The sequence below is a fragment of the Ornithodoros turicata genome, chromosome 3 (assembly GCF_037126465.1).
Source record: "Ornithodoros turicata isolate Travis chromosome 3, ASM3712646v1, whole genome shotgun sequence".
In the NCBI taxonomy this organism is placed as follows: Eukaryota; Metazoa; Arthropoda; class Arachnida; order Ixodida; family Argasidae; genus Ornithodoros; species Ornithodoros turicata.
Genome location: NC_088203.1, coordinates 26,160,028 through 26,232,116, shown reverse-complemented (window position 1 = coordinate 26,232,116; position 72,089 = coordinate 26,160,028). Strand labels below are relative to the sequence as shown.

General features: G+C 45.0%; 3 protein-coding genes across 4 annotated transcripts in view; 1 reads left to right on the top strand and 2 right to left on the bottom strand.

The window, feature by feature from the left end:
- LOC135390091 (juvenile hormone acid O-methyltransferase-like) overlaps positions 1 to 15,883 on the top strand; it is a 20,199-nt gene extending 4,316 nt beyond the window's left edge. Inside the window, exons 2-5 of one of the 2 annotated variants that reach the window (XR_010421702.1) lie at positions 4,037 to 4,603; positions 5,136 to 5,283; positions 8,039 to 8,357; positions 15,811 to 15,883. Coding sequence is in view for 1 of the 2 variants with exons in the window: in XM_064620099.1 (XP_064476169.1) it covers positions 4,037 to 4,603; positions 5,136 to 5,283; positions 8,039 to 8,208 (885 nt within the window). In the remaining variant the exon portion in view is untranslated. Of the gene's footprint in view, positions 1 to 4,036; positions 4,604 to 5,135; positions 5,284 to 8,038; positions 8,596 to 15,810 lie in introns of those variants that run through there. The other variant, XM_064620099.1, reaches the window with a different exon arrangement.
- On the bottom strand, positions 9,299 to 29,730 carry LOC135390092 (juvenile hormone acid O-methyltransferase-like). The gene is made up of 4 exons (XM_064620101.1): positions 29,644 to 29,730; positions 19,405 to 19,971; positions 18,812 to 18,959; positions 9,299 to 9,494 (listed from the first exon to the last, which is right to left on the bottom strand). Exons 2-4 carry the CDS (start codon positions 19,897 to 19,899, stop codon positions 9,325 to 9,327), a joined length of 813 nt encoding a protein of 270 aa, XP_064476171.1. The 5' UTR covers positions 19,900 to 19,971; positions 29,644 to 29,730; the 3' UTR covers positions 9,299 to 9,324.
- A 2,668-nt stretch (positions 29,731 to 32,398) lies between these two features.
- On the bottom strand, positions 32,399 to 49,941 carry LOC135390090 (juvenile hormone acid O-methyltransferase-like). Its single transcript, XM_064620098.1, has 4 exons — positions 49,618 to 49,941; positions 42,425 to 42,991; positions 39,778 to 39,925; positions 32,399 to 33,238 (listed from the first exon to the last, which is right to left on the bottom strand). Exons 1-4 carry the CDS (start codon positions 49,696 to 49,698, stop codon positions 33,063 to 33,065), a joined length of 972 nt encoding a protein of 323 aa, XP_064476168.1. The 5' UTR covers positions 49,699 to 49,941; the 3' UTR covers positions 32,399 to 33,062.
- Between the last annotated feature and the right edge of the window lie 22,148 nt (positions 49,942 to 72,089).

Here is a 72,089-nt window from a genome sequence, read left to right as displayed (position 1 = left end):
CCACCGCTGGTGATTGCACATTCGCTACTACATCGGCTGGTAGCGATTCTGGCGACGTGTCCATAAGCAGAGAACCGTGCTAATTGAAGACCAAATGGAAACGTACGGTATATCTACACTTACTGTAGGTCTACCCACACTTACTGCAGGTCTACAGTGTTGTCAAAATGTAAGTATGAGATAAATTGTGTGCTATATACTGAGCGCGTTCTTCATTTATACCATCGACATAGGTTTGCATCATGACCAACAAGAAAGTGGAAGTCGGAAGTAAAAACACACGAACGGATGATTTACCGACAACACCTTTCAGCCTGTCTCCAGTGATAATGTAACACCTATGGTCCACACACCCTCATGCTCTCAAGTCGAACAAGCGCTTGTTTCCTTTAAATTTTGAAGATCCGCATTCCTCGCAGGTGCATGATATGACGATGTCTTCACCAGTGGTGGAACCAGCAGGTGAGTCATTCCGGGCATCCGAAGACGACAGTTTTGAATGGTGCATAGCCCGCTGATACAAGTTCGCAAATACTAAATACTCTTCAAGCGTGTAGTGCTGTGCCCTCCGCTTCACCAGACCAAAGGAAGCATCGTATTCAAAGCTCCCCTATTGGAGAAATGCAGGACCTGCGGTCCATCGTGCGAAAGTGGACACAGATGTTCAATGCAAACTCCTCACCCTGAAAGCTCAGTGCCCAAGTGAACACACTTTGTCTTGGAAAAGCCAGTCAGAGGTGAACAAGATGGCTGCAGGGAACGTCTTGCTTACATATTGGCTGCAGGCAGAGGCAGACCCAGAATTTTTCTGAGAGGGGGGTCAAGCCTTGACCAGCATAGTAGATGCACGATCTAGGTCAATTAAACACTATGTGTAGACAGAAATTGAGGTGGGGGTCAGCACATCCTGACCCTCTCTTTAGATACTTCCCTGGCTGCAAGGAACATCTTGCTGTCTGGCGCAATCCTTTTCAATGGGGCCAGTGTAGCCAATTAATTAAGGTGTGTATTCATAGCCTGTTATGTTCGCACAGATTCAAATGGCACGTTGTATTTGCTGTTGAAGAAGGTCCTCCAGTTACTCGAGTCAATTAATGTTCAAGTGATCTTGAAGGTAGCATACGACGCCTCCAGAGAGGTTGCAGACTCCCTGTCGTAACAGAGGTTGGACTTTCAGAACGGCCGAGTTGCAGAACATAGAGTGGTATGGGAAACCACACAAGCTTTGCGTAGTTCAATTACAATAATTCAATATGCAACAGTGACAACAGGGTAGCACACACAGTGGTTTATTCCATGACATTTTATTGTTATGGCTTTTTTTATACGTTATGGCAGGTGTCGACTATAGAAGCAGAACGCCTGCTGTCCTCACTTCAAGACAGGAGCGTGGACATCTTGGGGGATGGCAGGTGCGACTCCCCCGGGCACTCTGCTAGGTACTTCACAAACCATACATCTGAATGGATGCAGCATCAAAACAAATAATCAACTCTGTGCAAATTCAGGTCGGGGACGTGAGTGCTCTCGGCACGGCGTTAAATGTTACTTTATTGCAATATTCCTGAAGATATCTCATCTGCACCAGTCATAAGATATTAGATCAAGTAGCCACATGAAAAAGGCTAGGTTCATAAAGCGCCCGGCACGAAGTGAAGTACAAGGCATGTCGTAAACGGTAACAAGAACCAGCTTGTAGTTACTTCTAATAACCAACTGCAATATGCAATTGCCATGCTTTCGCATGCTTTCTCTGATCGTCATCATCTATTGTCGTTGTTGTGGCAATGCTTTGAAATGCTTATGGCCGTGTAGCCCACGACAGGATCTTTGTAATAGAGTTTTGTAATTTGTTGAAGAGCAGCCTCTGTTGAAGATATTTGCATGTCCCCGCCTGTGACTCTTCTTATACTGATGAAGAAGTCATGGACTCATGTGACGCCTGATAGGCAAGATGATAGCCTATGCTCGCTTAGACCTCATGGACTGGAACGTGTTTGTAGCAAACATCTGTGCACTGAAAAAAGAAAAAAAAAGAAAAAAGCATGCAGACATCTCGTTATTGAGTGGTGGGAGGTGAAGCACACTCTTAGAAATGAACTTCACCGCATAGCACGCTCCTAGCCAACCATACTCTCGAATGATATCGTTATCTGCCCCGATTTGCTGAAAACGGGAGGCGTACGCCTTTTTTGTGACAATTATAAGCAGCATAAGTGTCACAAAAAAGGCGTACGCCTCCCGTTCTCAACAAATCAGGGCAGATAACGATATCATTCGAGATGATGGTTGGCTAGGAGCGTGCTAGGTGGTCAAGTTCATTTTTAAGAGTGCACTTGCAAATTGATATGTACACACTTATGGAGATGTTCTCCTTCTTGTTTGTTTACTCCTATCGTTCATATGTTCTTTCATAAATGTAGTCAGTGATCAATAAAGCAATATTTACAAGCTTTGATATCTGTAGAGTGTATTTTACTGTGTAGTAGCTGTCGGGTTACTCCAGAAGGGTATCTTGTAGACCCGTATTGCGCATCAAAGGGGCATTGTTGTGTCCTTGCAGTGTTCACGACCAAACCATCCAGTGTACCTCTATGAAGATGGCAGGCATTCAATGTTGCCTATAGGCACCTCAAAGAAAAGTGAAGGCTTCACCTCAGCGAAAGGGAAGAAACATAAATATTGTCACGCAGCACCTACTGCATCACATACCAGGAAGACGAAAGCATATGTATGCTTCAGAAGGAAAGGTTTCCCTTATGGCAGGTACAGCAGATGCTGGGTGGACTTTTCTGTAGTGCTTTCCTAATAATCTCTAGAGCCACCTGGTAAAGTGTTTGCAGGTGACGTACCGAAACCTCCTGCACGTACCATGGGCTGAGTATAAATTACTATGATACGTAACTTTCCTCATAGCAGAAACCAAAGGTGCACGTGAATGAACTCACTTGTTCACTTCGCTGTTCCTCATGGGAACCTAGCCGTCGCTTGCTCTGACGCAGCAGTAGGGCACCTGGAGTACCTCGGTGTCCAGGCACAGTATCTGAAAGTACTGATTTCTTGTTATGCAGCCGCTGCGCTGCTTCTGTGCCTAGTTCACTTCGCGGCAACAAAGGGATTCCGCTGCCGCCGGCATCGGCACACATTAGTTGCAAGTATGCACCTGAACGTTAAGCAGCAATACAACGTTTCCGCTGTAAGGCTCTCAAATGTTTCATTACACATGTCACTAACCAAAGACGGTTTCCCACGCGGCCAGGTGGCGGCGATGACGACAATTCGTCCTCCATCGGCGATTCTGCGGATGACATCGTGTCGTGCTGCCTCTCCGGCGTGCCCTCGTAAGAACAAAAGGTTTTCCGGCGTGACTGCTCGACTATCCGAACCTCGAGGGCATTCAGGTTTTGTAAATTCGACATCGCGCAGCGCGTACCCCAAAAGTTTTCGATTTCACCGCAGTCCGGGACGGGGATGAGGAAGGCGAGACTGGCAATAGTCTCGCCGACACGGGCCGACCCAGTGTTTTTGGTTATCGTGTACTCAGACTTGCGTTCGAATGCAATCTTTGAAATTCAATTACTAAAAAAAAAAAAAGGCATTTCAAAAGAAATGTTTCGGAACTGAGATGTACTGTTCCTAAGCTTTCAAAGGATAATAAGGTTACACTGGGTTGCAATTTACTTTACAGTTCATTTAAGTATATGCTTGAGCGGTAGAGGAATCGTGCTCCTGGCTTCAGCCATCTTGGTGATCGATGCATATGTTGCATATCACTATATTAAATATGATGTACAGGTTTCAATTTCCTTTAGCGTATGCAACGTTTCTGGAACATAATATTTTTACATGATTTCGAGCACTCCGTACATGGTGGAGTAGCCCTTCCGACATCCGCCGTACCAGGCATCTTTTTCTTTTTCGCGGAGCGGAAGAGATGTTGTTTGCCTTGGGAAAACCCTGTAGATATAAGCACTGTCGCCTAGGACGATGAATGACAGTTCCGTCAGTCCGCGTAATAGTATTTTTCCCCAACCAGGTACCGCAGAGGGCTGCCGTTCCTCTCAAGAGAAAGATATCTACATCGCCTATGTCGTCCCAGCAACTCTATCTAAATCCTGAAGTGTACAATAGACGGCATCGCTTTCAAGCACATCACAGCATGCTAAGCCTCGAGTTATTCAACGCAGCCTTCAAGGGGGACGACGGAAATCAGCAATACCTGGACATTGGCTGCGGAGACGGTGACTTCACGCGTAATGCCTTGCTTGACCAGTGCCAACCGTGCGGCCGGTTGATCGGCACCGACGTCTCTGAAGATATGATAAGGTACGCAAGAGAACACTTTCAGCATCCGCAGATTCTACACGAAGTGCTGGACATTGGCGGGGAAGTGTCCTGGTTCATTCGAAAGTACGGCACATTTAGGCGTGTTTATTCGTTTTATGCGCTTCATTGGTTGCAAGATCAGTTGACGTGCTTCAAGAACATTGCCGATCTCCTGACCCCAGATGGGGAGTGTCTCTTGTTCTTCTGCGGCCAGTCCAACGTTTTCGATGCCTGGATTGAGCTTGCAAAAATGGAGCGCTGGAAGCCGTACTCAGAGGTGAGCTGAAGATTTCTGAACGAATCGCCCCCAGGTGCAAAATTGAATCTTATCGCTTTCGTACAAAACTTATTTCTTTGTCCAATCAATAACGTAATGGAATCACATTCCTCGATACTTTGTCCTCTTTTCTTCCTGTGTTATCTTTTCAAACAAGTTATGTACATTTCTTTGTGAGTGACTGATTTATCTTTCCCCCCTCTCTGTACCCCTCCGATAGACTGTCGATAACCACGTACTCTCCCTCTCTCCTACAAACTGCAACATAAGTGGAATAGTGGGGTTTCCTGAATAAATAAATAAATAACAACATATATGTATCTGCAACAATTAGGAGCACCCAGCTCCAGCATGCAAGCACACATATGACAAAACGTGGTGATAGCAATTCACCATCAACAGCAGCAGCAACATCGTGAAAGCTCTGGATTATATGTTCCACGTTTCTGTTGATATGTACAGGTTCTTCCGAAGATACCAGGTACTCATTGTTTCTAGTGTGAGTGAAAACAGTTTGGCGTTGAAAACGCAGGTTCTTCTGAAAAGAGTACCACACAGTCATTACGCAGAAGACCAGCGTGCCTACATCGAACCACTTCTTCGAGCAGCAGGTCTTAATGCGCACACTTGTGAGGTCATTGGAAAGAAGTGGCCTGTCCATTCGGAACAAGCACTTAGGGGTACGTATATGCTCAGACCATAGCCTCCTATATACTTCAATGCCTGCCCAGTCGAAGTGAAACCCATGCGAACCGGCCGTCCACTTTAGTGGCGCCACATACACGGGGTATGATTATCATATCGCTCCGTTTTCTGGCGCGTGATGTTTCCGTTTCGCGTGCAGCGTCGTCTGCCTGCGTGCTTGTTCTGTTTGTCTGGTGTCAACCTGTACCTCATCTGCTTGCAGGCCTGTCACTATATATATTAATTGGGAAATTTGTATGCTCTTCGTTTATTTTGAGGTATCAAGTGCATTTCTGTGGGCGACAAATAATAGGTTTTCGTAATGTTTGCATATGCATCACGCGCCAGCAAGCGCAGCGATATGATCATCACAACCCCGGTATGCGGGTATGTGGCGCCGCCGACGCAGAGTGCACTGCGTTCCGCCTCAACTGGGCAGGCATTGAAGTATATAGGAGGCTATACTCAGACTATAAGTATCCACGTGCTCTAGACAGTATCAGCTGCGGACAAAAGTCTACGGAACACGGTACTGGCGTACTTCTTCATCCGAGAGGCACCCCGCGAGATATTAGGAAGATGTCGAATAAGAAACGGGTGACGGGGGGGGGGGGGGGGTATATTTATTAGAGCAAAGGAAAAGAAAACGGGGTAAAAGTCAGCCAAACAAGACATCGGCTTGCTGTTCCGCAAAAAATAAATAAATAAATGAAACAATAAAAAATAAATTAAAATAAAATAAAATAAAGGATAAACTAACAAACGGTGAAGGAAGGATGAGATAAATTAAAGACAAAAGACGACGAAAAAAAAAACAGATGACTAACAAACGGTCAAAGAATGATGAGATGGATTAAGATGACTTTAAAAGAAAAGGATGAGGTTAATGCGTTGAGGGTGAGAGTGGGGCACTCAAGAATGAGATTGCGCGACTGGAGTTCACAGGCTGTTCATAAGACCTGAATCGCTCAAGAAAGTCAAAACTGCTTTGGTCACACACCGCTGCGTGTGATGTGTCGTACTGGGAGCAGTGCGGCCAGAGAAAAGTCTCTGCACCGCAGCTCGAATAGGCGTTGTCTTTGCGTGGCTCGAGGGGTGTGGAATCAGTGACAGTCGAGGAGAAGATGTTGAATATCAGCTTCAACAGCGCAAGTGGGGCATTTGGGCGAGTGGAGAAGACCCATTTTACAGAGAAGCAGATGTGTCCTAGCGGCATTAAGTCGTAGTCGATGTATAATGGACGCTTCTTGACGCAAGCAGTGGTGTGTGGCAACGAAATCCATCGACGGATCGACAGACCGGAGTGATCGTTCAGGCTATCCTATTCAACTCCCAGTATATGTGTACACCCCCGTTTGCTGCTAGGGTGTCGCGCCAATAGAGAAATGCGACACCCCCTGTTCCGTAAACTTTTGTCCCAAGCTGTACGTGGTGCATTTACATAAGAAAATACATAAATATAAGCACTAAACAGAGAATTTTGGAATAGCGAATCCAAGCGGAATCGCACAAAGGACGCACAAAGGAATCGCACCGTCGCCAGTGTGCATGTTCAGAACGCAAACTTCTAAGTTTGAGTGCGCACGCTATTTCTCGAAAATAGCGTGGGCACCTCACCTTGGCTTGCGTCGCTCTCGCGTCCGTCGACAATCCGCGTGACCATTTCGCATGCAAACGGCCGATAGCAATTGACAACAGCAAGAAAAAGGTTTCGTTCCACGATACCATTTCGGCATGCTACCAACAGCGCATATTTCGAAAACGCGGTTACCAAGCTGTATTTTTTTTATTTCTTGTACCTTTGTAAGTCTACGCTCTGAGCCACAGCGGTTCGTGCCATGAAAACCCTGTCCAATAAGCCGTGCACGGTGAGAGGCCCTTGCGCGCCTTAGTATACCTTTGCGTTCAGGTGCCTTTTTAGGCAGTTGTAGCAAACAGTTGGTAAGGTTATCGTGCCTATCGGAAGCAATTGTAGTCGTGCGTGACTCAGAATGTTATCCGCCGATTGGTTCCGGTTGATGCGGTTCGACGCAAACCACGCTATCAACAGTTTGCTAAAACTCTTTTGTTAGCGCAGAGGCTATACTAATCCTCTCTAATGCTCCCATGGAGGTAAGAAACTAAGGAGAGGGCTATAAACACGGAGGGCCGTGGTACTCCTCTAGCGGTAGCTCCTGGCAATGCCACGTGCATCTAGTTTCCCGGTCACGTGATCCCCGCTTCTTTCGGTTGTGCCGATCTGCGCGGAGGCTCCGAAGTTTAGCAGACCTTATCTTCAGCAAACCTGTGACCGTCAAGGAGCCCATTTGCACAGCTCTTTGAAGGGTATCGGGTATTTCAACATTTGCCGCGTAAGAACTCACAGCGACACTTCAGTAGAACAGAAGAGAAGCGAGGCAACGTCACGATGTACGTCTTGTAGCAATCTAGTGATTCATTGCTGCCACACGGAGATGATCTATTTCGTGTTTCAACGAGTATGATAACTTCTATCTCCAAAGAGATTATGAAAGCGGAATCAATTTATTCGGTCGCTGCTCGTCGGTAAGATATGAAACGGGCATGCAGGACGCCATGTTTGATTACGTGTGGCCGTGACGTGTACGGGTAAGGTGTGTGGGCAACTAACTACAATGCCATGCGCCAGTCAGCACGCCCGCTTGCTTTCGGAGAGGCGCTTAGGACATATCCCTAGTTTCTTTCCTCCGAGAATGCTCCATCGGTTAACAACAGGCCACTTATTGTTTACAGATACGCTTACGCCGCTTCTACCGGTCACGAACTTCGTCAGACCTGAAGATGAACGCCATATCTTGGAAGATTATCTTCGCATAGCCCTGGCAGGTTGCAGGACATCAATGTCAGATGCCCTCACGAAATTCACATCTTATTTCTTGGTGCGCGCGTCTAAGGCTAAATAACGAAGACGGCGCATTTGTCACGGGAAAAAGACTGTAGAAACATACGCCAGGTTTCTGTAGGGCTTTCTACCGGTTCCAGTAGGCGGTGACACTAGAGGCAATCGTTTTCGAACGACACATGAAACCCATTTCTCTTGCGGTGGTGTCAGGTAACCACAACTTTCATTTTGTGATGAGAACCTTTTGCGCTGTATTGTCCCTTTAACGTTCACGGAAATCATGTCGAGTGCAAGTTGGGCGGGGACTGGCACTCTATTGAGAAAAGAAAGAGAAGATAACAAATAGTTTTGCGCTCTTGTACGAGTTACGCGAGACGAGAATGACATAACTTAAATGTCTATTTCAACAAAACTTTGAAAAGCTTGCAATAAAAATCAGTACCCTTTACGTGGTTAACGTTTCTATTTGCCCCATTTGATGATCTAATGTACCAGTACATCGACACTGAGCGCCATGTTATAAACGGCGTTACCGCCCACTTCCGTTAAAAGGGCTGCACCTTTTTAAAAACTGGAGCTATTCATCTCCACTGCTAATGATGATGATGAGCTAGAGCAGCATATGGAGGCGGGAACAGGTACTTCCTATTGGAAGAGACCTGCAGAGATAGATATGAGAACAGAAGCACATATTTTCTGGCATACACTGTTAAAACAGAACTTCACCACATAGCACGCTCTTAGCCAACCATCATTCCGAATGATATCATTCTGTATATTGATTTGTTGAAAATGGGAGGAGGCGCCTATCTGGGACAGATTATCTTGTCCCAGATAGGCACCTCCCCCGTGTTTTGAACAAATCAGGACACAGAATGATATTATTCGGAATGATGGTTGGCTAGGAGCGTGCTATGTGGTGAAGATCTGTTTTAACAGTGTAGATGGGTAGAAATCCAGCGAACCGGTAGAGATGTAGGAAGGGAGTTGCCTCAGGACAGAAGCCGCCGATATTTCGAACAGAGACTGAACCCAGAAGAAGAACAGTCTCTGTTCGAAATATCGGCGGCTTCTGTCCTGAGGCAACTCCCTTCCTATATTTTCTGGCAACCATTCAAGAAGCACTGTCCCAGCTGAAGTGAGTAAGTATATACTGCGATGCAACCGCCTAATATATTTACAAAAGTTTTGAAGCGTGAACTACAAACAGTTTAACAGGGAGTATAACGCCGCCGGTGATCTCAACCTTGCAGTGTTTTAACATTCTTGCCGTGAAATCCCTGAGAAGTTCGTGTTTATCGCCAGGTGGAGTGTTGTCGGGAAACGGGAGTAGGGGCTCGAACATGTCTGCAAGAAAGACAAGAAAACGAATTATTGATGGTACGGAAGTGCCTCTCTGTAGCTACAGTGACCCCTAATACATGTTCTTTTTTTAATCCGCAACATATTGTTTTGAAACGCTATGATAACAAACATGGATACCGTTTTTACAGTTGAGTCATGTGGCAAGGCGTACATGCTCTCGAAGAGTGGTGCGTGCTGTTTACCTTGCGTTAATTAAATAAATGAAGACAACAACAACAACAATAAATGAAGAAGTGATGATGACAGAATAAATGAAGAGAAATACGAATTACTGATAGAAAACTGAAGAAAACATTACTCAGTTGATATTACTAGTACATTCCTACGAAAATTTCTGATCAAACCCGACATTTGTGTTGTAAAGCCGATTTGTAATATATGTGCCTTCAATGACATCGGAAACGGGCTGGTTCAGTCGCAAGCTTGGTGATGTCCCGAGTGAATTCGAGCAAATAGTTTTCGAGTGCAGGGGACTTCAAACGGAACCTTTTGGCTCGCTGTTTTTCACAGTTGTTAAGAACGTTCCTGATCGACTAATAAATGGAACTGTCTCATCTGCAATGCGACGCACCGATAAGCACAAGTTCGACAAACTTGGTGCGACTTCGTTTTATTCTTACGATCTAAAAACAGAACTTCACCGCACAGCACGCTGAAAGCCAACCATTGCACAATATGATACCTTTGCCACTTTTGATTCGTAGAAAGCGCGGGGCGTACGCCTTTCCGGACACCAGCGTATCTGTATAAGTGTCCTGAAAAGGCATACCCCTCCCATTTTCGCCAACTCAACAGTGATTAAAGTCTCATTTTGCACAATGGCTCTTTGGAAAAAGGTGTACGTACTTTAACTCCTTTCCTTGCAACATATATCACTCCTTTTTTGAGAGTACAGTTACTCTCAAAAAGTAGTCTCCTCACTTCCTTCAGACCCTTTATCTCTCTACTGGAGAGTAATATTACTGTGCAGTAGGGAGTACGTCTTTCGGGACACTAACGTATCTGCATAAGGAGTTTAGAAAAGGCGTACGACTCCTGTTTTCGCCAACTCAACAGTGATTAAAGGCTCATTTTGCACAATGGCTCTTTAAAAAAGGGTGTACTTTAATTCCTTTCGTTGTCACATATATCACTCCTTTTTGGAGAGTACAGTTACTCTCAAAAAGTAGTCTCCTCACTTCCTTCAGACCCTTTATCTCCCTACTGGAGAGTAATATTACTGTGCAGTAGGGAGTACGTCTTTCGGGACACTAACGTATCTGCATAAGGACTTTAGAAAAGGCGTACGACTCCTGTTTTCGCCAACTCAACAATGATAAGGGTCTCATTTTGCACAATGGCATACAACACATATTACACTTTCAGAAATACACAACATACAGTCCCCACTAACTTCTGAAAGTCTTCTGCTCACGACGATGTACTAGTGTGCGCAAAAGCAGACGATTTCTGTATCACAGACTTTCCCGCAGGGACACGTGGCCTTTCTTATTGTTGCCAACACAGATCGTGGCATGCTCTGCAATCTTTATCTATTCAATTCGATTATTTAATAACTGTGACGTGTTTTGGCGGGTAAATTCGCAGTATTCCATTTTCGACAAAGGGCAATGAAATGATACACTTTATGAGAAGGGAAGGAGGTACGAGACCGTCCCTTTAACTGCCAAATTAAATTCTGCGTCGATTTCGTGTATTACCGTTTATATATTACCGCTAACTTTAACTGCGTGTGAGAGCTAGATTATCGTACAATTTTGGACGTAAAATTTGTTTTGTAGTATGAAAACACGTAATTTCTTAGAGCCAGAACTCATAATATGTGTTACACCTGCTGTCTGGCACCTACACTTGTGCAAAGACCCTGGAAACAAATTGATGACGCATCAGCACACGCGCAGACGCAGCTGCCACTCCTGCAACTGTACGTGTGCCCCTTACAGTTTTGACTTGGAGGCCTATCTATTCGTCGCCCGTTCGCTTCCCGTGCCCATGCGTTCCAATCTTCATCCTCCTCTAACCTCCATCCGTCCGTCCTTTCTTTTTGTTTTGGTTTGTGTTCTTTTTTTTTTTTGGCTATTGTCGTGACGACGCCCACTTCTGTGTGGCCAACAAAGGCGAGCCTATCCTGCCATTGCCCCCCACCCCCCAACCGTTCCGATCTGAGGCTGCCTCATACAACAATCATATGCAGACGATCGACCACTCGGGTGCCTTCTTCATTGCGTGTCGGTGCGGACGCCGCGCAGAATCCCTTCTGCACCTCCTCCGTCTCAACGTTGCCCGCACTCCGTTCCTGGTATTCAAAATGGGTCAATCCAGCTCCCCCGCGTCGGTCTCCGCGGGCGCCTCAACTTTAGCCGTTGTTGTGCCTTTTGAAAATTACGAACTAGCGCTCAAGGTTCCTCACGAGACATCCTCCACCGAAGCAGAGCTCGCCGCCATCAATGAAGCCCTGAAACTTATATCAACGAGGCCCCCAAACAACTGGACTGTGCAAGCAAGGCGGCGCTGCAAATATTATCTTCTCCTTGCTCCAAGATGGTCACAGACATCTGCTCCCTAGCCCTCACGACATACAGCCGTCTCACCGCCTCCGGCCACAGCGTGTGGCTTCAATGTGTCCCCAGCCACATCGGCCTGCCGGGAAATACCCGCGCTGACGCTGCGGCGAGAGGCGCGCACGGGGCAGCTGCCACCACTATGACCACCACCATCCCTCTCACTCCATCGACCTGCCTGATACAGATCCGCCGCCACACGTCTCGCAGCACCCTCGCGTTTAGCTCAAACGCTGTAGCGGCAAACACGTTCCTCCACGCCATCGACCCGAGGATGGAACTCACCCTCTCCCAGCGGCTGTCTCGACAGGAGGAGTCGATCCTCCATCGCCTACGCCTCGATGTTGCCCTGACCCCGCTGCTCCTATCTAAGATGGATAGACGGACGTCCGCGATGTGTCCCTGCAGTGCTGCAGTCGCCGACATACGCCATCTTTTGTTGCACTGCAAGCGGTACGCCGGCCCCCGAGCCGTTCTCGCCTCAAGTCTCACTTCCCTAGGTCACAGGAAACCTTCCCTGGCGACGCTGCTGGGACCTGTCCGGCACTCCAGACAGTGGGCAGTCACCCGAGCCCTCCTGCGCTACCTGAAGGACACTGGGCTGCTCAGCAGCCTTTGAGCCACCCCATCGTCCCCCGCCACTTTTTCTTTTCCTTTTTTGCTTCTTTTTTCTCTTTTGGGGATAGCAAGTCGGCCTTGGCCTGTCTGACCTCTTCCCCTTTCCTTTTTTTCTTCTTCTTTAATAAACATATCCCCCCCCCCAGCTCCCCCTTATGTTCTAGCTGTGGCGAGGTGGCCGATATTCCATATTATCTTCTGCACTGTCCACAACATCTTCCACAACGGCAGGCCTTCCGTGGTCGCTTAATGCTGCTTGGGTGCAGCACGATGCCCATGGCTACCCTCCTTGGTCCCGTCCATCGGCCTACCCAGTGGGCCGTCACCACAGCCCTGCTCCGCTTCCTGCAAGATTCGGGCTTTGCGCCGGCCCTCTGACCGGGCTTTCTCACGCGATGTTGTGCCTGTGCTGCACTAACTGTTTTTCTTTTTTTAATGCTTATTTTGAGTTTCTTTTCCTTTTCTTTTGTTTGTGGAATAGAAAGCCGACACGAGCCTGGCTGACATTTCCTCTTTTCTTTCTATTAAACAAATACCCCCCCTCACGTTGTAATGTCCATTGAGTCTCCGAAGACACAGAGCAGCTGCGCCTATGAACAGCGTTCAGATGTTGTCAGATGCAGAGAGGACAGCAGTCATGAAGGAGTGGGGGACGGGGGGGGGGGGTTGTATGCGTCATAGGCCGACTGGAAAAGAATGGCACATTAATTGTGCTACACGCAACACGTTCCCCGTAAGCAGGCAGTCGCTTGTTGTATCCCATTCAACTAGTTCCTGTTATCTTGCATGTATGTACGTCTGCATCAACGTTTCTGCGACGGAAAGAAAACGAAAACTGCAAGAGCAGTGATGCCAGCGATTTGGTTCCTTTCAATAAATATATATCCCCCCCCCCCCGATTTGGCTTGGATCAAACGATACGATGCGGAAAGAAGACCGGCCGCTCCACACGCAACCGCTTTGTATGCTTTGTGAGCTGCACATTGCAAGTTAACACACACGCTTCAATATACAGGGTGTCCCAGAAAAGGTGTCATTGAATTATAATAAAAAAACTAGACCACGTAGAGTCATGCGGTCAATGGCATTTGTTCTTACTGGGTTTTTGCCACCTCCTCATGTGAATGTCGTGTAACGTAAGTTTAATTATGCAAATATTTGCGAGCTTAAGTCGAAAATTTGCCTAGTAAAGGTCACTTTTTTACCCCACCAATGTGAAGAGCATGTCTAATTTAGTCAAATTAATGATAATTGACAGGGATATTCAGGAGCTATCCCATCGGAAAAAATAGCCGAACATCATGCTCTACGGAGGTCTCACAGAATTGCGCACGATGAATTTTTCAGCGCAATCTTTGCCAGTCCGACGAAAGGAGGTTGGAAACCCAGCCCTCCTCGACATCGCAGAAAGAGATAAAACAAGCACGGCTTATCACGTCCGACTTTCGCTGGGATAATGCTTTCCCTCTCCCAATTTTAGGAACTGTTACTTTTTCTACTATCACTCTGTGGGCTGGCTTCGGAACCTCCTTTCGTCGCACTGCGAGCGATTGCGCTCAAAAAGTCATCGCGCGCTATGGTCCGGTGCTCCGGAAAGCATGATATTCGGCTATTTTTTTCGATGGGATAGCTCGCAAATATCACTGTGAATTATCGTGAATTATCGTGAATTCGGGACGCTCTTCGTATCGGTGGGGTAAAAAAGTGACCTTTACTTGGCAAATTTCCGAGTTCAGTTCGCAAATATTTACATAATTAAACTTGGAGTACATGACATTCACATCAGGTGGTGGCAAAAATATAATAAGAACAAATGCCGTTGACCGCATGATTCAAGGTGGCGTAGTTTTTTTATTATAATTCAATGACACATTTTCTGGGACACCCTGTATACCCGGTGTGTGCCCCATATGATCGAGCGTTCTTCACCGTGCAAATGCAAACTTGCAAACTGACACCTTTGGAAGCGTTTGAGTCTGAAGTCGTTTTGGAAGACGCGAGAAGACATTGCACCCCCGACTGTATGTCCAACCACCTGAAATTCCCGTTCCTTTACATACAATTCTTATGGTGATAAAAAGGTGACCTTAACTGAGCAAATTTCGGAACTGCATTCGTAAAAACAATGACCATAAAGCTGAAACGGAAAAGAAACGGAACACATGTCATAAAAGAATCCGCACATAATGTGTGGGGCGAAAACTGCCGCATCCCATGGCGCTTCCCTAACTCCAGCCGCCAGCGCTATCCACAGCGGCGCAATCCAGAAAAGCGACTATTCACCCACCCATGGACAGCGCACGCGCAGACGTGCGCATTGTTTCCTCTACGCAGACACAGTCGTAATGTCTCAGGTGAACTCGACAGCTATCGCCGTTGGTGATATACAGGGTGTGTGCAGAAAAACGTGACCCGCATTTTTACATGTAACTCGTTGTCTACTTCGCCGAGGAACTACCGGTGGCGCACGACGGCGTATTTATGCGTGCGAAAGCTACAAAAGATCCTGGAAGCCATACTCAGTGTAAAAAAATAAACAGAGCGCAAAAACATGGGCTTCCATGCATTAGAATAGGGCGGTCATGACAGTGCATGGTAGTGCATTTCAGTCAGGAGAGTTATGTTGCAGGCACCGCTAGGGGTACTGCCGATGAGCATTCATGTGGGACATCGTTTCGATTTATGCACCGATAGCATAGCTCCCCTAGCGGTACTTGAACACAACTCTCCATGTCCACCATGTTGCCCTTTCATATACACCCAGTTGTCCACCATGTTGCCCTATTCTGATGCGCGGAAACCGACGTTTTCGTTCTTTCGTTTATTTTTTAAGCTGAGTATGGCTTCCACAATTTTTCTGCAGATTTCGCACGCATAAATGCGCCATCGTGCGCCACCGGAAGTTCGTTAGTTAGGTAGGCAACAAGCTATGTGCCTAAATGCGGGTCACGTTTTTCTGCACACACCCTGTATGTCGTGATCAGAAAAATATAAAAAGCTATCGCGAAGGATTCGCATTAATTCTGCCATATTTTACTTGTTACATTTACATCTAAGTTCGACGATCCGTGGGGGAGGAGAGATGTCATTATTGCTGCAACATCTCACTCTCCATGCAGATTCACGTAGATGGAAGGAGCACAGAAGGAGAGGGCAAGAAGTGCCCGCATCATCTATAAAATGGCGTCGACGTCCGACGCCGCCGGTCACAATGGTGATGACTTCTTCGATATTCACACGGAATCTGCAGGAACCGAACAGTTTGACAGGTGGAAGGAACGGAGCCGGCAGTACCCTAACTGCCCTCAGTATTTTTGCAATTATTAGGAAAATATTTCGTATATTTATTCCTCCTGGGACCCGGAATCACCTTGTCACGTGAGATGTTTTGTTTTTGTTTTTTCAGAATTACTTGTTACTTGTTACTAATGTTTACTTGTTACTAATTGTATCACAACTTACTTGTTATTAATTACTTGTTACTTAAATCAAGTGTTATCGAAGCATTATTTGTTAGTTTAGCACAGTGCAATGTCGAATGTACTGGTCATTGGGTGTATACGTATGTCTGTTTTTGAATGTGCTGCATTGCAATTCTATGGGATAAGCTGTAGGAAAGCTTGGAAAAATTAATAAGACAGGTAATTCATCAGGATGCTCAAAAGCACTTACTTTTGACGCGGTCGCCATGAGACGCGACGCTACACAACGCCGACATTTTAAATCCACTTCAACGGAAAGCGGGTCTCTACAAACAAACAGCATTTCTAGTGGACTACATGTTCAGACAAAGCTGTCCAATATATTGGTCAAACTCCCTAGCTGGGTTCCAGGAAGATAACACTTGTATTCCCTCTAGTGCACCAGTTGAGCGGCTGTTTAGCGTGGGCAAACATGTTTTCGCACGAGGCGAACTCAGTGATGTAAACTTTTGAAGACCAGTTACTGCTCAAGTGTAATATGTATAAATAGCACATTGTACATGACTTCCATGTTTGCAATAAAGCCTGTAGATCCCTTGCTTTTGTTTGGAAAATCCGCAAAGCTACTGCAACTAGTAACTTAACTACTTACTTTTTCGTGGAATAACTGTAACTTAGTTACGTTTTTGCCCAAATAACTGCAACTGCTGCACTTTTCAAAGTACCTTTTCCCAAGACTAAATCCGGTGCTGTTGCCACCAGAGCTAGTGAGACGCCATATTTGGGATTTTATTGTAAAGCATGAAAATCTGGCAGGATGGTGATGGACCCAGAGACAGTAAAACTAGTATTAATTTTAATTTCCTATTATGAACGCCTTGATATTTTGAGGCTATAGAATAGACCTTTACAAAGGAAACGTCACCGTGACGGAACCATGACGTTGATAGACATAGCGAAATCGAAAAGCGCGAACGGAGAACACAGCCGTTTTACAAAACTGTATTCCTTCACGAAGGCCAAGGGCCGCTCCTTTGTATTAGTGTTACACACAAATGAGGTCATGTTTTTAGTGGCTTTGGGGTGTTTGTTTGCGTTCCCGGTCCACAACGGAAAGAAAAGAAGGCCCCACCTAAGGGTTGGCTGCATCGTCTGGAAAGTCAACATATATTGATCCTGTGCGGAATGTGGTCTTTTATTACGACCTAGTTCGCGCTTGCTTTGTGAGGAGACACCACCTGCACTCCGAGAGGAAATCGTGTCCCTTCATTTTCCTGAAGATGGAAAAGCCGGTAGCCAGCTTTAGAAAGGGCTACACAAGAAATAGGCTTACTGGTAGAATGGAGCAGAACAAGGCCATACAGCGAATACCAGTAAAACCTCAACAGTTGAATCCCCGCTAATTCGGAAATTCGGATAAGTCGGACTGCTCGCGCGGTCCCGGCAGATGCCTATATAAGTCTATAGCAAGAAACACTCTCTAATTCGGCGGTAGTCGCGCGCCCACAATATCATTTTGACGGCACGACAGACGACGTCGCGGCGGAAAGCCGCAAACAGCGTGCGCCCAAACACCGAACGAACATATGGATAATGAAGACAAAGTGCGGCGCGACTATAGAGCTAAGAAGGAGAGGCGCGCTCGCATCGCTATGGTTGTCAGCGCTGTGACGTCGTCTGTTCGAAATATCGGCGGCTCTCGTCCTGAGGCAATTCGCTTCATAAGTACTTTCTTACCGGATTCACTGGATTTCTAGTCGTCTACATTTAGATATAGTTTTTCATACTGTAAGGTTTTTATGCAATTCCTTGCATATTCCCACACTTGTACCACCAGCGTTGAAGCAGAAATCGTCCAAAACCACAAGTGCTTCTGCCGCGGTGGTGGCTCCTCACATTCGTCGTCCGGGGATATTCTTCTCAGCAGTTGCAAGGACATCGCACACAATTTCATCTTTGGTCAAACTGCCAGCAACAGCAGCACCATAGTCAATTGTGACGTAGTCCGCAAGTTGCGCCGAAAAAGGCAGGAGACCATGGGAGTGGCTGTCGTCCTCTGTGGCGGTCATGTACCATAATGCAGACAGTGTTTTTCTATCGGGAAAAAAACCGCAAAGGCGAAAGCAGTTCGCGGTTTCTTCGCAGTCGATTACGAAGTCGCCATGGCAGCTTGGCGTGCAGCGCAGAAACACGAGTGTAAGACCCGTTTGCTCGACGATGGTTGCATGAAGGAAGAGAGAGACAGTTCTTTTTCTAGGCCCAGAAGTAGTACAGTCGCTGTTCTAAATAGTAGCGACTCTCGTCGTCAGGCAATTTCCTTCATATATTTAAACGTGCCTTTCTTGTGACTTATTGGTATTTTGCTATAGTAGTTCCAGTCTACCAAGTTGGCGGCGCTGTTGTACCATCTGACGTCATTTGTTTGTAAACAGAGAGAGGTCTTTTTGCAATTTTGCATTATGCCGACGAAGGCAATCTCGCTGTGATAGGTAGATGCACATATAGGGCAGGCTCTACCAGACTGTCTGTTTAACAAGCTAACATTCTGCTACATTTTTTTAATGCAATATGCTTTTCACACTGGAGACGAAAAACACAATTCCGTTAGAAGCACGTGTAACCCACGCTGTGAAAGCCCAGGGTCAGAAGTGACTGCTGTGCTCACCATGCAGCACTTAAAAGTATCTATAGGTCTCACCTGTCAGAGCTTTTTCGGATGCCATTTTCCACGTTATCCGCATCACTTCGCAAGTATGCGCTTTGAGGCCTGCGCTTTCCAATTGTGTCTCCATATAGCAACGTTGGTTAGCTACAGAGTGGCTTAGTGGTACAGAACCTCGAAAGCACTGGAACAAAGTATGTAATGTTCATGGGGTGACTTGGCAAAGCGCAGCATGCAAAGCACTAGGTCATAATTTGAGTTACACATATGATTACTCCAGTAAGAAAACCAGTTTCATACTCGTTTGATATTTAATTGAATTGAAGTAGACGGATCTCTTCATAAGCGCAACATTTTCAATTTTATTTTTTCCTACACCACACTAAACCAACCAGTTTCATAATAGCGAGTTTTAGCGGATTGTACGCTGCGTGCATTAGGGGTAGAGTGGCGTTTCTATGCACTGCGCGAAGCTCCCTTTATGTTGTGTGCGTGCACAGGACCACCAACGGTATTCCTTACATATGCAAAGGTGATATAGTGTACGATGCACTCAAGCTCACTAATAAGTAACTTAGTTTCGAGTGACAACGGCTCTTATAAGTAGATCTGATCCACGGCATACTCACATTTGCGTAAGCACGCCATCGTTGCACCATGCCCATTTCTTTCAAAACGTCGAAACCTGGTTGGCTTCCCACGTAAGCTAGCAAGCACTCCCCATCCGGTGTCATTAGATCCGCAATGTTCTTGAATCCCTTGTCCTGATCCTCCAGCCGGTGCATCGCAAAGAAGGAATAAACCCTCCTAAATTGTCCATACTGATTTTTGAACATCGACATATCGTCGCATATGTCCAGGACATCGTACACCAATTTGGGATGAGCATGGTGTTCCCGTGCATACTCGACCATATCGCTGGATATGTCGGTTCCCACAAGACGTCTGCAAGGCATGCTGTTTTCCAGGATGACGTTACGGGTGGCAGCTCCGTCACCGCAACCAACGTCTAGGTACTGCTGGTTGCCCCCGTCTTCTTGAAAGGCCGGGTTAAGCCATTCTATGATCTGGCGTCCCGCAGCAATTTGAAATGAGTTATTAGCGCTGTATAATGCGGGGTTCATGTTGCCTCCCTTCAGCAAAGGAAGCTCGGCGTCCAGCTCGACTTCTTGGTGCGTGGTTCCCTTGGACGATATCTGCGGATTTTTAAAGGATGTTATGGATTTTTTGTGAAACGGTTAGACAGCCACTAGATGCAGGAGTATGTAACATGTCCATTTCGATATTTGGGTTTTGGATTGGGTTGTCAGTGAAGCATGTACAGGGTGTTTCACCTAAAATGATAAAAAAATCTAGCTGGCGACGTACTTGCCAGAGGACTGTGGGAGTTTCAGCAGTTAACTTATGGAATCTTGCGACCATGTAGGAAGGCTTTGGACAATGTTTAGTTGAGAAAAATTTATTTTGTTCAATTGAACTTTGAAGATTGCCAAGTGAACCCTACTTTTTTTACAGAGTAATGAAGTCCTCCACGGATAGCCACAGTCCCAACAAAAACAGTGCACAGTATCACAACAGAAATAGTAGAAAAAATTAGTAAAAATTCCGGTTTAGCCTCACTGCTTGATTGTCGCAAAGAAGACTGCAAGGAAGGTGCGGGGAGAGGAGGAAGAGTTCCCGTCTCTTGTTTTACCTTTCTTTCCCCCACTTCGACCCTGATGCTGGTGAGAACTGTCTTATCACAAAGAAGGCAAAACAAATGAAGGAGAGGACACTTTCACTTTCAGACGCACATTTCCCGTGTGCTTCTTTGCGTCAATCGAACAAGCGGGGAATAAAGCGGAATTTTAACTAATTTTTCCCACTCTATCTATAGCGATACTGTGCATAGTGTTTATTGGGTCGGCGGTTATCCGTGGAGGACATTACATTTCTGTCAAAAAGAAGTCAGGTTCACTTTGCAATTTTCAAAGTTCAAGTGAAGAAAAAATTAGTTTCCCGCAATTAAAAATTAGCCAAAGCCTTCCTTAATGGCGGCAAAAGATTCCAGAAGGTAATTAGCGAAGTTATCACAATCCTCCGGCGAGTACGTTCCCAGTTAGAATTTTTTATCACCTTAGGTGAAGCACCCTGTAGAATAGTTCATGATTGCTGCGACTTTTTCGAACATGTTGCCACAGCTATATGTGTGTATTGAAATTCTTACACATTGTTGAATTAGCATAACAAAAAAATCGAATGTAGAACAGCGTATGTCAGTTCTGAGCTGGGCGTATGCTATTCCACCTTTAATAAAAAATGCATTCGTCCTGTGGGAAAAACGCCTCGCGGTGATTGTCGCTGCGCGCAAGGGCAGCGGGTGGCAAGCTGGCGGGGGGGGGGGATCATCTATATCGCGGTGAACACCTGTTATAACCACTGATCTCTATGTATAAAGGCTGGATCGCGCATGGGAGAGGGGCTCGTGGGGGAGAGGCGTGCCTTCGGGCCGCCATGTTGGTGGGCCCTAAAGTGCTGTGTGTGCCCATAGACAACAATGGGAGGCAACAGAGATTGTGAGTATTTATTGCGCTCCTAGCATTGATCGTTGTTTGTCATCACACAATTTTGTAAGGTACCAGTATACTGATGTATCCTAACAGTGTTTCACAGGTGTCCTGCCGTTCGATTCTTAATTACACTATGTTTTGCATTCCGAAACTAGACCGTCACTGCAGTGCAGCGCTGGGGATTGTACTACAGCACGTTTCCCAGCCAATATTTCAATAAGAAACGACTTGAGGTTAACAACAACCATGTATATAATATCCCGTACTGCGTTCTGAACAAAAATTGTTCCATAAAGAACGGTCCGGGAAAAGATATACTCGCAGTATATAGGAGGCTATGGCATGGCAGAAAGAGATCGTTCTGTAGAATCACAGCCGTTGTTTTAGCCGTGTATGCGTTTAGTATGATTTATATCAAGCATCGCCTTAGAAAGAGTCTTTTAGTAAACGACAAGCGGTGCTTTGCCTCGCAAATATGGACACACCGAAGCAGCGCAAATAATTACTTCACGCAATTAGATCACACTCGTTAGGACAGTTAATCAGGTAGTGATGTAAGCTTAATCAATTAAGTTACTTAGAAAGTGGTAACGCCTCCTTGAGACACAGGACTTATCTCTTTTTGAAGTACAGCCTTTCTATGTTTGTTTGCTTCTTCCTTTATTTGCTCTGATTATTTGCAGGCGCGGTTGTGCCAAACTGAATGTCCTTCTCCAGGACTCACATGCTTTTGTTGAATACAACTGCAGCGTGAGAAAAGATGCTTGGGGACGGGGTCCTGCTATCCAGTGCTGACTGTGTCATGCTTGTTATGTGGAGCATGTTCCAAAAAATGCAGCTCCACGTATGGTCTTCAAATTGCAACAGGGCTATTTGGAGCTTGAAACAGTTGTGATTTGGCATTTTGGCCCTCGTGTACCCAGTCTGTGAAACGCAAACAAAAAAAAGTCTAACACGATTTGCTTTTGTAATGAAGATCACTGATGATGAGTAAAGAGAATATACGAGTTCAAGTTTCTTCAATATTTTATATCATTCATTATATTATTCAACATTTTATGTCAAGTTTATACAACATCAAGTTTATTCAAGTTCAAGATTTATTTCTTGCACTTATGCGTTTCAGGATACAATGAACGTGCAGGGAGGTCGCAAAAGACTACATTTATTGTTTTGTGACCTTGCTACAATGGCAATTTATTTTAGGAATGATAATGGTCAGGTACGCTCTCTAAATTTGTAGCACTCAATTTTAGGTTGGAATGAGCAATGAATAGCAATTTCCCTCCTGATATTTTCTCATATATGCTAAATTTTAAATTTAATGTGATCGAATATGTGATAATATAATAATAATATATAAGAATGTCATATGTGATAAATGAATGTGATCAACAGTAGATGTAAACAACATGAGTAGCCGGAGAAGTGCATTCTCAATAAATAATTTTCTTCTTATAACGTATATGTGCATGCCTATTAATTGAAACAATTATCACAGTTCCCTGACAAGTTTTAATTTCTGAGAGTGTACTGTAGAGGCTGCTTAGATCTACAACAGTTCATACAAGGTATTATATACTTTGAATGCCTTTAAAAATCCCATGTGACACATATGCCTTTACTTTCTGGAGGTGCTGTGGTAGTCAAAGTTTGTGGGCATTACGCAGGTTGTGCACCCATTTCTTGAGTATGTCGAGGCAGCTGTGAAGTAACCTGCATTGATGATGATTATTCCAATTTTTATGGTGCATCGACAACAAAGGAAATAATACATCAGAACATTGGTTTGAGTGCAACCAGTTAAAAATGAATGTTGTTTAATAAATGCATTGGACAAATGTTAAAACATCAGTTTAAAACACGGTTACAATCCCTGTATCTTCTAAAAATTAAAAATATTAAAAACTATTCTGAAAAGCATATGGGGAACTCTTCTAAAAAGAATTATAATCTCTAATTATTATATTGCTGGGTGAAGGAGCCTAAAGTGTAAGGTGTGTTTCTGATGTGAACATGTAAGAAAATATGCAAAACTGAGAGAGGCTAACCACAGTGCGTGCACTGAGGTTGTTCCTTCCTGTAAAGTAGAAACCAGTGGATGAGGAACGTGATACTTACCTGTACACCCAGCCGTATCACACTGCACAGATTATTCACTGGGTAGCCCTCATGACGAAACCTGTATTGAGAGACCACTTTTGCCTTAAAAACTGCTAGAAATAGCACGACACGCTACAAATTATTACTATCGTAACAAGCTGACGATACAGCTCAGACACAAAGGCGTTATTCAAGTCGCGCCACACCACCGTTACGCAGGATTCTTTGTCACAAATCAAACCAAGGCACAAAACAATATCAATACATGAAAAAAGGTGACAATCGTGGTCTCATTATGACGTAATACCGAACTTGTGCGTGAAGGTAATTCAAAGAAATGAATGTGGCACTTGCTTCCACAGAGAACACCGTGTACCACGCTAGCAATGCATGCAAAAAAGCGCTCGAGTGCTCGCACATATATTGATGACAACACTACCTGTGTAGTGTAACGTGTTCTTTCAAGCATATTATGCACTCAAACTGTATTTGCCGCCGGATAAAATGCAAGTGTGCTCGATTGAACGTCGGAAGAGCGATCAAGCAACCTGCATCCAGTGCTCGTTTTGGACAAAAAAACACTTCATAATGGTCAACTACATATACAGAATGGACGCCTATTTATTCCTCGATAAAGAGTGACTCACCTGTATAAATTTAGGCCCTATAACCTTGCCAGTACGGTTGGTACGACCGTAATTGCAAGGAGTTGCCATGATCGCTGCGGCGACTGTTGTGGGTACAGTAAGATGGCGGCCGGTTTCTTCACGCTCGCGCTCCCTATCCGCGATCCAGCCTTTTACAATCGAGATCAGTGGTTATAACTCTCACTCGCCCTGCGTTTATTTAGGCCGTACCCAATACTACTTAGCTGCCCTGGGGCGATTCGCAATCATCATTAAATCTTCACAATACACGCAAACAATGTACTCATTTTCGGCTGGCAGTCCGCACAACACTCGATTTTCCCAGTGATGGGCAGTACTTGAAGTACCAAGTACTCAACTACTTCGTTAGGTACATTTCTGAGTACGTAAATACTTCACTTAAAGTCCATTTCCAATTGTGTCCTTTGTACTACGCTTTAAGTACTTTTGTGTAGTACTTTCACATCAAGAGCTACCAGCTCCCTTGGCATAGTGGTTAAGATGATCGCTTTCCACGCCGAGACTGGGAGGTGACACGGGTTCGAATCCTGTCACCGGCTGTGCTGTCTGAGGTTTTCCCAGGGTTTTCCGAAGACTTTCCAGACGAATGTTGGCACAGTTCCCCCTGAAGTCGGCCCAGGACCAAACTAACCCCCCTGTCCCCCACTCCTTCCTGCTGTTCTCTCTCCATCTGTCCACGTCTGTACGCCGCTCATAGCCACAGTTGCTTCGCGGCGCTAACACGAAATAAAAAAAAAACATCAAGAGCTCAAGTACCCGACTGGAATGCGAATACCAAAATGAAAAATATGAAGTAAGTTTTCTGTCTAGAAGCAGTATTTTTGAACATGAAAGGGATGTCCTTCTTTTTCATAGTATTCTAAGAGATGCGTGGTTGTATAAATCAGGAAATAAAAATATTTTCCACTTGCACATCTGGAACAGCTGTAAACTGAAATTGTGAAATTATGTGATATGTTATAGTTCATATTCACGGGTTCTTACGGTGTTACGGGGGTTCTTTTGTGAATAACGCGTCCTGGAATAGCCAGTCTTGAGTGGCTCGCGACTAACATCTTTTTTTTTTCGTTGCAAATCAATCAGTCATATTCACGGGTAGGCACTAACTAGCTGGGTTTCAGAACTAGCATTTTCAAAAAATGCCTAGATTGACATTTATCCAATCAAAACATGAGCAGTTCATCAAATTTTGTCGCCGCCAAACGGTGACACATGGCGCTATGCAAACTAACTTTGCAATGTAGAAAAAAAAACGAAAAGAAAACGTAAAAATGAAAGCAAAAAGAGCCAGTCTAAAGCTACCATACACACAACACACATAAATGGAATTATGATGTGGTGGGTCATTCTCCGCCGTTATGGCGGTACACTGCCCCATTGCGCTCGTGGAAGGGATGAGAAACTGATGATGATGGAAACCTGTCCTATTTGAGTTCGTTCATTAGTACAGTGCTGGAGAGGAGCTCAGCATGAACTCGTAGGCCTTGCATCAGGTGTCAGCGGTCAGAGCATGGCCCGAGAATTTTGGCTAAGTCGAACTGGCGTTGATCGACGCGCTGCAGAGCAGTTCCCATGAGCTGTAATGAGCAGTACTTGAAGTACCAAGTACTCAAGTAGTACTTTAAGTACATTTCTGTGTACTTGTACTTTACTTTAAGTACATTTTACATCGTGTACTTTGTACCGTACTTCAAGTACTTTTTTTCAAAGTACTTTCCCTTCAAGTACTCAAAATACCCAAACTTGCACTCCAAGACAAAAAATCACAAAAGAGTATCAAGAATGCTCCCTACTAAAAGCACTAAAATGACAACAAGAAGACGAAAACACACAGATAGGGCTATCTCTGAGTTTTCTTCTTCTTGCCGTCATTTTAGAGCTTTTATGGGGATGCAGCACCAAGAGTCCCAGTCTGACATTTTACCAAAAACGATTTTTGCGCTTTTAAGGAGCATATTTGTTGAAGCAAATCTATTGTTGTGAGGCTTGAGAGGCTTGAAATGCTGAAACAGTATCAACGCTTCTATGATTGTGTAAAACGAATGGAATGCAAAGACACGCACACATTATGACACTGCAACCGGCAGCACAATGACATGGTCCATTGTCATTTCAGTTCTCCCAATGCAGAGTTCTATGCTTTTTTTATATTGTTTCCTTCATTGGCAATTAATAATCATTTTATATCACATACGTGTGATTGCATTACATGATGAACACTCCGAAAGACACACATGCTTTCATTTTTACATTTTGCGTTTTTTTAATTGGTCACATGGATTACATTGCCGCAGATCACAGTCGTATAAAAATGAAGGCTTACATTGTGCTTCGTCCTTTTTACTTTCTTCATATCATTTTTTAAACATGTTGTACTTCAAAAAGCAGCAAGAAATGCCCAGAAATACGTGGTGTCCACCGTAACTATAGAAGTAATGTTTAAAGATAGAAAAATCACTTTTTCCTAGTTTTGTACTTTTGATGTTTTTGTACGTTTGATGTACTCTACGCTTAAAGGGCACAGGCAAGCCTCTGTGTCGATGCATTAAGTAACTTCCACTAAGCAACTTTAATTATCAACAATAGAAGATTGACCCAATGAGAACATCGAATCCCTTGGAGTCACTGGTAACATTGCTGTTTTCAGAACAAAAATCGACACAGTCATAGCGCGAGGAAAGGGCCTGCAAATAAGGCGATCTGGTGGTCGTTTTTCGACGCTGAAGTAGAAGCGCTCCTGGTTTTTCTTTGCTCTGTATGCAGGGGAGGGAAAACACTGTCCCAGTGGAGACAGATTGCATGGGGACAGATTGGTGCAACAGCTTTTTCCCACACCAGCATACACAGGAAAATGAAAACGAGAGCGCTTCTACTTGAGCGTCGAAAAATGAGAAACAGAACATAATTTCCAGGCCCTTTACTCGCGCTATAACTGCCTCAATTGCTGTTCTGAAAATGGTAACGATACCAGTGACCCCAAGGGATCCGATGTTCTCATTGGGTCAATCTTCTATCATTGATAATTAATAAGCTAGTTAACGAAAGTTATTTAATGCATCGTCACAGAAGCTTGCCTGAGCCATCTTAAGGTGGGCCTTCTGGCGTACATAACCATTACATAGTACATAACCATTGGTTAAAACTCGGAAATAGTGATTTTTCTATTTTTAAAAATTTCCTCTATAGTTACAGTAGACACCCTGTATATAATGTCTGTTGGCTTGTACTTTTTGTCCATTGAAATTTCCTAGCCTGTTAGAGCAGAAGCTTACTACCCGAACTCCACCCTAGGCGGGTGATGTTGTGTCACTCAGGGTATAATACTATTCTGCATAATCACAGCACAGCTGACCGATTACCTCTCTACATGTAACTGCAAATTATCACATCTGATTAAGTTCATAATCATGGGTTAGCACTTAGCCTAGGACTTTGTGGCTTCGGAGCATTTGTGAAGAATACTTGCTAAAGTTTTGCCAAAAAAGCAAGACACAGATACTAAACAGGGAAATGAAGTGTTATAAAAATTAATTGGCAATGTACCTGATGAGTACTTGAAGTACCTTGCCTAGTACTTTGTACTTTACTTGAAGTACATTTGTAATTGGGTACTTTGTACTGTACTTGAAGTACCAATGACGCCAGGTACTTGGTACTTTACTTTAAGTATCATTTTGAGGTACTTAGCCCATCACTGCCCATGAGGGCGCTCCCGCGATCGTACTGTGCGCAGACCAGGAGGACGTCATGGAGGTCACCGCGCATACCACACGTGGAATAGAGGCTAGACGCGCCGGCACCGAGGAAGTGTTTTTAAAGACGGTGTAAGAGCCACATTAAGCCTCATGCGGTGGAAGACTGTGGTAAAGGAACGTGGCATGCGGCGGGGGAGAGTAAGAGACAATGTTGGGTCAACGGAGTAAAGCAGAGAGTGGGTGGTGATGTCACGTTGCCATTGAGAGTGCATCTTGGGGCCAGTGAGGCTTGGGACGAGGTAACGGCGATCCCCCCGAGACAAGATGATGGGGACACACCGGGTGTACTGATGGGCGCCTGCAGCTGTTCGATCTGCGTCCTCGTTTCCGCTGATGCCCACATGGCCCGGAATCCACTGGAAGACGATGGAGTGGCCCTGTGCACTTGCTTTCTTATATACTTGCAGAATTTCTATGACACCGGGACTGAGGAAGCCGCGAAGTCGTCCAGTAGTTACCACACACTGCAGCGCAGATCTGGAATCCGTAAAAACGACCCAGGAGCGAACTGGGCTGATAGCAAGGCGAAAAGAATAGCATAAAGCTCAGCCCATGTTGACGATGTTTTATGTGAGAGATGATAGCCATCTGAAATTGACTCCCAGGAAATGACAAAAGCAGACGACGAGCTTCCCCTCGTGGTTGAGCTCGCCGTGAATACTGCGGTGGAAGTCTCATGACACGAGCCCATCATATCGAGAGTGAGCTGCTTCGTCACGGATGCAGCAACGTTGCCTTTCTTCCCTGTTAGCCCAGGCACCGACAGGGAGATGCCGGGTGTCGGAAAAGTCCAAGGAGGAGTGCTGGGAGCTGTGAGTGTGACCACAAAGTCAGTTATACTAGTCTTCAGTTGAGAGACACATGGGTGTACGCAGCAGTGCTTGCGTCTTCGGAGCTTCATAATTAGCGCGTGCCACCGATGGTGAGCTACCGCACAAACTTAATCCCAGTTTTTGCGCTTGCACATACTCGTACATTGCAAGCTTTTCCTCTCCAAGATGTACAAACTTCCCTGATTACTGCCCTAACTCAATTGCAGTGTAGGTATACTTGACGGGTGCTTTAAAAAGGTTGCGACAGGTCATCCAGTTATTTATAGAAGTTCTTCATCCTTAAGTTCTTTATCTAGTTCCAAGAGACAGTTCTTTATACCAATGTGAACTTACACTAGAAGTTTTACAGCGAGGAGAGTAATAGGAGCGATGAAAATTGGCACCGCGAATATTGAGACTCATGCGGCTCTGACATCACAGCCCTCGCCGCCGCCAGTGAGGCAGCGCACGAGAAGTCACGTACTTACGGCTGCCAATGGGAATGGGCGCAACTCTGAGTTCTGTGATGCCTGCGCTTAGCTCGGTAGTGCGTTGGGAGCTGTATCTCGCTAAGTACGACATGCAGAAGAATAATTCTTTTCCTGAGTATTCTGGCATACAGTACAATGCGTCTATAAAGCACATCTATGAGAGTGTCCAAATCCGTTTAAAGTACAATTCTCAGTACTTTGTACTGTACTTTGAGTACATTTAAAATAGTACTTTGTGCCGTACTTCAAGTACGATTGCCACCAGGTACTTTGTACTTTACTTTAAGTACGATTTCGAATACTTTGCCCATCACTGGCATGCATCCGGTGGTGAAAGCGATAACACTAAACCGCGAGAATACCGTAGATGATAAATAAACAAAGGAGTGGGAAATAGCCTCAGCGTTACACAAGGTGGGTTCACACAATTTTTCATGGAGATTAACTAAACGAAGGAAAATGAAATACAAACATTCCATGGGAAGTATACCTGGCGTCGTAGAGGCAACCAGGGAACGGCCGAACTGCGAAGTCTGCAAACTAGTGCACGGTATATAGCGGGGTCGTTGACAGCCGACTCTGCCAAGTGTTACGTCGCGACATGCAAATATCTATTGCGAAGATACGTTGAAAGACAACGTGAGAGAGCTGCTCGAGGTAACAAAACGATTAACAGGAGTACCCTTTCGCGTGACTTCTGCAAACGATGGACTCCTCTCGCTATCTAGTATTGGTTTCACTCTGAACCTGGTTCGACGCTCAGCAGAAATAGTAGCGAGTTTTAGTACATCAGGAAGGTGTTGACGGTAACAGTTCCGAAAACATGATACGCCAATCACCCTCTTTCTTTGGAGGGAGTGAGATATCCTATTGTTAGGCTCGGATTTGATAACTTCCTGTATGGTATCGTTTTTGTACAATTCCGATGTACTACAACTGCCACATCTGTAGTCTGCAAATGATCGGGCAGTCTACAACGTGCGGTTCCAGGAAGATCTCGCGCGACTGTAAGGGTAATGGTAGTGTGCATTACACGTAAGATTTGTCTGCCTGTATGTGTGGCGACAGCACAACTGCATGAATTCTTTAGGTAACCTGACTTTGATAACAGCAGTAGAATTCCACACTGAGGGTTCAGGTGGCTTGCACGTGCTGGGCTCTATTGCAGTGTACAGGTCAGAATGTATTTATCAGGTCTCAGATACCGGATATTATCGCTCAACTCCACAGCGTCTGCGGGGAACAGCTGATGCAAAAGCCCCAATTGTGCATTTCCGGAATGAATGAATGACGACCAGAAGTGCTCGAATTTTATTGTCCCTCTCCTCTCTCTGGGAAACAGTGCCGAGTGGCAAATATGACGGCACTAACGAGCCCCTGGTATGACAGAACTATTTATTTATTTAATCGTGCCCACCAACAGCCACTGCCTAGACGGTGGTGCACTCACTTCATTAATCATACAATGAGTAGCAACGCACAAAAAGAGAAACGAACAGACCCCGAGACTTCGTTTTGGTAGGTTTGCGTGTTACGACGCGTTTGTTTTCTTTCTTTGTCCTCTTTTTAATTTTCCATTTTTTTTGTCTTGAAGAATTGGTCGTGTGGCGAATTTAATTTCTCCGTAGGTTTTAAAATTTACGTAAGTAGTAGGAGGGGTGGGTGAAACTCGAACATTGTCGCTAGGTGGTGACACCGTCGCGCCTCGGCCGACTTCAGTCACAAATTTTACTCGATTTTGATGAAACTGGCCTTGGAAGGTACCGTTCGATGAGTTCTGGTGCCTATAATGAGGCTAGATTTTCCATTTTGACGTGAAAAATACTAATGACAGAAGAAATGCATTTTTCTTTCCTCCAAAACTGTTCATCATTTTAAAAGTAAGCCAGACCTTAATGAAAACTTCTAATGTCATTAAGCCCCAGCAAAAAAAGTTTCAATACGTGCTAGACTTTATCTACGTTGAAGCGTTGAACTTTCAAGTGATTTCTTTTTCTTTTTGTTTTGTGAGGCATGGTTAGCTCCCTAAAATTCGGGCTTGAAGACGTGCACGCGGTGGCGCCACCCCTTCGCGGGTAAAAAACACTTACCATCAAAAATAAAAAGCAATTAGAAATCGCTCTGCAGATTGTCATTGAAATGCTATAGCATTTATGAGCTCATCGCTGGCATTCTCCGACGATGGACAGCAGAGGCCTGTCGAAAACCATAGAAACTGACGTACTTGGCAATCAGTATTTTTTCTATGCCCCTGACCAGACACAATTTGTAACACTTCCCGTACAGGTTATGGACATTGTGTTGCACTAGATGCAAATCGAAGACTGTGCAGAACTGAAGACTGAACAAAAGCTGTCGCCTGCAACAATACATATTTTTTGCCTGAAGTTTAAAAAAAAAATTAAAGGATTGTTACGATTGTGCAACGCGTATTTCAGCGGTAGCTGCTGTGTGTGGATGTTGACACATCTATTTCTGATATATGCAAAACTACTTTAGAATGACAAGTACTGCCTTGTGATCTGTGAAGTGTGTATGATGATGTGTAGAGTAGGGATTAGCGGGACAAAAATATTACTAAAATCGGGACAACGTACCCATCTCGGAGTATGTCAAAGCTGCTTTTATTAGCTTTAGATTTTAACTTATTTTGCGTCACCGAAACCGAAGGTGTTTGTGATACAGCCACAGCGATTTACTGAGACTTTCCCGTTAACTGCTCCCGCTAAAATAACGTCCCTCAAATAAAGTTAATGATAAAAGAGCTAAAAAGAAAGCGAGCTAGTGGCATATATGCACGGCTGGGACTTGTGCACGAGCGCGTCCATTTCTGTTTCCTAGTCCTTGCCTTACATGTAGTACATGCCTTACAAGAACTGCGATTTAATTACGTGAAACCATTTTTCAGACATCTGCATTGTAGTTGACAAAAACAGAAAAAGTATGCGAACTGCCTCGTTTGGAGCTGCGAGATGAGACTGCCTCCGTCGTACTGGTGCAGCGAGGTAGCGGTCGTGCTTTTTCACTACGAACTTTTTGGTAAAGTCAGTGAGAAGGAACTGCTTCCTTCTCAAACAGTCCGAGCTCTCGCGCTGTCGGAAACATCTGAGCTCTTACAGAAATCCAAGGAAGTCGTGTCTGGCGCATGTTGTGCAGGGATTGCATGACACTCCATTGAAAAAGAGAATGAGAAAGAACAAAAAAAGGATGTTACGTGTTCGATGTACGAATTATGCAAGACAAAATGACAAGTCAGTTTTGGTTTATTCCAATCAAACATTGAAAATCCTACAGCTAAAATCAACACAACTTGATCAACGTTTCCATTTTTCTTATTCTTCTGATCTATAATGTTCCCCTTTATACCTATCTGCACTACATCCACATTGAGTGCCATGTTCTATGCTGCGTTACAAACCACTTCCGTTAGAAAGGTTGCACGTTTTTTTTTTTAAACTGGTGCGAATCTGGTTCACTGCTAATACTGACGAGCTAGAGCAGAAGGACAGAAGTTACTTCTGGTTTATTGCAATAAAAACAATAAAAAGCCTACAACAAAACATATATGTTACCTGCTTAACGTTTCTATTTATCGGATACAATGTAGCCTCTTTATACCTGCCTGCGCAATATCGACATTCAGAGTCATGCTATACATTGTGTCACCGCCCACTTCCGCTAGAAAAGCTCCACTTCTTTAACTAATGCTAATCTTGTCTACCGCTAGTACTGAGGTAGAGCAGCAGATAGAGCTAGAAAGAGGTACTTGCTATTCGAAGGGACGTGCAGGGATACATGAGGACAGAAGCACATATTTTCTGACACCCATACAAGAAGCAGTATACCAGCTGTAAGCGATGTGATGCGACGTATCCGCATTGCCTGTCACTGCACCATGAAGTAACCGCCTTATGTTTTCGAAACCTTTGAAGCGTGAACTACAAAGAGTTTAAAACGGAGGGCCACATCACCGGTGGTTTCATCCCTGGAGTGTTTTAGCAGTCTTGGCATGAAATCTCTGATAAGTTCTTCCCTATCCTCAGCTGGAGCGTTGTCGGTGAGCGGGAGTAGCGGCTCGAACATGTCTGCAAGAAAGATATGGATACGAATTACTGACACTGTGCAACTTCCTCCCCATAAATGCAGATATTCCTAGAGGCTGGTCTGCACTGCTGCGTTTACGGCTGCGCTTGAGTCACGACAAATGGTCGCCATGGCAACAGAGCCCCGTGGTGTTGGTGAAAGGGCTTGCCGTTGTCGCCCTCACAGAGGTGGGTCTACGTCAGTGCCGATCAAAATCGGTGTGTGTGCGACCCGCCCACTGGCACGAGCGTGATAGAATGAAGAACGAGAAAGCGCACCGCTTCTGTCCGCACAGATGAAAAGTGAAATGCAGAGCAATACATCCTTGAAGGACTTAAGGTCAAACCATACATTGTCAAATATATTTGGGCTGCGCGAACATTAGAATATTTCGGATCTCGAGATGCATAGCTGTGTTCCGAATCGAATACGGAATTATGTTCAATTTTGAATCGAATCAATATTTCTTCCACACTGAAGACACAGAAACAGCATGACTCGAGGCCTGATAACATGGCATCACAAAACACCCGCGCTACTGGGTAATGGTAAAAAGGAAACTGAAAACTGTTGTAACGATTCACGGAAATTGCCGGCAGTGCAGTCCACCGTCAAGTTATGCAAACGCAAGAAGAAAAAAAAAATGAGAAAGACGAAAAGACGAAGCACCCGGTGACACGACTTTTTTCGAAACCTCCTCACTGTTGCGTCAGATAGCTGCCTCGTTTCAACCTTGCTGCCGCTATCAGCAGAAGCATGGAAGAGGGAACTGAAGATCGTTTCTTTCCACAGTACTCCACATTACGTGACGGAGTAATTAACGCGGTCGAGATTTTTAGCAAAGAATATTTTTCCCAGCTATTTTTATTGTAGGGGGATAATGTGTTTTGTGCTGAAATTGGTTGAGAAAACGAAATGCCCTTTCTGTTTCGGACAAGAAAAGCACAAAGAAAGACAATAACAAACAAACGACATTTTAATATTTCTCGCGACTGAAAATCGATCAAGTGCGCGCAAGTCACACCAAAAGTTTGTCGATTACAAGCGCCAGTGACACCACGAAGTAGGATTTTAAGCTTTTCTGTTTTGTGACACGTTCTGTTCTGTTCACAAATTCTGTTTCGTGACACGTTACATGACACACCCGCTGTATCGGCGTGCGTGCTGTACGTTTATTCGAGATCAGTGAACATAACAACGCTCCGGTTAAGAACTATTTGTTTCGTATTTCCGTTTTCTGTGTATCCGCTCGCTTCTTTTTCAAAATGACCCTGTGTAAATTTCAGCACACGTAAACAGACTAGCGCCCGCATTGCGACGACTCAACCACATGGTAAAAGGGTCGGAAAAGTCGCATGTCCGAAAAACACTTGGGCCCGTGCACTTGCAAGCGCTCATTTCGAGGTGCTGCTCCGCTGCATAGAAGAGCACCGACGCTCTCCAACGCCCTGCACATGCAGTGTGCATGTCTCTGTTGTGTGCATTTTATATTTAGGATGCATGTCTCAATCAGAAGGGAAGCTGTTGCCCTCGTCTCAATGGAAAACCTAATATTTGTACAGCAAGGAAACCACGTGAAAACAAGAGGACATCACTAGACCTGCAGCCTTGGGAGGTACAGTGTCATACGTGGCGAACACAACAATCTTGTGCGCAATGACATCATTATCTGTGACGAGAAGCGCATCTTGCGTCAATCCTACAATCTCAGAACAGAACTTCACCTCATAGCACGTTGTCCGCAGACCATTGACACGAGTGATAGGATTACCCCTCCTGATTCGAAGAGCGAGTGGGCGTATAGCAATTTGGATATATGATAATTGCTATAAAAATGTCCCCCTCTCTTCAAACCGGAAGCGATAAGCACATCATTCATGGCTGTAGTTGGCGCACAACATGCTATGCGGTGAGGTTCCGTTCTAAGAGTGTAGGTTCTGCGCAGATGGTCACACAGCGAAGGAACAGCGGCCTTCGAGAGTCGGTGACACTGGCAAAAATCCTCGTTTGGCATTTCAAACGATACTGATGGAGTCAGAGGCGCAGTAGCAAAGGCAAGGCAATAAAAGCGGCCGCAATCTTTCTAACAAACTTCAAAGTTCGCCACTATCGCTCCTTGAACTTTTCTCGGTGGGAAAAAAAAGTTGCGCAACGTCATTTTGACGTCACGGAACTTCTTCCAAAAGCTGCACTTTCTCTTTCCTTGTACTTTGGTTTGATTGACAACACAGGTCGTCACGTGGGCTAGGGAAACTGTCCAACAGCTGTCTTTCCTCATATTTGCCGAATTGTTTACATTGGTGAAATCTGCAAAGATACCATCCCGCCGGGCAACCAAAACGTCATTTTGACGTCATCAAAAAAATTTCAAAGTGCGCGCGTGTCGGTAACCTTCACATGAGGCTTGATTGACAGTCAGGAGCGCTCACGTGGGCCACGGAAAGCATCCAATGGCTGCCCTCCCTCCCATTTCTTGAACTTTCTTCGTGTTTCAAGATATGACGAGTCTAGCACCCCTGGGCCGACTTCAAAGAGAACTGTGCCGGCATATGCCTCAAAACGTCTGAGGAAAAACCCGGGAAAACCCCCAGACAGCACAACTGGCGTCGAGATTCGAACCCGGGTACTTCCCAGTCTCGACGTGACATGACCACGGCGCTAAGCACTGAGACTGAGCCGCATGAGCTGGTGCAACAGAGGACAGAGCCCCGCTCAAACCTTCTCGCCGCAAGCACCGCAAACCAAGTGCCCAATAGGAGGCGAGGATACAGCGCATGCGTACAGAATGCGCGGGGAACCCATTGACCTGTTTCACCGGGCCATGCGGCGCGAGTGAGAAGCAACGTCAGCGCCCCAAAATAGGCAACGCGCGGCAGTTTAGCACACACACACAAATAGAGATACGATGATGAGATGGGGCTGATGCAGCAGGCTGGGCGCTGCCCCAGTGCCACTTGTACGTGATGAGAGATGATGATGGATATGATAAGGGGTCCGGTAATCAAAGCAGGGTGGAGAGGCCTGTTGATGACAGGAAGTCTCAAAGGTGACGCAGTGAGGCAGTTTAGCAGACGACGCCGGTACCTTCGAATACATAGACTCGATTTGTTCGGATTTGGCATGATGAACCGCTTTTTCTGTGGATTTCCTACGCGTTTTAAAGCTTTCCTTGGCGCCGTACAGCTTGAAACAGCATGCAGAACACGGTGATGAAGCTATCCCTACTGTTGGTTCCGTGGCCGCTTGTGTCCGAGATGGCTTTGTGCAAACTTTGCTGCAACAGCACTATGGGAGCGCGGATGCCACACGGTGGCTGGGGAGTTTCCGTTTCGTTCCTGTGGGGTGCGCTGTGAATAGCACTCGTTTACTGGAGGGATGTACCGCTACAACGCAATGATGTAAACGGAGATTACGAGAGCGTCAACATGAACCCTCTCCGCGATAAAAAGCACACGAACGCAAGCTTTAGACGCATGCGTAAAACGCAGCAGTGTGAACGAGCCCAGTGATACAGGGTGAGTTTTTAAAAAAGTTCGCGATGGGTCTTAAAGAAAAAAAAGAAAAAAAACTACCAGTGCAGCATGGATGCTAGTGTTGCAGTTGACATATACGGCCACGTGGACGACATCCTCTGGAAGAGAGTATGCTAACCACTAGATTATTAATTACCTAAAATTCATCTCTTCAATTCGAGACTTTCGGGAAAGAGTGAGATAACAGAATGGAAGACGATCCTCGTTGAACGCAAGTCTATTTTATTTTTGTTTTCTTTTATAACATACTGAAATGAGCGCGTATGTTGAATTTTGTTAGGCAAGTGAGCAGACACCGAAACCGCGTGGATCAGGAGCGAAGGCAGGACAGCGCTCATTTCACGTTAGAGGGACACGTGCTTTGGAAGGATCGAGACGATAGGAGTAGGTACTGATGGGCCCTTGGACCACCTTGCCTGCGATGACCAAGGGCGTGCGCTCCTGAGGCACGTGATTTGGGTTCCGGCTCATTTTCAGAGGAAAATTCGGGGACAGATATTTCAACTCACGTGCGTTTCAGGATCCTTATCAAAGAGATTGGCTTTCAGAGGGGATTGTCTCCCACAACGCTATCTCACTTTTGCACGAAATCCCCAATTAGTTACTGTAGAAGTGGGTTTTTTCGCGCGGAATTATTTTTCGCGTACACCTCCAAAGTCGCGAATTTAAGTTCCCGCGAATAACTCTGGTCATATGAGGGCGAAAAGCGTTCGGCGTTCGACGCTATACCGTGACTACCTGACCCCTCTATTCCATGCAGCGTAGGCAGTTTAAGCAAGCGCAGAAGATTGTCTTATCCCATGTCTTATCCCATCAGGCAAGATGCAAAGAAAAGAAAATTCATCATGCTTTTGTTACTCCTATAAACGCTTTGCACTATACATACAATATACCACTATACCACGAAGCCGGAACATGCCTTTCCCCGCATTATCAAAACCAGATCTTATGCTAGTACCACATCTCAACCGAACTGTTTAGTGCCGAAAGTGATAATTAATAAGAACTGCTAAAATGAACTGGCTGACCTGCACACGACCAGTACTATGGCCTCCTACAGGGCCTTTCCTCCCATCGCTGTCAGGAGAAGAAAGGAATAGACCTAGAATGCCGCAATACACGTGAACAACGGATGTCTTAGTACGTGCCAAAATATGCCCGAGTATTGACGGCGGCACGATATGCAAGAGCAAAGCACTCCCGGAAACCTGTGTCGCGAATTTAAGTTCTCGCGAATTAATCCTCAAAGCAGGTCTGGTCGAAAACGCGAATATATTTTCCACGCGGAAAAAACCACTTCTACAGTAATTAATGACTTTTAGGTGATTAGTAGTTCAGTAGATACATGCTATCTTCGAGAGGATGTCAACATGACCTGTTGCCCTGCTGCAGAAAAAGGAAACAACCTCTTGCGGATGAGGAAAAAAAAAAGGAAAAAGAAAAGACACGCGCATTGTATGCGTTCTATGCTGTAGACACCAAGATTAAATCTCTCATTCCCTAATACATACCCCTCCCACGTGTCTCCTCCCCTGACCGTCTTTCAACACCTTGTGACTTGAACAACTGCTCCGCCCAGGAGCACCTTACGCTGTCTGCTATACAGGATTGCCTCAGAAGCGACGAACACGACATGGATGCACCGGAAGGGCTGTACGGCCTCACAGGGCCTGTTCAGATGACAACACCCGAAATTCTGCACGCCTCTAGAAAAACGTGCGCCCCATTTAATTGTAGCTTCATTCATATTGTAATCTCAGTTTCGAAAGTTAGCGATTTTTTTAGCCAAGTATCATTATTTCGACACATGGAGTCTTTTAAAGGGACAGGTCGGAACCTTCATAGATTTTAGTCGCTAGTACAATTGACGCAGCAGTAAAAGCTTTGTGCAAAATAACGAAGTGGCTTTCGAGAAATTTGCAGAAATTTTCCGTAACAGCAGAGAGAGAGAGTTTATAAACATACAAAATTTACACAGTTTACAATGATGTCTGCAATATTATCCTGTGACGCAGACCTAGCAAATAACATTATACAAATTGCATAGTATTAACTGTCCTGTGGGAGCATTTAATGGACACCTTTTCATGACAGAATAATGAAGAAAATAAGATGTTGAGGGGGCATTTTGGACGCTTCACTTTCATACAGCCAGGAAAAATGATGCGTTGAAGTTTTATCGAGAATTCTAAATGGGGGGGGGGGGGGGATATGCTTATTACGAAAAAAGGCAGGCAAAAAGGTAAGGTCAGCCAGACAGAAGTAGACTCTAATGGGTAATCGTACAGGCAAAACGGCAATACCTTTAAAATTGACTGGTCAACTTAGTCACCCGCACGTCACGCTAAACGTGACATTTTCGCGAGTTATCTCTCTCTTTTGTCGACCTTCGCCCATGCTTCAACATTGTGTTCGAAGTAGAGACGCTACTCGCTCGATCGTTACATCCTGCGCCCTGCTTAGTTTTGTCTGTCACGTATTATTGCACTATCGCGTACGTTGTCGCGGACGCTAGTGCTGCCAGCACTGCTCGTGAGACGACATCCTACTAAGTTAATTTCATTAAAACGTATGAAAATCTGGGAGAGGACGGTGATACGTCTAACACCTGTAAAGCCATAGTGGTGGGAACTTGAATTTCTTCATTTAATAGCCACGACCTTTGGGGCAATAGAGTTCGCAATTTTGCATTATCAACGACAGATGACATATGGAGATAGGTCGATTGATACATGCAGAGATAGGGCAACAAGCCAATATGATCTTTTTGTGAACGTTTTTGCGGCAGGCCCCTTATAGTGGAAAAAGAAAGCAGGATACGGAACACTTCGATCAGAAACACGTGTGACTCACGCTGCGAACGCCTAACAAGTCCAGGGCCTGAGATGGCTGCCATCCTCACCACTCATTACTTAACTGTAACCTCACATAAGCCAGGGGGCCTGAAGTGGCTGCCGTGCTCGCCACTCATAACTAAACTGTAACCTCACTGTATCCGTAGGACTCACCTGCCAGAGCTTTTTCAGACGCAGTTTTCCAGGATATCCGCAGCACTTCGCAAGTATGCGGTTTGAGGCCTGCATTTTTCAGTTGTCTCTCCATGTAGCCCCGTTGGTTTGCTATAGAGTTGCTCAGCGGTACATAGCGCCGAAAGCACTGGAACAAAATATGTAATGTTCATAGGATGACTCAGCAAGCCGCCTCAAGCAATGCACTGCGGCATAATTTGGGTTGTACGCCTGATAATTTTTGTAGAAAACGAGTTCCAGAATAAATAACAGTCCTGTCATACGGGATAATTTAGTGTCATTTTCATGACGTGCACTCCAGCCAAGCGATTATGTCACTTTCACTACGTGCTTGCTATACGGCATAAATGTCACTTAAAGGGACGGTCTCGTACAGCCGGGGCGATTCCGAAACTTAGCCAAAACTATCTTCACGTGTTCTGTACACATACAACCGCCAAAGTTTCATTCGGAATAACCAAGTCGTTTTCGAGGAATCTGTCGAAACGTGCCGTAATAGCAGACGACGAAACCTGCGCTTCCCTCTCATGCAACGTGATGCCCGAAGTCGGCCTGCGGGTACGCCGCCGTTGTCATGGAAACTAACTTGCATAAGCACCTTGGGTTGAGTCATCCCCTTTTGCCTTTTGCTCTCGAAAAGGGGACATTCAGGCATATATCTCCGCGAGCGGAGAATGTAGTCCGTGCATTGACTGTGGGGCCTTCGACAATGTGCCCCATAATCGGATACGTGGAAGTTAAGTAACGTGTTTTCTTTCCGCAAGTATTTAATGCGGTTTTTAAATAAACACGCCCTCCTTCTCCGTGTGCGTCATCAGCAACACTTCTTTTCGAAACATGATCAGTGTGCAACGGGGAGTGTAATGGAAGCGCGCGTAATATATTTTTGATCGGAGCTGTAATACGACCGCGCGTGCCGATGACTGGCGATTTCAGATTTGTGATTGTGGGTGGGGTTGTCCTGCGACTCTTAACTTCAGTGTCTCTGAAGATTAACATTGTTGTTCTAAACCACCATGTGGGCCACTTCTTTGAATGTGCGTTTTTCGCCTAAGAACTGAGAGAAAATGTATGAGAGTTGCCGCGGTCCCCAGTAACTTCTGAAAGAAGTCTGCTCACGCCGGTGCACTAGCGCGCGCAAAAGCAGACGATTTCTGTGTCCTATCACGGACTTTCCCGCAGGGCTGCGTGGCCGTTCTTACTGTTGTCAACACAGATCGCGGCATGCTCTGCAATCTTTATCAATTTAATTCGGTTATTTAATAACCGTGACGTGTTTTGTCGGGTAAATTCGCAGTATTCCATTTTCAACAAAGGGCTATCGAATGGTGCACCTTAGGACAGGGGGTACGAGACCGTCCCTTTAAGCAATGATAGCAATTATGATACCCAAGAATAAGTGGCGGCAAAATTTTTAGGCGTATACTCCGCAATACGTTGCTCAGAATGTTTTTCTTTGATTTAGAAACACCTCGTGCAAAACTTCTTTCAACATTAAACAATTTGACCTCAACCATGTGCCACAACAAAAATGGCCGCCGCCGGATCGCCAAGACCGCGTAGTTGTTACCGACGTGCTTATTTTTTTGGCACAATGTCATGCTATACTAAAATAAAATAAACACGTCGTTGAAAATACTTGTTTAAAAATATTGTTGTGTCGTGGCCCCCCGCTTTTTCTCAATATTTTCACCCGTACCACAAGGGCTGCTGTCGAGGCTACACACTCGGTCAGCCGGCGAGAAGTGAAGTGAGTTTGGGGAACTCACTATCAGGGTTGCGGAATGGGGTCACCTATTCCGTTCCGGTTGCATTCCGAGGAATGGAGATTTGCGATAATTCCATTCCTTTCAATTCCTCGGAACGAAAAGGTTTGGTCAGTTCCCACTCCTGGAATGGCTTGGCAGCCCAATTCCATTCCGTAATTTCCCTCAATAAAAGAAAAGGACCGGTAACCATACTGGCAAGTCCTGCAGTGCTAGAGGAAATTGACATTACCGAGCACGGAAAAAGCACAAAGACAAGGTTAATTCACTCTTGACCGTTGACACATTGTGACGCTCTTTGTTTTTAGTGCCTTGAGACTTCGCTTTTGGTGCCAAGCTAGGTGATGATGTTCTCATTTATTCTTTCAAAGCGTTTCAAAGCGTCGAGGTTAGTGTAGTTTCCCTTTCTTTTATTAATAACGCGTCCTGGAGTAGCCAGTCCCGAGTGGCTCGAGACTACCATCTCAATTTTTTTTCTTTTAAAATCAATCAATCACTCTTGACCGTGTGCAGGTGCGGTGCAAAGGGTGCGTTGGCAGAAACCAGCACGTTGAAACCAAAACTACCACCGGGGCACCCAGACCGTTCCATTCCAATTCCATTCCGGGCTCTGCTAAATCTGGAATGATTCCGAAATCATTCCAACTCCGGAGTGGCAACTCCGCAAAACTGCTCACTATATCGTTAGTGCACTTTCTGTCAAATGTCACTAAAAGATGTCGTGCGATAACACCCGAATGACGCTAATCGCAAGTGTCGCACGTTGAAAGTGACAGTAAATTAGTCCGCCTGACAGGGGCATAAGTTAGTTCCGAGTGACAAAGGCTACCACGAGTAGGTCTGACACACAGCATACTCACATCCGCGTAAGCACGCCATCGTTGCATCGTGGCTAGTTGTTCTAGAATGTCGAAAGCCGGTTGGCTTCCCACGTAAGCTAGCAAGCACTCCCCGTCCGGTGTCATTAGCTCCTCAACGTTCTTGAATCCCTTGTCCTGATCCTCCAGCCAGTGCATTGCAAAGAAGGAATAAACCCGCCTAAATTGTCCGTACTGCTTTTTGAACATCGACATATCCCCACATATGTCCAGGACATCGTACGCCAATTTGGGATGAGCATGGTGTTCCCGCGCGTACTCGACCATATCGCTAGATATGTCGGTCCCCACAAGACGTCTGCAAGGCATGCTATTCTCCAGGATGACGTTACGGGTGACGGCTCCGTCGCCGCACCCGATGTCTAAGTACTGCTGGTCGCCTTCGTCTTCTTGAAAGGCCGGGTTCAGCCACTCCGTGAGTTGACGTCCCACACCAATTTGAAGCCAGTTATTAGCGCTGTAGAGTGCTGGGTTCATGTTGCCGATCTTCACTGAACGAAGCTCGGCGTCCGGTTTACCTTCCTGGCACGTGGTTCCCTTGGTCGATATCTGCGGATTGTGATAGGAAGTTATGGAATCTTCGTGGAACGCTTAGACAGACACGAGAGGCAGAAGTATGCAACATGCCCATTTTGGTACTTGGATTTTAAAAATTCTTGGCTTTACGTCGCGAGACAACTACGATCATGAGCTATGCCACAGAGGCCGGTCTGTGGATAGATTTTGTACAGGTTGGTACAAAAGTTTATAGGACACGCGAGCGATATACTCTTTCTTTGGCTTCCACGTCCGAGGCACAACCCAAACGACACCGAAACTACCACTGTGTGTCGCTAACAGCGCACCCTTCCACTTCTCCGAAACAGTGAACACGCAGCCGTTAGGGTGACGAACCGAAGAAAAAGTACGTCGCCCGCGTATTCCGTAAACTTTTGTCCCAACCTATACCACCTGAGGGTCCTTCTACGTACACTGAAATCTCAGAACACGGCGCACAGTTTTTGGCAACCCTCATGGAAGGGACGGCGCATCTAAGCGATTTGTACCCTGCCACCAAGCTGCTGGCGTCCTCGGCTGGGATGGAACCAGCAACCTTGGGATCACTAGGCGGATGCCCTACAAACTAATCCACTGAGGAAGTTTATATACGGGTTTTGGATTGGGTAGTCGGCGAAGATGGCATTTACCTGCTTAAGCGACTCGCAAAGCGCACAAGCAATAGCGTGTTTTAGTACAGGTCTCTTCGATTTGGCCTGCACCACCGGCACTATTTCAGGAGAGTGCCGATGTGGTGCAAAGAGTGTGCCATCGACTGAGACAGTGCAAGTGTAGGTTCAACACTAGCGCTTCCAAAAAGGAACAAGCGAGTGCAGGTGCAGGCTAGTGGCCTGCTGCCGGTATTCAGGACTGGGTGAACAAAGAGGTCGGGCAAGAGCAAATAATTGAGGAGTGCGACCACGTCTCAGTTGGAAGCTACATCCTTGACAGCACTGAGTACAGCCACCCATAAAAAAAGGTACTCAACGCGCTAAAACTTGGCGATGAATATTTCAGCGCTGAAAATATTTGTGCTTTCATCTGGTGACACAAAGTCTGTCTATATTTCATCACATGTTTATTACCAGGAAAGCTTCTGCACCCCAGATCACACTGCCCAGCAGTCACGAAAAATTCCACGTGAACTGTGTCTCATTGTGCACCCCTGCATGTTCCTGACTGATGGACACAGGAAATATTTTGTGCAGCTCTGCAACAGATACGAATGGTCGTAATTGAGGTACTGCACATGCCACAATACTGCAAGTGATCTCCTGACATTAATGGGGTCTTGTGAAACAGAATATTCAAGCACAGCTCTCACTTGAGTAGTCTTGCTGTTTCAGACTGTTCATGAAGATTGTGGGGTAGCGTGAAGTGCTGTCAGCAAAATGAGTAATTCATAAGCACTGGTTAAGGGTGTTTCTTTTTCTTATTTTTAGTCAACTAATGCAAATTCATAGACTACCCTGTGTTAATTTACCTCATCTATTTGTGTCTTTAGTGCAACTCAGTATTAAACATTTTCTGAAGAAGCACGCTTTAACAGTGTTAGTCAAACGCTTTCCCAGGAAACGGTTACATTGCTTTGCACATAAACGTTTTGCAATACACATACGCATCTAAACGTTTACACGTAGTCTGCCATATTTTGGTATTCTGAAAAGTTTTATTCAGTTCTAATCTCACGACCTAACCCGTTACTCCATTGACATAAGTAAAATACTTTAAAATAGGTGCAAAAATCTGCTAAAATATCGTTTTCAAAGTTGACCATATCGAAAAATGTGTTGTTGTTTAGGAAACATTTAGCAAACTAAACATTAGTGAATTGATGTTAGAAGCGTTGAAACACAAAATGGGAATCGGAAAAACGTTTCGGGTCCCGTAGCCAAGTGGTGACTCTCCCATATCCTGCTTTGAACAGTCTCCACGTGTGCCACATTATTTTAGTAGCCACGTATGACGACGTGCTGAATGTTCAAATCACAAAGCTGCCTAGGCTAATTGGCAGCAGCTGGTCCCAGAATGGGACCAGCTGAAAGCCAGAGTGGGAACCACACACTACTTTGGCACCCATCTGGGCCCAGAATGGAACACGCTTGATGCCAGAGTGGGACCATTCAATTGCAAATGGAACCACTTGGGGATCATTCGGGAACCAGTCCTGATTTCTGCCTGGAACTCGAAGATACCTTACATCGGAAGAACTCTACGAAAACGATACGACAAATGAAGCTATCAAATCCAAGCTTTGCAATGTGATATCAACCGTGTCAAAGCGACAGCGATTGGCTTATGTTTTCGGAACCGTTATCGTGAAGTCCTCCTGATGTACTAAAACGCGCTAATGTGCCAGTTACCCGATGCCGACGCTCGATTTGCCAGAGCTGAACCAGCACCGTCCAGCTAACAGAAGGCCTTTGCACTCTTTCAATTTACGTCACGCGTCTGGATCTGATATGGCTGCATGAGAGGACTGATGTTCTGAGGCTGGAACAACATAGAAGGGACAAATACATACAAGGCCTCAAATTGCCTAAGAAATATGAGATGAAAGTCACTGAAAAGGTTAGCAGGCTGTAGAATTCGAACCCACATCTTGTGGATTACCGGTCCAGGGCTATACCAATTGAGCTAAGCTAATACGCCTTCTCAGCGACTTCCAGGGTGCGTCATCTGAAGGGACAAACCAGTCACTCACTCATCTTCCTTTCACTCTTACATTTTTGCTCATTTTCACACACATTCATACGACAGGGATCGACGCAAGCGGCAACTGTTGAACATGAGAGAACTGTTGTTCTGAGGCTGGAACAACATGGAATGGACAAACGCATACAAAGCCTCAAATTGCCTAAGAAATTACGATGAAGGTGAGAGTCACTGGAAAGGTTAGCCAGCTGTAGGACTCGAACTCACATCTTCTGGTTATCCAGAAGATGTGGGTTTGTCCCTTCAGATGACACACCCTGGATGTCGCTGAGAAGGCGTGTTAGCTTAGCTCAATTGGTAGAGCCCTGGACCGGTAATCCAGGAGATGTTGGTTTGAGTTCTACAGCTGGCTAACCTTTTCAGTGACTTTCATCACTGCTATGGCTGTTTGCGATGGATAGATGTAAGTCACTGAAAGAGCGAACGAGACAAAAGCCGACTAATTGAAAATTTATGGCAGCCGGACCAGATGCGTAACTTGAAAGAGTGCCGAGGCCTTCTCCGTTATCCAGAAGGTAGGGACTATATTGGTGGAAATCATAACTATAAACAAGGGGAATGTGGCAACGTACAGATGATATGGAAAAGGCGGGGAAAAGAGCCTCGGAGTCACACAAGACGAGCTCATGCTATTTATGCTAACCTTTTCAGTGACTTTCATAGCTCATGCAATTTATATTACCCCAAGGGCCCTTACGGGCATTACATGGGGGGGGGGGGAAGAGTTACATTTGCAGTATAGTTACATATACGTATACAGTTACAGTGGAAGTATTCAGTACATGTACATGCAGTATATAAAATACAAATAGAATACAGTGAACATTTGCATGAAGAAAGAAAAAAAAAAGAAAGAAAGGAAAGAAAAGAGGACATAGTACAAAAGAGTTAGTATACACCTAAAAGAGAAAAGCAAAAACAAGCAAGAATCAGTCTAGCGCGCATCGTGAGTGGTGGCTGTGTGTTCTGGGAGATCATTCCAAATGACTACGGTGGAACAAAAGAATGACTTCGAGAATGCGTTTGTGTTACAGTGAAGACGCGTGATTTGATTAGTATGGTCTAGACGGGGGAATATGATATCGGCACGAACGATTGATCTGCGGGCATCGTATGGAAGAATCGGGTGAAACAGTGACAACATTGAAATGGTACGACGACGTGCTAGGGTCGAGAGGTTAAGCTCAGCTTTCAGTGCAGTTACTGACGTTGTGGTGCAGTAATTGTTGAATATGAATCGTGTTGCCCTGTTTTGGATGCGTTGCGTTCAAGATTATAAATTAGGCTCAATTGTCACGTGACGTAAGCCCCCAATTATTGATTATCAATTAGGGTTCCTAGCGGGATCCTATGTTGCGGAGGCGTATTCCAGTTTTGGGCGAGTGGGAGTGAGATATGCTAAATATTGTAGGTGAGGAGGTGCCTGCTTCAATGTTCGACGGATAAAGCGAAGTCAACGATTAGTGTTCGAGATTATGTAGTCAATGTGTGTATTCCATATCATGTTTGCTGAAAGATGAACGCCAAAATATTTGTAAGAATCGGCTCGTGGCAGACTGAAGTTATCGATTGTGTAAGAAAATGGGGGAAGGGTGCAGAGTCGTTGTGGTGAGAAGGAGACAATGTTACATCTGTTGATGTTCAAGGGCATGTGCCATGCACCATTCCTGTATTAGTGTTAAGTAATTTTGTCATGTTGACTGGTTCAGAGGAGAAGTGATTTTGCGATAAATGACGCAATCGCCTGCGAAGAGTCGGACGGTTGATGTTAGGCCATTAGGTAAGTCATTGATATAGATGAGAAACAGCAGAGGTCTGAGAACAGAGCCCCGCGGTATTCCAGATGTTACTGGGAATTACCTGAATTTACCTGAATTCCATGTTGCAAGGGGGGGATAGAAGAAATTATTTTGTTCAAGAAATTTAATAATGATAGAGCATATAATATGCTCAAAAATTTTACTTGATATGCAGGTAATAGAAATCTGACGGTAGTTTTGTGCAGGCTGCGTGTCTCCTGACTCGTGTACTGGGATGACCATGGCTGTTTTCCAGTCATTCGGCAGGGTGGACAGATGAAGATATTGTCTGAATATGCAACACAGGATTTCACTTGATATTAGTGTAGTGTTGTATAATATCTTGGAGTTAATTCAGTCTTTCCCGCAGATGATATGGCAGTTTTATGTTTTCGATTATTTTACAAATGCCACGTGAACGGTTATCTATGTGGGACATTGATGCAGTAAAAGGCATCGATAAGGAGGGCTGAATGCTTGAGCTATCAGTACTGAAAACAGATGAGAAGGAAGCAAATTCGGAACCACTGAGATTATCCCATAGAACAGTCCCGGAAGAATCCGTTAAAGTAATGTGATAAGATTTCTTCGGGTTGTTCTGCAACAAGTTGGGAAGGTCATGGCTGTAACGTTTTTGTTTGGCACGTTTGACGCAATGGAGTATTCACGAGTACTATCGCGGTACTCGGCTCATGCGTTATCATAATTAATTTTGCTCGTCTAAAGGTGGTTTGAGAACCATGGGTTGGCAGTTAAATGAGTTTATTTTTGGAATGTGGGTATCAAATACAGTGAACTCTCGTTAATATGACCCCTGATAACCTGACATACGCGCTTTACGACCATACTCCTGGGGAACAATGCAGTAAAACCCCTGCAAATTCCCCCCGCTTCGTTAATATGACAATTCCGCATGATGACCAAAATTTTCGGGAACGACCATGGTCATAACAGCGAGGGTTCACTGTAGTTGCAAGACACAATCGCGAAGCAGAAGCCAATTATGATGAACTGTGCGCAATGTGTAGTTTAGAAACTAGTTTTCAAATAATGACATGAGGTCCTCAATAATTGATTGGAAGTTAGCTCGATTTTATGCATAAATGGTCTTGGCGGTACAAAAAAAAAAGTGGTGTAGCCTGGAGAATGTGTGGAAAGTTCGCCGTTCGATATTTCATCGGTTAACCATGTCTCGGTCCATGTCTCGGTTAGAGCGAAAATAGCAGATGAACTGGCGTGAACAAAAGCACTGAAGACATCAATCTTTGATAGAATACTTCGGATATTAGCGTACATGGCTGATATGTGAGGATGCCGTATGCTTTGGAGAATTTGCAAGTGCACAGTTTGATTCTAGCTATCGCGAACATTCTTTCACACAGTCAGCACTGGCATCAAAATAATACGACTTGGGCGAGTTGGGCCCAGCTTGTGTGGTTGCTTAAAGTTCATGTGCTGCCCCCTTTGCAAAGTCCATCAGTGCGACGCTGACGTGCTGTACGCGTGGCCGACGAGAAGTCATTTGCGACACTAGGCCCAGATCCCTTTAGTTTATGTCCCTACGATATAACGCTTTTAGTTTAAAGGAGCGAAACTTTGCAATAATTGGTCGTTGTTTATCAAGAGTAAATTTCCCAATGCGGTGGACTCGATCGAAGTCATCCGCGGTAGAATGAATACCTAACTTGCTCACACATATGTAAACTATTTTTGATTCGCTTCCAGGATTCAGTAGCACAGCCTGGTGTTATACCATAGAACACAACATTATCTCTGCGGGATCTGTCCTTGAGGTCGTTCAGCCGGCGACTTATGGCCGACACGTGTGCAGCGGTTTGAGAGTTATGTGAACGGAGTTCTTCCACGTCGGACTGAAGTCTTTCAAGAAGACCAAATTGAGAGTCCTTAATCGAAGATATTTAGTCTTCTACAAGGCTTAATTTGTTTGAAAGGACAGATATAGCGTTGTCTGTATAGATTGTTGGTATACCTCTTGTGCTTTTACCTCTGACATCAATCTAGTTACATTCCCATCTAATTTGGTCGCAATATCAAGAGCGCAATTTACACTCAGATCAACGAACACAGAACAAATGGAAGGCAAACTTTTCGTGCGAGGCTTACCTGGCATCCCAGGGGCAACCAGGGAACGGCCGAACTACGAAGTCTGCAAACTCCATGCACCGGAATTCGTTGGCAGTACATAGCGGGTCGTTGACAGCAGACTCTCTCCGGTGATATGTCGCGATGTGCAAATACGTATTAGGAAGATACGTTGAAACGCAACGTGGGAGGGATGCACGGGATCACGAAACGAATAACTGGAGTGTCCCTTCGCCTGACTTCTGCAAACAGTGCTACACCTGTCGCTATATAATATTGGCTTCAACCTGAACTGGTTCGAGGCTGAACAGAAATAATCTCTAGAGAGCACGTTGTCGGGCAGTCCACCACGTGCAGTTTGAGTAAGAATTCGCACGACTGCATGGATTCTTTTCACAACATGACTTTGATAACGGCAATATTTGAATTTCACGGCGGGGGTTGGGGCATCTTGCACGTGTGTGTTTCTAGGCACGGGTTTGTTCCACTTTATGTTTCCCTGTCATAGCGATACGCAATTACTAACGGAGCGAGAAAGTCGCAGGTGCAACACATGCCGCATGCAGGGCTGCACGCAGCAGTGAATAGGTTGAGAGATTTTATCGTGTCTCATGTAGTCGAAATTATCGCTCAATTCCACTGCGTTTGTGAAGATCTGCTGACCCAAAAGCCGCAAACATGAATTTCCCGAGTGAATGAACGATGACCAGAAGTTCTCGAATTCTATTGTGTTTCTTCCAAGGTATATCTAAACTAATAGCGTAAACAAGCGAAAATACCAAATCAGACCAATCGGCAAAGCTACCAGCAAGAGGCGCGAGCGATCGTGGGTGTTGGTAGTAGAGGTACGATCGTAAACAGAAAAACTTTACAACATGGGCATGGCTTGTGTGTGTACGAATAGGTTATACATAATTTCAATGTAGAACTTTATATTGCCCCATTCGTGCACATAGAGTACATTTTCGTGTCCTGCTCCGTTTGCGCATGTGTCACACTGGGCGTGTTTATCCGTGCATCTCTCTATCCGTGCCGTGTGTCCGTGCATTGTAATACGGAGTTCGTATACTTTTTGGGTTAAACAGGAAGCGACGTTCACATCTCGGAGCTGTAGACCAAGAATTACACGCGTGAACAGATAAATACAATGCACCCCCTGTTGCTGGCACCGCGAAAAAAAAAAATCATCATGGGATAAGCGGGGCATGATAGCGTGAATGTTAGCAGGAATCAGATCTGCACCAACGATGCCATGTTTTGTTGCAATGTACCTATAATGACCACTCATTGAATAAATGCAAACGTCTAATCACTATGTGTACCTATAGCTCTATAGTTGAGAAATTGACCTTAACCTTCCTAATTTCTGTGTGGCCATCACGATGCCCTTCAGTTTGGAGTTGTCTAAATCCGCGATAAGTGTATGTAGATGGGTAGAAATCCAGCGAACCGGTAGAGAAGTACGAAGGGAGTTGCCTCAGGACATGAGCCGCCGCTATTTCGAACAGAGACTGTTCTTCTTCTGGGCACCGTCCTCATCATTGGCATGGTATTTAAAGGGTTAGGTGTGACGTGTTAAAGGTTCATGCGATCTGTGGGTCAACAGCCCGGAGGGAAGAAAGGGTCCGTACGGGCTTCTACGGCCGGAGTGAATGACCGCTTTGTTAGAGTGTGGAGGGGATTATGTGAACAAAGTGATCTGGGCTCCAGACCAGTACAGAAATGGGAGGTTCACGTACACGGGGATGAAACGGGACAACGGACAGGAATTGACAAGCATTTCAAAAGATAAGGAGGTTAGTGGTTACGTGGGGAAAATTTCCAGAGCGAGCAAAGCATTTTTTTAAGATATAAATTCGTAATACAAAGTTGTGGCATGCAATAAAGAAAGCAAAAAGCAGTGGCCATGCAGAACATAACAGATGATAAAAAGGATAGAAGGGAAAGGTCTGAGCATATTTTATTTGTGAAGTGTTTCTAGGGTGCCGTGTGATTTGTTGATACCGAACCAGTGAAGAGCGTTGAACTTGTATATGAGAAAAGATAACTGTATGTATTTCGAATTGATATGCCTGATATGATTTTTCTGTATTCTCGTGTTGCCTGGGTGAGGAAAAGGGAATACAACGCAAACAAAGTGCGCGAATGAAAACATGCCACGGCTAATTATGCACTACTTATTATTCATAGTGCTTGCGTAAACTCTGACGTCATTTATTTACAATCATAGTAGTCTGCGCAACGGATGGATGGCACTTACCGTCTCTATCATGGCGTCATTCTGAAGACGCAGGGGCTTATGGGAGTTGCGGTACCTGTTTAGATATACTTTGTCTCTTCTCTCTAAGGAAAGTGCTGGGGAAAGTGCTGAGTGGCCAAAGGGATGACACTGACGCGCCGCCGGGATGACGACAGCTATTCATTGATTTATTTAATTGCGCCCACCAACAGCTTCCGCCTAAGCGGTGATGCACACATCCAATCACTAATGCAATGAGTAGCAAGGCACAAAAAGAGAAACGAACAGCGGTAAGGAAATTACCACCAGTACAATACTTTTCAGCCCCGTTAATGTGTGTCTGTAAGCTTTTAATTAAGGAATGCCGATTAGTTGCATACAAGACATGGAGCTCGACGTGGTCTCAGTACTCGCTTAGAAGGTACCTCCAGTACATTTCAAAGGAACATGAACGTTAATATATTCCGGTAGAAATACGGAGTTAATAGCACCATACCCAACTTTAGAGGGGAACCTGACATTAAAGGACCATTAAAGTGGTATCTAACATGGCCAAAAACTGCTGTCATCTTGTAAAGCAGCATGTGAAAAGCATTTCGACAAAATATTTTTGTGCAAAGTTCTTTCTCCGCGGCGCAATTAATTTGCCAAAATCGCCTCCCCACTCTCCGTGGCTTCTGTGCAATCTCAGAACTCACAATATCAGAAAGCAAGCGATGGCGTCGGTTTTGTGGCGCCACCTGTTAGCCACTGAACCAACTGTGCGGTGACAACTGTCAGAGAAGCTGCACACTGTCGGGAAGCACTGGGGTATCGCTGGGGTAGTTATTTTGGGCTCCAGCACTCGTTCTTGCCGTGGTATCAGCGGTCCCAAAAAACCGAGGTCGTATCGTTGACTGCCTTCAAATTCTCCGTTTCGGACATCACACAGCCGGAGAACGCCTGGCGTCGTGTGTGTTTGTGTGTCCGTGGTGCTTCGGGTGTCCTTTGGGTACGGTGTATTGTGGAAGCTTATCTCTTGTATTCACCTTTTAGACTGCCATCAGAACCCTTGTGCGAACAAACTCAGTTCAGCCACAGCAGTCACACTCCGATTCTTATAATCAGCTGTGCGTTTTTTTATCTACACATGTTTGAGCTCTTCTTAGTCGGTATGCCGCTTAACTGAAATATGCGCAATCTGCACAACGCTGTAATTGGTCAGCTTATTGCCCAATCCCATTTGTGTGCGGCAGTCGCATCCTGTTATAGACAACACTCAAACGTTACGTTGTCCTGAACTGTCCTTGTGGATTACGACGTGCTGTATGAGGGATGCGTGAGTTTCAGCGAAATAAGGCAGCGTTCACATGCCTGCTTAGTGTTCTTTTCATGGGGTAAAATACTACAAGGAACGGTAGCACTAATGCGCCACAGGTGACAGTTCTACAATTTCGATGTTACAACTACGAATGCGAACAGTTTGGCTGACAGTTAAAACATTGGTGTAGGACGTTGGTCACAATGTGCGCACTGAGCTCGCCTTAGAAATTCCAGTGCACAACTGTTGATGCGTGCCACCTCGTTACAAAAGCATCTGGCTATCAAGTCATCCGGTTGTTACAGCCTACCCCTTGATGCCCACCAATGGCGACAAGCAACCTGCCCGACGCCCCCGTACGCTGTACAATCCACCACAAGCACTGTACCGCTGGCACTGTGCTCGTGAAGACAACTGCCGCCGTTGTCATATGCAGCTTCATTCCCTTCTTTTTAGACTTTGTGTGTCGGCGTAAATGAGTCGACAACGGCACTATCAACTATACTGAGACACCCTGTTCAGGTGGTGAGATGTATCGAAATTGAGAATAAACGCCATGTAAGACCGCACTGCCGACTACACAACTTGGCTCCTCTTTAGCGGTCACACTGAACCAAAAATACAGCATTAGTATGTGCCAGTGTCAAAGCACCGTGATATCGCAGAACAGTCCACAATAATTTTGCAGGACAGTGCACTGATAATCTGAGGCTGACGATGGTGCAGTAATTTTGCTGTTCACGAAATGATCCTGACGATTCCGAATACACAGAAGCACATGTGAGCAGTCATTGGAGCACCCTCAAGCCATAACACTCCATTGCTTTCTCAATAGGCCAGCAACTGTTTTTCAAATTAATGTAGAAGGTCTGCACAATCAGCTACTGTTCTCTCTCCTTCTTCTCTTTTTCTTGTTTCTCCGCGGTTCCACAACAAGTGTTGGAACATAGCCTCCTATACAGGGTGTTCCAGAAAACGTGTCATTGAATTATTATAAAAAACTACGCCATCTGGAATCATGCGGTCAATGGCATTTGTTCTTATTAGGTTTTTGCCACCTCCTAATGTGAATGTCATGTACTCGAAGTTTAATTATGTAAATATTTGCGAACTGAACTCGGAAATTTGCCTAACAAAGGTCAACTTTTTACCCCACCAATATGAAGAGCGTGCCGAATTCACTCAAATTCATGATAATTGACAATGATATTCACGAGCTATCCCATCGGAAAAAATAGCCGAATATCATGCTTTTCGGAGCACCGGACCATAGCGCGCCATTTATTATTATGACCATTCATTATAATTAAATGACCATTATATGACCATTTATTATAATTAAATGACACGTTTTCTGGGACACCCTGTATATACAGGGTGTCCCAGAAAACGTGTCATTGAATTATAATAAAAAAACTACACCACCTAGAGTCATGCGGTCAATGGCATTTGTTCTTACTTGGTTTTTGCCACCTCCTCATGTGAATGTCGTGTAACGTAAGTTTAATTATGTAAATTTTTGCGATCTTAAGTCGGAAATTTGCCTAGTAAAGGTCACTTTTTTACCCCACCAATGTGAAGAGCGTGTCTAATTTAGTCAAATTAATGATAATTGACAGGGATATTCAGGAGCTGTCCCATCGGAAAAACTAGCCGAACATCATGCTCTACGGAGGTCGCACAGAATAGCGCACGATGAATTTTTCAGCGCAATCTTTGTCCGTCCGACGAAAGGAGGTTGGAAACCCAGCCCTCCCCGACATCGCAGAAAGAGATAAAACAGGCACGGCTTATCACGTCCGACTTTCGCTGGGATAATGCTTTCCCTCTCCCAATTTTAGCAACTGTTACTTTTTCTACTGTTACTCTGTGGGCTGGCTTCGGAACCTCCCTTCGTCGCACTGAGAGCGATTGCGCTCAAAAAGTCATCGCGCGCTATCGTACGGTGCTCCGAAAAGCATGATATTCGGCTATTTTTTCCGATGGCATAGCTCGTGAATATCACTGTCGATTATCGTGAATTTGAGTGAATTCGGCACGCTCTTCATATTGGTGGGGTAAAAAAGTGACCTTTACTTGGCAAATTTCCGAGTTCAGTTCGCAAATATTTACATAATTAAACTTGGAGTATATGACATTCACATTAGGAGGTGGCAAAAACCTAATAAGAATAAATGCTGTTGACCGCATGATTCTAGGTGGCGTAGTTTTTTTTATTATAATTCAAAGACACGTTTTCTGAGACACCCTGTATACATGCCTGCCCAATGAGGCAAATGCGGCCGTTCTCGCAACCGTACTGGGGGCGCCAGTTTCCTAGGTCGGAAACACGGACAGTCAGAGCAGTAACAACCTTTGCCTACCCCGTAAGTGTACGCTGCTGTGCGCTCGGTGCATACGTTGCTCTACAGTTCTTTGCGGAGATAAGCGTCCTGGATGGGCGCATGCTGTGCAGGCTGTATCATTACTCGATAAGCCAGTGGTTATCGAAAGACGCCATGCCAGTTAGCGTTGGTACAGTCTCTTTTGGACGTCATGTCATTTCGCCGCCTGTCAGACGCCACCGGTTGTAATCTGCAGTCTGTGTGTAGGAAGACGGCGTCATAACCAATACTACTGATATCGCATCGAGATAGCTATCATCGACCTAGGAAACTAGCGCCACTATTGTGGACGACCGGCGCCTGTGTGTTCCGGGATCATCGGGCATGTAGTATGTAGGAGGCTATGGTTGGAAACATTTGGTGTGTTCGCGAGGTTCTGTTGAATGAAATTGTGGATCCGTCTGCTATCACATGCTCAAATAACAGATAACACGCGGACGCTGTTCTCAAGGTGATAAAGGCAAGCTAGAGGCCTAGAGGTCGAATGTAAAAGAACAAAGCAAGAGGAAAAGAGTGCATTGTAATCCTTTCCGTGGATCAGTCGCGTAATGTAACATGTAACCGTGTGCCCCAGTACTTGCAGGAGCCTCCACAGTGAACGCTAGGTAATCAATAGGGAGTTTTAGCAAAGTGCGTCCTCCCGCTCGGTAGATTACCGTCACCCTCACCGTATCTCTCCGGCCGTCACCGGAGCTCCGCTCGCTAGCCGCCATTACCGGACATACTTACGGTTGAAAATCTCATAACGGCTACGTCGTTTGCTAGTATGACACCCGCCCGAAAGCGTTTTACGATCACCGATTATCTTTATTTTCTCTGTGAGGAGCTCGGAGAGTCTCCGGCGCATTTCACTTACATTGTGGTAGCAGTAAGCATTGTTCCAAGCGTGCAAAAACGAAAGAATAACTTAGCCGCAACTGTCTTCTCTCCAAGTTTCGAAGAATACACTTTAGGTCCACACATTTGTCGAGCAGCCCCTGTTCACGGTCAGGAAAGAAAAAAGCACAATAGTTCTTTGAAAGTTCTTTCAATCGTGAAAATGTGGACAGCAGTAGAACTTCTTCTTCGCAATGGCTGTCCTCTTCTTCGTCATCTAAAAAGATATCGGGCGGCGGGCAGCGAGCGCGTCTCCGGCACCCTCCGGTTTGCTAAAAGTGTTCGTGCTGGCGTTCTTTCCGGATACGATCGGTTCGATTTCACCGTATTTATTAGCGATCGGGAGCTGCCAGATCCCGTTTGCTAAAACTCTCTAATAAGATCGTCCTGTGCTCCATCTATTGAGAGGAATTGACGAAACGCGGAAGGTGTTGCACCCCCTTAAGTGTTGAGAAAAGTCAGCCAATATTTGGCTTGCTAATGTTAAAAAAAATAGAGAGGAGCGTTTCGTATGGTTCATTCAAAGCCATATTTGTGCTCGGGCTGTCGGTTTTGGGCTGTTTGTTGTCGTCCTCGCGCTGACGAAGAAGAATTGCCTTCTGCGCGTTACCGCATTCTTGGTTCTGGTTCCTTTGTGTCTGAAGAAGAAGGGCGAACAGCAGAATAGGTTCACAGCATCTTTGCTGAAGGCGCCGATTTTCGTTTCTTTTCAGAAGAACTGCACATGAGCAAAAAGCACCGTCCGGGAACACCGCTGTCGCCTCGCAGGACAGGAAGCGATGAAGCCTTGCTTCGGAGCCTCATGGCAGTTCTGGGTCGAACCACTGCGTCACCCTCGACATCACGCAGGTCTACAAGACGACGACCACCTTTCCGCATCATTGAAGTCCCCGTACCGTGGAGGAACATCGGCGCTCCCCCGAGAACGTTACCGAATCATCATTCAGCTAGTACCAATACACTGGTACGTGAAGGACCCCCGGACAGCAGTCCACGAGCAAGAACCATTTCGCTGGAATCCCGATGTCTGTGCAATCGACCGAAAATTCGTTCTCCGTTCTCTGTTATCGCGAAGCCGTCACCCCTCATTACGAGCCCAAGGTCTCAAGAACCATTCCCCAGTCGAACCACCACACCCACTTGCACGCGTACGGACATCGTCCCCTCAGAAAGTGTTAAAAACCACCTGGACGGACGGGCTGCAGGGCAGGAATCTAACGCTGCTGAATCAGGAGCTAGTTCAAGAGCTAGTAAGCCCGTATCAACATGGCGCTTTCCAAGTCTGAAGATATTGAATGGCATCCGGAAAAGATCAATTGAAAATAGTTCTCGCACCACATATGGATTACGACGACGCGGAACGAATACCGTTGTCATAAACCTTCCGCAGTCAAGTGTTCAGCAGGAGTTCACTCAGAAGGAACAAAGACTGAGTCGTTCACCATTTTCTTCACACATGAGCAGTGCTTCAGGTGTTTCAAGTGCGATGGGTGCGACGCCATCTATGTCACCAAAGAGCTCGTGGGAGACCGCGGCACCTACGGTCACTTTGTCAACACCTACAATACCTGGTGTGGCAGGTCCGTGTCATGAACAACCTAGATGCCCGCAGGCAGCTGCTACGGTAGATTCAGCGTGGTCAACTGTTCAACTGAGTAATTTCCCTTCGTCGAGTAAAGAACCACGCATCAACGCCAACGGAGCGCTACCACTGTCGACGACATTAAGTTGTGTCCATATGCAAAGGAGCTCGGACAAGACGAACCATGAAAGTCCAGGAGAAACGATCTCGAAGACAGGGCATGTGCCGTGCCCTGCGCCTTCCCCGAGAAGCAGCATCAGACCTTGCATATCTCTCGTCGGAGCTGTACAGGAGTCACAACTTTCCTCTGGAAGTGCGAGCAAATCAGCTGGTCCGAATCCTTCCGCAAGCTCAAACACTGGATCTAACTTAATCAGCACTTCACGCACAACGAGAAGTATCTGTTTTAGCGTGGCCAGTTCTCCCCACTGCGACCAGAATTCGCGAGGGTGTCCCGTCGGCGTTGGAACTACGTACAGATGCGGCACCGCGGAAAGTGATGAAACTATCGGCAGGACAACCAAAACATATCGATGTAGGGCTAAAAATTCTATCGCCGCAACGCAAGAACTTGGGCAAGGCTCCGAAATAAAGGCTCAAGATACGCATCCGCGGCGAACCATAGATCGTAGCACTCAATGGGATACGAGTTATTTTACGAAATTTGACGCGTCCGTATCTGCAGATATTAAGCATCGATCCTTCACAACCGAAAATTCATTAGTTCCGGTGTTAGAGCCAGAAGAGAAAGACGATAGGAGCGTCCTTTCGAAGGATACGTCCAGCCCCGTAACTGAATCGGTATCCAGTTTCTTCACGGGTGTTGGTACAGTACCTGACAGAAGTGCGTACACCTGTTACGGGAAAAAGTTATCTTTATCGCCCACAACAAAATCTCCAGGTGTCGCGCGAGACCATAAGTATTCTGTGTCAACGCACGAGTCGTCCGCCTCTTCAGCGCCAAGTCCTTCACTAGTTATCAAGCGGAACTCAAGTACGAAAACAAGTTCAAACGTGAGCTCATCTGCGGCAGAAGCGAACTTTTTCAGTATCACTGAGGACGCAGGAGAAGGTGTCACCGGTAACATTCCTTCAACCGCGAGAAACTCCGAGTCTCCCGTTTGCGTCACTATAAAAGATAGTTTCGTAGGAGCGCTTGTTCCGGCGTACGATGTGAAAGAGACCATGAGATCGTCTCCGGCGGATACGATTGGAGGACCGTTCAGAATTCCTTCAGTTATGTCTGTTTTTGAAGAACAAGACCGATGTACGCGTCCCAGCAGCCACAAGATCGATTCGATGACATTTGAAAGGAGGAAGTTGTCTGACTCTGGTATATACTCTGGGAGGGCTGCCTTGGAAGTATCGGAACTGGATAACACCAATACAAAAAAATTGCATGGAGGAAAATCAGTCGTGTCGTTATTAAACAGCGAATCGAGTAGTAAGCAACAAACATACCAGAGTGCCCAGGAAGGGTCGGATTTGTTCTGGGACCATTGTGAAGATACATTAAACGTTTGCAGGCTTCCACCTACACGAGCGCAAGTGCTTGAAGGGAGTACAGCGCCAGAGCTGCCCAACGCAAAGCGTAAGCCAGCGGAAGAACCGTCTCAAACCAACTCCGTTGATGCGCCACATACTCGATGCACCCGATATCTGCATGATCATAATATGAACCGGAGGGGCAATTCCCGTAGTCCCAGCACTGTTGTGATAGCAAATTATGGAAGTTGTGGGCCAAGTACAAGTAGTGACCAGGAGAGAGAACTCGTAGAGTATACGACGAAATTCGTGGATGAGCTGTGTCATGAAATTTCCACCTTGATTGCTGCAGGTGGAGCTCGATGCGGTACTCGTGAAAACAGCCCAGGTGGAGAGGAATCCAATGAAACTGAAGTGGCACCACAGCATGTCGATACTACTAAGGGTTTGATACGTAAGGCTATTTCTTCAACTCAAAGCTGTGACCCTAGCGAATATGACAATGGCTCCACCGATACGGCACTCCGCCTTGGTTTCGACGATAAAGCAGGTAGAAGCCCATTCGTAGGAAAGAGTTATGTGAAGAAATATGGATCAAGCGACTTCGATTCGGTGGTCTTTGGCTCAGAGCACCTTTCACCGTACATGTCGCACGACTACATTTCTGCTAAATCTCGGAAGATCGCTATCCGTCCACGCTACCCTTCTAGGAACTCTATACCCAATTCCTGGTCAGCGAGTGGCCCAATAAACCAGAAGACATCAGAAGCCAGAAACACACAACACCAAGCGAATGAGGGGCAACCACGTGATCGAAAAGCTAGGAACAATGACAGAGGTGACGTTAGTAGAAACACATTTATTAAATTCAGACCGTCCCGATACTGGAGCATTGATGGCAGGAGGTCTGACGAGGATTTCGGAACAGCAAGGTCGTCGTCTAATACGCGTTCAACGTCGGAACCCAACCTAAAAAGCCTGCATCATTTGCCACTGACGAAACCGATTAGGAGGAATCTTTCTGACGGAGTTTTATCTATGAGTAGTATGAATTCAGTGTACAGCGTTCCGCAGCTGTGCCATAAGAAAATGGCTCTTCAGCGTCCAGAGAATGGGAATCACGAGTCTCCGGGGAACCCGCAGGTTGTGCCACTCGATTCTCCGTATAATCTAATTTTTCTAAGTCCTTCGTTTGAGTTCCCTGGAACCTTTGGCTTGAAAGATCGCCTTGTTACACGACAATCGCAGAGGCACGGTCGTAGGATGTCGGAGTCCAAAGGAGAAATTCCAGCAGAGGACAACGATCAGCATCCTGACAAATGGATGAGAAATTTTGACACAAATCAAACTGAAAGAGAAGCCCCGGCACGGAATACAAACGAAATTTCACATCAATCCTCGCCGACGGCCAGCAAGGCTTTGAGGCCTAAGGGCGCACCGCCACAGAAGAGAAGCGCTGAAAAGAACAGGCAACACTCCGGAAAGAGAACTGCGAAGTCACTGCATGTTCGAATTATTGAAGAACCACGGATCACAGCAGTCGTTCCAAGTACCGAAGTTCACTGGCGTCGCACCTCGAGTCTAAAGCGGGTGCTTATCGGCGCGGTGGTGCTTACTCTCGTCTTATCTGGAATCGTACTCTTGATTAAACTCGCTAATCATGTTGCAGCTCCATCCGAAGTGCTCGGCTACGCTCCGGGCAACGCATCAGGAAACTCCTCGAAGCTCTCCAAAGCTACTAAAGGAATGCACGGCAAGGAAATTAAGCATCCAACGCCTTATATTTGCAATCTTTCGGCCTGCATGCTTGAACGCGATTACGTACGTTCTGCGATATCGTGGGATCGAGATCCGTGCGAAGATTTCTATGAGTTCGCCTGCAGTAAATGGGAAGAGTGGCACGACACCTCGGATATGCTTTATGGGTCCACGCTTTCGGCAACGGACGAACTGGAACAGCACCTTGAACGCCACATCATCGAAGTACTCACAAGTCATCGCCTGCGTTTACGCGACAGGGCCGCGCAGCTACTACCTCTGCGTCAATTATTCGACGTGTGCAACGATGTTAATTCTCACAACGCTGCAGGATGGGCACCATTCACCTACGCTCTTCGACTAAGCTTCCTGCAGAACTGGCCCTACACACCACCCTTGCATTCAAGCACGTCGCTTTGGAAATCTGCCGCAATGGCATGCAGGATAGCGCGCGTGGAGACTTTTCTGCATGTAGAAGTTCAAGGACATGTCATAAAAGGAATACGAAAGGTGATCACACTCGATCGACCTTCAATCATACTCCAACCACAGGACCTTGATCGAAATGACACGGTACATTGGCTTCAGGACGCAGTCGAAGCGGCACTGACAGCGTTCAGAGACATTCCGCTAACGCCGCTGATGGTCAGTGACGTCACAACTTTCGCACATCGTTTGGCTCGCATCGTGCACTCTCGAGATGCTACTTCGGAAGTAAAACTGTACAAGCGAGTACAACTGTCTCAATACCCTAGCGTCGTAGAATACTTGTCAGCGCTCTTCGAGAATATATCTGTGGTGCGTGAAGGCACGGAGGTCCTTCTGAAATCAGTGGGCTTCTTAGAGGACGTGATCTATCTTGTAGACACTACACCTGTTCATACTGTATTGAACTATTTGGGATTTCGATTGATGATCCATTTATCGCTATTCCTCCCACAAGTTCCTGCTGAACTCTTCTGGCTCCGTGCACGTTTTCTGGTTCCAGTTTCTTCGGCTCGGCGGCGTTTCATTCCCAGATACCGCGTCTGCATTCGACAGGTGGCAGAAACTTTGCCCTTACTCTTCATGGCTGTTGTAAGGCTCGTCGTGAGCCACCATATACCACTTCAAAACGTCGTCACCACCATTGAAGCCGTTCGCAAACAACTTCTGTTCCAGCTCACCTCGTCAGCAATTTACGATAATGCGACTGTGAGCACGGCATTATCTATCATATCAGGCACAATCTTGCGTATCCTGAATCCCGACTTTATACGCTACACCAGCAGGACTGCCAGATACGCTGCTCAGATCCCTCCGATCCATTCGTCTGACGCTTTAAAATCCTTCATCGACGTCACACTTCACACCACTGGACAGCAGCTGATATTTCTTCAAGACGTGCAATGGGAAGGATCGGTTTTCCACAGAGTCTGCAGCTCCAACCTCCAACAAAAGGCAGCGTATTTTTCGACGATACTCCTGAACTTCTCGACACCACAAATTGACGAACAACTTACTCTTCACCTTCCTCGGTTCGGGCCGGACATATTTCGCTGTCTCTTCATGATGCTTCTGGAAGACCCATCCAATATTGGCAACTCCGAAATAATTTCTCGTGGCTGGTGGACGGAGGAGGCGAAAGCTAGTCTAGCCTCCGTACGTCAGTGTTTGAATATGCAATATCGAGGCACCAAGGACTCGTCCCTGTTGGAAGGCTTAACGACGTCACTAAGTGATGTGGCAGACAACGCTGCTGTCAGCCCTCTTCTCGGCCTCTACTTGGAAAACCTGCGGCGCGTCACTGGGCCTCATAAATTATTCAGGCTTACCGCGACGGAAGACGTGGGCCCTGAACATATGTTTTTTGTGTATTATGCTATGGGGCACTGCGAGCGGGATCGTCGATATGGAGGCTCCGGGATATGGACTAATGAAAGGCGCAGGTCAGCACGAGCGCGAGTGAATGTACCCTTGAGGAACTGTCCTCAGTTTCATTCCGTCTACGAATGCAAGCCAGGATCTCCAATGAATCCAAACAAGAAGTGCTTGCTGTGGCATTGATGCCGCAGGCGGTCTTTGTAATTTTTGCATTTTATTTTCGGTATTGTATATTATGCACAAGTGGCGCGATTTAGAAACCATGTTCCTAATCATTTTTCAAGTATAAAATACAATGAAAAGCTTTTGTGTATTCCTGCTCAATGTTACTCATGATATGTGCAGTACGTATCTTTTGGTACTCATCCAGCTTCTAGACATAGCCGTTACGACGCAGTAAAGTGCGAAAACTGCTCCTTGAGGAATGAGGTGCTGCTACCTTAACAGAGCGGCGTAGCCTAGGGGGGTTTGGGGGTTCAAACCCATCCTGAAACCGACCCGTCCTACTACCTTCGGTAGTGGATTTGGGAGAGGGAAACGAGGGTGAAATCCTCCTCCCCCATGTGACGTTCCCATGCAACGAATCCCGAAATATCTTTCTGGCTGCGCTACTGCCCTAACACCAACGCAAAATGAACAAGATTCATCAGTTGCGTCTTTTGAGTATCTCGCAAACTTTATCTTGCAAATACTACGCATACTAAGTATTTAGTAATCTACCAAGTTACTCATCTACCAAGTTGCCTTCACTGCCCATGACACTGCGAATCACACGACTGTCATCAGAAACGTTTAACCACTATACAGTGAAGATGAGCACTATGCATAAACACAATGGAAGATATGTAATTATAATAAGTAAATATTCCTTTTGCAAACTTAACAGCACACATCAACATAGATCCAATTCCCAGAATGTACCCGAGGTTTTCATTAGCCATACTGAAAAACTATGAGTCTATTCATTATGTCATGGCATATGAGACACTACAAATGGAAAGGGCATGCTATAATTTTAGAAGATTTTAGCTCATAATGAGACAAAACGCAAACTCCACCACCAAAGGTTCTTGCTTAAATTTTCAAAGTCCAAACTGTACACTCTTTCTTAAAATTTTTTGATATAAATTAAAAAGCTGACTATATAGTCACACATTGTATACAAGATATTTGTTTGTACATTTATTGCTAAAATTTATCAGATCACATTCCGGAGCGGTGGAGACTATCACACATCAGTAAGTGTTTAATTAAAATTTGAACGGGTGCCGCAATTTATGAACTGAGTTGTAGAAAGTGTAATTTCACAGCTTTAGCTGGCTCCCTTTGATACGCGAAGGTTTTAAGAATTCTTTCACGATGACAGATAATTTAATCGAATGATATTTTCTATATACACTATAACATAATGTGAGTTCTCCATGTTGCGGATATTAAAAGCGGATATTTTTTTGAAGGAAGTTTACTTAAAACTCGAAGAAATGGTCACACTGGAAACACTGTGCAGTTTAATACATGAAATAAGCCTTCGCAAAATATTAGTGATCCTCTTTTGTAAACAAAGATTGATGTAACATGCCTCTAAAATTCAATTAGCGATTCTTCTATAATTCTACCCTTCGGATGTCGGTGTTGTATAGAGTGTGGTCGTGTAAAATCTCTTTGATTGCCAGCGCTGATTCCACGCGAGGATCCTTGTACATAGTGTGGAATAAACGTCTCCTTAGCAATCTTCAATCTAACCATACTAATAAGCTGTTTTCGTTGCGACGTGTAGAATACATTACATTGATGACGAATATTACAATTATTATTTCAGTTATACACTTGTTTATTTCCATAAATTACAGTTCTATCCAAACACTGAAGTTTTCGTTTGTTGTCTTGATTGATGAATTCCGAAGACATCAAATTGTTTATTCTGATTATTGGGTGCTCGAATCCAGCGTTGATTAACGCGGGCGATATGTTTTCGCCGTGTTTGTATTGCTTCAACAACTTGCACTTTGTCGCGATGAACTTGCACGTTATTATTATACACTTGTCTCTTATTGATGTTTCCTTTCTTTGTATGAAGGTTCTTGAATTGCGTACAAGAGAGTATTAGGCCGGACTCACACTGGTTATACACGTGCTCCAAACATGTATGACAACATGTCTTCAAACATGTATGGCGTATGTATAATGCTCGGTCACACTGGTCATACAATTCTTGTTTGATATCATTGCAAGAACTGGTATAATAAAATAAATGTGTAGATGCTCTAGTGGAACATATCACATGATAAGATTTTTTATGTACTTTTCATTTCAACCGTTAGGTGCAATTTCAACAAATCCGTAATGAATCGCGCGATATAGACTGCTTGTATAGGGTTAGTCTAGCAAACGTTACACATTTTGATCGCATCTTAAAAATAGAAGACGGTGTTTGTCCAACACCAAACTTTGCAGGCTGGTAGCCATTGGTCTGAAGTTTTGTTGGAATTTTTTGTGAGCATTATGGAGACCATGAAAAATGAAAAAACAAGCAAAATCTCACTCTGTGCATTTTCTATGGCTTATCTCACTCAAAAGTCGCCATTTTCTGCTGTTTGCGCTTCACTTTCATTTCACCACACACAGGTGGCACCAGCATACAAAACAAGAGGATTGGTGCATAATGCCAGGATCGGCATGTCACATTGTTGTAGGCAGCGCTACCTGTGTGAAGTGATGTGAACGTGAAGCAGACACAAGAAAAAATGGCGGTGTTTGTGTGGGATAGGCCATTGAAAATGCATGGGGCGAGATTTTGCTTTATTTTTAATTTTCTTTCTACATAACCGTAGTGCTTACAAAAAATTCGAATGAAACTTCAGACAAATGGCTATCAGTCTGCAAAGTTTGGGATGGGCCAAATCTAGTCTTCTATTTTCACAGTGCGGTCGAAATGTGTAACGTTTGCTAGAATAACTCTGTATATGATAATTTGATCTGATTGCTTTCTTGATTAATGCAATGCCCATTGCGATAATTACAATTACATTTGGTCTAATGTATTTCAATTCTTCGTTAGCAAACCTCGAAAACTCCACCATTAATCCCAGCCGTCCTTCCGATGTTGACGTGTAAATATTTTTATAACTATTGTAGATTCGGCATACAAGTTCTTGCACCTTGAATTCCATAATTTGCACCAAATCTCTGAATACGACCATGTCTAGGACGTATTGAAATGCTGTGATAATAGAATCATTTCGCCGTTCTTCTTTTTCGAAGCAGTTTTTTTATCACATCTTCCCATGACTTATGGTAATTAGTACAAAATCCGTCCATCTCTTCAATGTAGAGCAATTGTCTGTTCTGTTTTGTAGTGTGCCTCTACACTTAATTAAATCATATCGGTGCTCATTTTATTTATTGAAAATTTATTATGTTATCGTGTTTAGAATGTTATTAATATCCACCTGTCGTGAGAATTATGAAAGTGAATTTACAGAACCTTGAGTTGTTGGAGTCAGTTTATGACTTTCACCACGACCATTGTAAGATCCCCCTACTCCCTGCAGGCGTAACCTTGACGAAAGTGCATGGGAGCTCAGCTTCCCTCTCTCACTCGTTCTTCTTTCTTTTCTTTTTGTTAGTGGGTTCTGAATGAAAAAGATGTGATGTATCGCCCTGTTTGTTCAGAAAGTGTTTGCCTAAATTAATTACTGCTTTGAGTTTGCTTCAGACGATCGCTCGATTAATATTAATAAAAATATTCTACTAGTTGGGAAAGTATTTTTAAGTTGTGTGCGTTGATTTTCACTGTAGCAAACTTTTACATTAATTTGCATTTCAGATGAGTTGTTTGTTTGTGGCTTCTGCCTGTAGAAATTACTATTGCAAAGTTATCATAAAACGATGTAATTAAATTTGATTCTCGTCTTCGAATGAGTATTGTTTCTACCATTGAATAAATTTGACTTTCTCTCTTTGCTTCACATATTCACTTGATTGATATTTTGTGAGTTGAGAATAATTTATGCAGAATAGTTGTGTCAGATCTGAAATACATTAAATGCAGCATTTCTTGTTTTGGTTGAGTAATGTTTGCGCCGATAATATTTCTCGTTTGCTTAGATAATGTTTCTCTAAAACTAGCTTGCACTGACATAAAAGTATATTCTTAGATTTTTTCTTTTTTGCGTGCTATTGTTTGTTGATAGAATTCTTATTGTGTTCTTGAGAATCGAATAATTCCAATGTCTATTTGGGATAGTTGATCAATAAAAAATTTCGCCTCTGTACACAGGTACTAAGAATATTTCGTTTTGGAGGAAAGAATGTGAAAAAGAGAGAGGGTTTCCCCACCCCATACATTGACAAAGGATGTGCAGTTTCTTTGCTTTTGTGGTGAATAGAGGGAGAGAGTGACCCCACCGGCCTCAAGTAGCATAGATAGATTGCTTGCTTGGCTGTATGGATACCTCTGTCAAAGTAATGTTTATAGTGCCGGAGCAGGACGAAAATTGTATATTATTAGGTCGCAAGGATGATTTTATGATAGTTCAAAAGATAGATTACTTCCATTTCAATTTAGTAAATTTGTAATGTTTGTTGTTTGATCGTTTGTTTCAATATTATTTTCCTGCATATGTCGGTTGTACACACGTTGGCAGATGCACTGTTTAGAGTGTTTTGTCTGCTATTCAGTGTTAAGTGCGTGCATGTTTCTCGTTTTAACAGATTGTTTTTCAATTATTTATCCTTTGTGTGCCTCTTGTTTACATGTTGGATGGTGCATTGTTTTGGTTCTCTATTAGCTGTTGATCGTGTTTCTCATTATTTCCTTGCGTGTGTGCTATTCACATCGTAAGAAATTGAATAATTGTGTCGTGTTGGAATATTCAACTTAGCTTCCCACATTCTTTATTATGTGTATTGCATTCCTTCTGCTTTCTTTTTTGGATGAATTTTTCTCTCAACTTAGCTTCCCATATTCTTTGTTATGTGTATTGTGTTTCTTCCTTTTCATGTTTTTTTGCTGGGTTTTTCGCCTTCACGCCAAGTTACAACATAATTCCTACCACTATTTGGCTTTACTATCTTTTGCATGTAAACCGCCTACTGCACCCCTGTTGTAGTGGGAAAAAATTAGCGATTCAAGTCGACACAGGCTGAAAAAATGATGAAGAAAGTCGGCCCAGGTGTGACAGTATCAGCGCCTGGCAGGGATGACAGTGTGCGTGTCCCTACTTACATGTAAACCACTCACGTGCCGCCTGAAAAAATTGCGAACGAAGTCAGCCTGGGTGGAAAAATCGCCAAAGAAGTCAGCCCAGGTGAAAAGATACAGAACGATAAGGACATGCGCAGCTCTCTGACTCGCTGGTAGGCATTTGGACACCCCCTCACTCACCTACTTGCATGTGAACCACTCACGCACCACCTGAAAAAAAAATTGCAAATGAAGTCGGCCCGATGTTGTCAGTGTGGATGCCCCTACTTGCAGGTAAAGTGCCCACGCGCCACCTGAAAAAGAATGCGAATGAAGTCGACCCAGGCTGAAATATAGCCAAAAAAGTTGGCCTAGGGTGTACAACCATAAGTGTACGCTCAGCTTTTCGGCACGCTGGTAAGCACACGGACAGCCCCACACTTGTGCGCCACCCACCGGGCGCTGAAAAAAAAAATCGCCAAAGAAGTCGGCCCAGGGCGCACCGAGCCTGTCGGCCTGCTGGTAAGCACCCAGACAGCCCCTCACCAGCGCGGCACCCACTGCGCGCTGGTAAAAAAAAAAAGAAAATCGCTAGAGAAGTCGGCCCAGCTATTGTTCTTGAAGTTACATACATCCCCCCCCTATCAGAACTTTGTAATTAAATCTCCACTATGATGCTCACGTATAATAATGTGAGACTTTTTATAATAAAACTTGTAATTTTGATTGCAATCATATTGATTAAAAATATCTTCTTTGATTAGATGTGGTATACCATTTTAGTTCTGCTTAATTGAAAACGCGTGATTACCACTCAGAAAAAATATTGTGTATGATGTGTGATACCCCTTCAATGCTATTGCATCATACCTGTAATAAGTATAGTCTTTGTTACATGTATTGTATTGTGTTTCTTCTGCTTCAGGTTGTTGGCTGGGTTTTTCTCCTTCACACAGAGTCATAACATAATTCCAGACACTAATTACTTTAATAAATATATTTTCACTCGTACTTTTGTGTATGGCTATCCTTCACATGTAAATCGCCTACTGCACACCTGTTGTAGTGGGAAAAATATGAATGAAGTCAGCCCAGGCAGAAAAATGACGAAAGAAGTTTGCCCAGGCTCAAAAATGTACGAGGGTAAACGCGAGAGCAGCTCTCCGGCCACGCGCCGCCCACCGGTAAGAGCCTCCACCCTGCGCCGCCTACCGCGCACGGGAAAAAAACGCGAAAAAAAGTCGACCCAGACGCGACTGTGGCGCTGCCCTGCCGGGGGTGCCGGAGTCTTGCCCCCTATGTATACTACTCACGTGCTGAGATTACTTTAGTGCTTCAACAGTGGTTCGAGCGGATCATGTGGTGATTGGGCTCTAATGTTGGAACTGCAATCTGCTCCGTAAAGTCAATAATGAAAAAGTTGATTAAAATATCTCTGTTAATTAGTCCCCTAATTGATAAAAAAATTGGTTTCCCTGTAGCGCCTTTTTTGTGACACTTATGCTGTTCATAATTGTCACAGAAAAGGCGTACTCCTCCCGTTTTCAACAAATCAGGGCAAATAACGATATCATTCGTGGCAATGGTTGGCGCAGAGCGTGCTATGCCGTGAAGTTCATTTTTAGGAGTGCACAACCCAGAGAGTGATAGTAGAAAAAGTGACAGTTCCTGAAATTGCGAGAGGGAAGGCATGGTCCCAGCGGAGATAAACCATACCTGTGTTATCTCTTTCTACAATGCTGCTGTGGGCTGGATCAGCACCACCTACACTCTTAAAAATGAACTTCACCGCATAGTGCTCTCCTAGCCAACTATCATCTTGAATGATATCGTAATCTGCCATGATTTGTTCAAAACCGGAGGCGTACGCCTTTTTTGTAACACTTATGCTGTTCATAATTGTCACAAAAAGGCGTACGCCTCCCGTTTTCATCAAATCAGGGCAGATAAGAACATCATTCAAAATGATGGTTGGCTAGGAGCGTGCCATGTGGTGAAGTTCATTTTTAAGAGTGTAGATAGAGAAAGCCTGCGCATTGCCTCCTCTCCCTCTTTCAAGTAAGAGTCAGAATTTGTCTGCTGCTATGATTCATCGTTCTGCGAATTCAAGAACCCGCAAATGGTTCCAGCTCACCTGGAGCCTGCAGACCTAAGATATAGACATATACAGACAAAAAGTACAAGGCGCTTTCCAGAAAATCATATTTGAGAAAGATAGGGACCGCTTTATTTCCAAGTTTTCCCATTTAGTGCGCGGGGACGCTCAATCACAACTCGCAGACGACGGTGGTTCGTCTGCATGGTCAAGACCGCTGAAAGCACGTTCGTGATTGGCTACGGCCGTTGAAAACACGATCCTCATTGGCTGACTCTTAGTTGTTACGTCACGTCGACGAGCAAACAGGCTTTCTCTATCTAGGTGGTTGCGACGATTGACAACGATTGCGCTGAAAAGTTCAACTCAACTCAACTCCGCGCGCGCTATCCTTTGGGAGCTCCGTAGAGCATGGTATTCGGCTATTTTTTTCCCGATGGGATAGCTCTTCAATCTCCCTGTGAATTATCATTAATTTGAGTACATTCGCCACGCTCTTCACATTGGTGGGGTAAAAAAATTACCTTTACTTGGCAAATTTTGAGTTCAGTTCGCCAAAATTTACATAATTAAACTTACGTTACATGGCATTCACATTAGGAGGTGGCAAAAACCTAGCAAGAACAAATGACGTTAACCGCATGATTCTAGGTGGTGTAGTTTGTTTATTATAATCCAATGACACGTTTTCTGGGATACCTTGTATACATAGGCATGTATCCGTAAACAAAACCTCCCCCTCCACCTTGGAAACTCGGTGCACCCTCAGAGGTCGGTGTCTTGGGAAACTACTGCTCGCATCGTCGTCCTTTTTATTAAGTTCCCCCCTCCCTCCCACCTGCAGAGGGAAAAAAAATAACCGTAAGACCCGCGAGTCCGTATTCACCAACTTACTTAAACTATTGGTTTAGTGACGTCGGGTTTAAATCAATCACGTGAGACTTTCGTTCGCCAATCCTGGATCGCAACCCCATGCTCTACTACCTGCTGCTGTGAAGCCTATGGCGGCGCACATAGCGAGCTTCCTGCACAGCGCATGCGCATTTCACTAGAGTCTGCCAGAAGCGATGGTAGCCGGTAGGCCTAATCCCCGGTTCACGAAGAATTTTTCATCAAATCTTGGGTAAGTTTCGATTAATATAGTTACTAGAAGCGCCCAGGAGACAGATTTGATCACAATGGGACGAATATTTGCCTCAAATGTTCCATTTCGATCATCCACCCAAGCTACTTAAACTGGTGGTTTAAGCCCCATGCATTTGAATGGGACGTATTTTAAACTAGGGGAGGGGCTAGTTTAACATCGGTCTAAGTATACGTTGCAACTATACTGTGGACGAGTGTGTTGAAAAAACTATCGTAGATTGGTTGCGGTAGGTGATGTTGCACTAATTCGAAGTTAACTGGTAAAAATTAAGCAGAATCGTTTTAAATGCACGGTTAGTAAACAAAAACGGCGTAACGCTTGACCGGGGGTACGAAATGCGGCTGTTGTTTTTAGAAGGCGCTATTGCGAACTTTTGCATGACAAACGTAAAAAGCACCGTCAAAGTGTGGTCAAAGAGAGTGACATCGACATGTGCCACCGGACAAAATCCATATACCAATCCAAGGGACCGAGAGAGCGTGCGGCGGATGGCCAAACGTCAATGTGCATCTTCAAAAACAAAGCTTATTATGAGCGTCATCTCCTGTGATACACATTGTAAGCGCCCCCGTCATTGTA

What these genes read in the sequence shown, in the direction of transcription:
- LOC135390090 (XM_064620098.1), bottom strand. Translation starts at nt 49,698, where the DNA reads ATGTACTGCCAACGAATTCCGGTGCATGGAGTTTGCAGACTTCGTAGT. An exon ending in GGTTGCCCCTGGGATGCCAG is followed by an intron (nt 42,992 to 49,617) that starts GTAAGCCTCGCA and finishes CACAATCCGCAG; the next exon opens with ATATCGACCAAGGGAACCAC. An exon ending in GATGGCGTGCTTACGCGGAT is followed by an intron (nt 39,926 to 42,424) that starts GTGAGTATGCTG and finishes ATTTTGTTCCAG; the next exon opens with TGCTTTCGGCGCTATGTACC.
- LOC135390092 (XM_064620101.1), bottom strand. Translation starts at nt 19,899, where the DNA reads ATGAACCCCGCATTATACAGCGCTAATAACTCATTTCAAATTGCTGCG. An exon ending in GATGGCGTGCTTACGCAAAT is followed by an intron (nt 18,960 to 19,404) that starts GTGAGTATGCCG and finishes ACTTTGTTCCAG; the next exon opens with TGCTTTCGAGGTTCTGTACC. An exon ending in ATCCGAAAAAGCTCTGACAG is followed by an intron (nt 9,495 to 18,811) that starts GTGAGACCTATA and finishes TCTTTCTTGCAG; the next exon opens with ACATGTTCGAGCCCCTACTC.